Raw genomic sequence first — 72089 nt, 5'->3', positions numbered from 1 at the left:
ATTCTTTGCCCAGATTTAAATTAGGTTATTTCTGTTTTTGAGGTGAAAGAGCTCTTTACATGCTTTGGAAACAAGTTCCTTATCAGATGTATGATTTGCAGATTTTGATCTCATTGTGTGGGTTATCTTTTTCACTTTCTTGATGTGTCCTTTGAAGCATAAAAGTTCTTAGTTTGATGATACCCAGTTTATGTATTTTTTCTTTCGTTACTTGTGCCTTTGGTGTCATATTTTAAGAAAACATGGTCTAGTCAAGGCTGTGAAGATTCATACTGCGTTTTCTTTTTTTTTTTAATAAATTTATTTTTTATTGGTGTTCAATTTGCCAACACATAGAATAACACCCAGTGCTCATCACCCAGTCACCCCCACCCCACGCCCACCTCCCCTTCCACCACTCCTAGTTCGTTTCCCAGAATTAGGAGTCTCTCATGTTCTGTCTCCCTTTCTGATATTTCCCACACGTTTCTTCTCCTTTCCCTTTTATTCCCTTTCACTATTTTTTATATTCCCCAAATGAATGAGACCATATAATGTTTGTCCGTCTCCGATTGACTTATTTCACTCAGCATAATACCCTCCAGTTCCATCCATGTCAAAGCAAATGGTGGGTATTTGTCGTTTCTAATGGCTGAGTAATATTCCATTGTATACATGAACTGCATTTTCTTTTAAGAGTTATATTTTTTGCTTTTGCCTGTAGATCTTAGATCCCATTTTGAGTTATTTCTGCATGTTGTATAGGGTCCAGCCTTGTTCTTTTCCATGTAGAGATCCATTGTCCCCATTTATTGGAAAGACTTTTTTTCCTCCCTGAATTATCTTAGAACCTTCATTGAAAATCAGTTGGCCATAAACATGTGGGTTTGTTTCTGGACTCTTAGTTTTATCCTATTGGTCTATCAGTCTTTCTTCTGCCAGCTTCATACTGTTTTGGGTGCTTCATAGGACTTTGTACTAAGTTGTAAAATTGGATATGTGAAGGGCACCTGAGTGGCTCAGTCAGTGGAGTGTCCCACTCTTGACTTCGGTTCCAGATCTCAGGGTTGAGAGATTAAGCCCTGCATTGGGTTCTATGCTCAGTGTGGATTCTGCTTGAGTTTCTTTCCCTTTGTCCCTCCCCCTGCTTGTGCTGTCTCTCTCTCAAATAAATAAAGCTTAGGAAATATAATTGGATATGTGAGTGTTTCAACTTTGTTCAATTTCATGATTGTTTTGGCTACTCAGAGTCACATAGAATTCCATATGAATTTTAAGATCACTTAATCAGTTTTTGCAAAGAAGTCATCTGAGGTTTTGACAGCAATGCTGTTTAAAATGTAGATCAACTTCCATCTTATAATTATTAGGTCTTCTGGTCTGTGAACATGAGATGCCTTTCTATTGATTGAGATTTTTGCTTTCTTTCTTTTTTTTCTGACAAAGTTAATAAATTTTTACTTAAGATATTTGACATGTGATTCCTTCTGCCACCAATCACCATAGTTCCACCAAAGCCAGAGTGATGATCTTCAAAATAGCACTTTTAAAACAAACTTTTGTTCAATCCACAGCTGTCACTGTCCAGAGGTCTTCTTGGATCTCCACTTGAATATGGACATACTTCAAAAACTCCCCACCAGTAATGTTTGAGGTCCAATTTCTTTAGAGCCCCATTTAGGGTCTAACTAGATAAATGATCTTCCTGGTTCTCAAACATCCTCTAAACATGAACGAGTTCAAATTGTATTCACCCCTAAACTATCACACCCTAGAACTGTACAGATTGTTGGGATACACCAATACCTTTAAGTCCAGACACTGTTTTCAAGTGAAAAGGCTTAATATTCATATTCCTGTCTCTTCCTTTTCAGGCCATTCTATCCTCTGTCCCATGCTTTTGGATTTTGATGCTCTCTTTTTAGATGAAGCAGCTTCTTCAGTATATTCCTCTTGTCCTAAATACAGATTCATTTTATTTGGTATTTCAGAACTTACTATGAAATCATTATTGTCCACCAATTTGATAGCACATCCATCATCATGTTCAAGAGTTGTTGCAGCCTCTTCCACTGTTTCTGACTCTTCGATAGGAGAGATCCATCATCATCCAAGTATTTGTATCTATGACTGTCAAAATCTTACCTTTCTAAATCTTCACCAACATTCATTTGTTTCAAGGATTCCTTGAGATAGTATTCATACTTCAATTTTTCAAGGTAGTTGAAAAATCCTCTTGCCACTGCTTGCTCAAAGGTTAAAATCTTTCTCCATGGTAATGGCTTTTTTTACATTCTCAGATTCTAAAAGTGGGAACCCAGATCCTTTGTCTTTAACTTGTTTCTTATTTATTTGGGAGCATCTAGTGGTTTTTCTTCCTTTTGGTCTTCCCCTTGGTCTTCCTTTTGGCTTATATTTCCTCTTCTTACGTTTCTTTTTTTTTGAATCTTTCAAAAATAGCTTTTAAAGTCAGTGGTCTTGGTTCAAAAGAGGAGTCACTAGATGAATCCCTTGCTTCAACACTGCCATATGAACGAACAAACTTTCTAATAGGGTTTCTTTGCCCCTGTTTTGGTGAGTAAGGGACACACTGAGTCTTAAATAAGCTGCTACCAGAAGAATTATCACTTTCATTGTCAATTTCTACAGCTGAATTAGATGCCATTATAGGTTGAGAAAATTCATTGCATATTCTCCTCCAAGTCCTCTCCAAATTGTATTCACCACTTGTTTGCTTCAGAGTTCTCAACAACCACGCAGAAGGAAGATTTTTGCTTTCTTTCAACTATGTCATATAGTTCTCAGAGTATAAGTCTTACCCTTTTGTTAAATTTAGTCCTGTTTTTTATTCTGTTAGATCCTATTGTAAGTGAAATTTTTAAAATTTTATTTTCCTTTGTTTGTTATAGGTGTATAGAAATACAATGGGCTTTTGTAGATTTGTCTTGTATCCTGCAACTTTACTGAACTCCTTTATTCTAACTTTTTTAAAATTGATTTCTTAGGATTTTCTTTATATATATATTACCCACTTACAGAGATAGTTTTGCTCCTTCCTTTCCAATGTGTATATCTGTTATTTCTTTTTCTTGTTTAATTGTCCTGGCTAGAACCTCCAGTGTAATGTTGAATAGAAGTGGTGAGAACAGACATACTTGTCTTGTTCTTGATTTTAGGGGGAAAGCACTGTCTTTTAAGTATGAATTAACTGTGTGTTTTTTATAACTGCCCTTTATTAAGTTGAGGGAACTCACTGCTTTGTCTAGTTTGTTGAGTGTTTTTAACATGAGCATGTTGAATCTTGTAAAATGTCAATTGAGATGATCGTATCGTGGTTTTTTTTTTTTTTTTGGTCCTTTTTTCTAGTGATATGGTATGTTACATCAGTTAATTTTGAATGTTAAACCAAGCTTGCATTCCTAGAGTAAATCTAGAATGTTTTCTCTTTTATTTTCTTTTTTTCCACTTAACGTTTATGTTGTATTAATTATAAACTATTTGTTATCATTGCTGTATAGTATTCCCCTGTGTGGTTTTTATCACAATTTATTCATTCTCTTGTTGGTGGATGTTTAGTTTACAGGTTTTGCCTCTTATGGGCATTGCTTCTTTCAACATTGTTTTGCTTGTCCAGTGGTGAAACATATGTTTGTATTTCTTTGGGTACATACCTGGAATGGATCAGTTTCTAGGTTTGCTTTTGTTCAGGTTGAATAGAAATTTCTGGTTTTCCAAAGTAGTTTTACCAGTGTACACTTCTGTCAGCAGTGTTTGGTAATTACTGCTGCTCCATATATTTGCCAACACAGTAGCTTCTGGGCTTTTTATTTCAGGCATCCTGGGGAGTCGGTAGTGGTATTTTATTGTAGTTTTAATTTGCGTTTGCATTCTTTGATGAGTAATGAAGCTTATCACCTCTATATATGTTTTTTGGCTGTTTGACTCATTTTCAAGATACTTATTCAAATGTTCTACTAATTTTTCTAATGAGTTGTCTTCCTTAGATTTTTTAGAAAAGTTACATAGTAATAGTTTATATATTTTATAAGAACACCTTTGATTCCAATATTTTTTCCACTGTGATTTTCACTTTCTAATATGTTTTGTTATTTTCAATTTTAATATAATTATCTTTTTTTGTGTGCTAGCATTATCTTTTATGTTATTTAACAAGTGTTTTCTTACTTCAAGGTCCTAAGATGACCTTCTAGGTTTTCTTCTTTTTTACTTTTTTTTTATCTATATTTGCTCATTCTGGAGTCGGTTTGATAAATGATGTGTCAATTTACTCTGAGAAGTCATGGTTTCAAATTAGAATCATTATTTTAACTACCACAGGAACTCCTTGGTAATTGTGCCTACATATTTTCTGTTACGACACTGTGGTAGACACACTTTATCTATGATATGCAACTTTTTTTCAGTTTTATAGAACAGGAAATTAACCATAAAGATTAAGCAGATTGCCTTGAATCTCATCGTTGGATCTGGCAGTTGCTTTTACTTTCTTACAAACTAATAAAGTAGTCTGTTAGTGTGTCACAGATGCTAGCAGAAGACACGTTGCCACTGTATCAGTGGACAGTGACTCCATTACTTACATATGAAGTAACAAGTGATTGCTGCATATGCAGTGGGTTTGAATTTCACCTGAGGAACACTTGGGGAATTCCCATTTTTATCCCAGGCAGGAAGGAATCTGTTCTTACTCCTGGACCAAGTGTTACCTTACCACTCAAGCTGGCTCTGCTACAGTCCCACTGCCCAGGAATGGCCCAGGGAGAGAGGGTGGTGAGTGCTCTGCATCCTGGGGTCACACAGTACCTGTGGTGGATTACCTCCCTCCATACAGGTTTCCCTGATGCTGTAATTTTTGTTTCTGCTACACCAGGCGGGGTAATGAATATTTTTCACATATTTAACCTACACTTCTGTTAATGTATTAAGAACGTGTTTGTGAACATACTGGTGACATAGTTAACAGTCCAGGTTATATCTTGGCAAGTCTGGCTGTTCGGAGAGAGAAACAAACTGGCCAGATTAGTTGGAGTATAGTCTCAAATGGTGACAAAACTCAACCCTTTTCCTTTTTTTGCTAATTATATGTTTTGCTGCATTCTTTTAGTATGCTGGAAAGAAATTTGTAGCCAACATAACTTTGCTATACATAGGATTAAATGCCAATGTAATGCCTACTTTTAATATAAACATGAAATAAAAGGAAAATATTTTATAATAATATAATACATATTTTAGTAAGTATATGCTTAGGTAGACCGCAGTCCATGACTTAAGTCAATGAAAGAAGCAGATACTTGTGTATGCTTACAATTAAAGTGTTTCTTTTATATTCAAGTAAATGTTAATGACACATTTTATTCATGGCTAACATTTAAAGGGAGAGGCTACAGAGATGTACCTCTGTATGTTTAGAGAATCACTGTAAATGCAGGTTGTTTTGGCAGCACTAATACTATGTTAATGTTTTGTCCTCCGTGATATAATTATCCAAAATAGGAAAAACAAAACTCTTTGTAAAGCTTCAAACAAAACACAGTCCTTCTAATATGTATATGAGCCTGCATCAGAACATATTAAGCATTTTTTCCCTTCCTTAGGACAGAGCCAAGTTCTAGCTCAGCGAATCATCCACTGGATTAGCTTTCCTGAATGTCAGGCAGAACAATTCTAAGTTAGATGTGAGGCAGGACCTTTCTGTGTTCTGTGGGACTGTCCTGGGCATTTCTGGAAACCTGACGTCTCTGATCCTGCTCTTTAAGCGCCTGTAGTAAACAGATTTGCCAACTCCCTATGGTCCATTTCCCACCGAGGACCCTGGTCCTGGGGCGCTGACTTTGCCACATGTTAAATGCCAGCCTCCCAGGGGGACAGTCCCCAGAGGGGGCAGAAAGCAGCCCTTAGCCATTGGTGTCCTTCAGAATCACGTGCACACTGGCTTTCCATTCCTGCTTGTTCCCAGCTTGAGTTCACTTTGTGGGCTCAGCCTTCTTTCAGAGTGGCTGCTCAGGAAGTTAGTTAGAATTCTGCTTTGAAAAGGTGCAGATCTCACAGCATCACCCATTCTGATGTTAATAATGTTTCCTGCTAGTGATAGATAATAAAAGGACCTGGAATGGTAGGAACCTGTTCTGCCCTCTAATTGGTCTTAGGCTCTCTTTGGGCCTGACACAAGGACATTTGGCTCTTAGACATTTTTGCAGTCACTATAGGATTCTGTTTCATTTAAAATTATTTTTTTTTAATTGGTGCAAATATAAAAACATTCCTAAAGGATGTGTAACATATGGAAAATAACAATATGATAAAAACCCAGTGTAACACAAAATTGGGACTTCATGGTTTCATTTGAAGTTCCCACTGGAGTGTGGTCCTTTGTATCCTATGTATGCCTTTATATATATTAAAAAAACTTAATAGTTTCCCTAAAAATATTCTTATTCCCCAAGTAAAGTATTGCTTAGTTTGAGTATTTGAACTTTATATTCACAGAACTGTGCTGTGTATTTTCCTTGCTCCCTTTCTCAAGTAGCCCACTGAGCCATTGGTGAAGAATTTCAGGTGTATGAGGAGAGCCCAGGGGATCTCTCTGTCCTTCCCCCCTGCATGTTCGCACTGTTGCCAGTATTGTTATCCCACAGCGGTTGTGCACGTGCTGTCCACGTGCCTGAGTGAGGACTTCCGGGAGCCCCCACGTGCAGAGGACCTGCTCTCAGGATCACTAGGTGATGCTCATTTGTTCTCAGGACACCTTTGCGTGGTCCCACTGGCCCCTGTGAAAGGGGCCGGGTTTCTCCCCACCCTTGGTAACACTTGATGGCGTCAGATTTAAATATTTTTGCCAACCTTTTGACTCTGAGGCATTATGTCTTTTAATTTTTATTTTTTGATTTCTAATGAGATTAGATACCTTCTATGCTTATTGGTTTGTTGGCTGTCCATATTTCCTACTGAGGTAAGTGCTGGTCCAAAACATTTGTCTGTGTCACTACTTGATTATCTTTGTATTGCTGATTTTTAGGGATGCTTAATATCTTGAATGCAAACCTTCTATCATTTACGTGGGATACAAGTTTATTTTCCCAATTTGTGCTCGCTGGTCTGCGTTCCTCATAGTTTGTTTTAATAAGCAGGTGCTTGATCTGGGTTGGCTGAGCAGGTCTTCTGGTGGGAGAGAGGAAGGCGCTAGGCAGGTGGATCCCTCAGAGTTCAGTTCTGGGACCGGTGGCACAGCTGGGGCTGCGTGTGCTTCACACACACACTGTCCTATTACCCTCTGAAGCTTTACGGTTTTGCTTTTAACCTTTAGATTTTTAACTTCCTGGAATCTAATTCTTAACCTTTTTGTTCATTTTTCTTATTTTTCTTATTTTAGTGGAAAGAAGTTATGCTGATTAGGCACATTTGTAGGTCTCTCATCACCATAAAATATTGTCTTGAAAATTCCTTTCTGGCCCTGATTGGCTAAGTAGTTTAAAAAATCATGATTGGATGTTAAAGTTTTACAAATGCTTTTTATTCATCTGTTGGGATTACAGTTGGGCGCTGAGGCGCTGGCTCTCCACACAGTCAGAAATCCTCACAGAACTTCTGACCACCCCCCCCCCCCCCCCCGTGGGTGGGTGGGCGTGGATTCCGTGGAAGCGGAGGGTGAAGAAGGGGAAGAATACTGACCGGAGCGGAGCTGGCAACCATCTCTTTGTATCGCCCCCACTATAACAGTACGAGATAGGTTTACCTATTAAAGTTTCTGTTTGAAAAAAAAAAAAAAAAGCATCTGCCATGCTCCTGGGCCAGCCTTGTTGTGTTGTGTTTCTCCTTACATCTGTTACTCTGGTGGACATTGATGCCTTTTCTAATCTCAGATTTGTATTTTTTGGATATGGCTCAATTTGTACCAGTTTTCTTGACATCTTCATATTTGACTTGCTTTTATTTAGTTCAGGATTCTTTCATCCACGTTCATGGAAGCATCAGCTTGTAGGTTTTGCTTTTCCGATTTTCCTTATTAGGATTTACTGTTATGTTTATGCCAGACTCATAAAATGACTTGGTGATTTTTTTTTTTTTTTTTTGGACTCGGTGGTTTTTATGTACTGGGTAGTAGTTTCTGTGCATTTGGAATTCTTTTACCTTAGGTATTTGGTAAGACTTGATTGAAACCACGTGGGCCTGGAGCTTCCTCTGTGGGTGGGTTTGAATTTGCTGACAGTAACTATGACTGCTTCAGGAATATTCAGGTTTTTTGATTCTTCTTGAGACACTTTATGGAAATTGTCTTTATCTGAACTTCTCCGTATTGCTTTTGTTTTCAAATTTATTGACAGAATTTCGGTGTCTTTTATGATGTTTGATTTTGAGTCATGCTCTCCTTTTCATTGATAGGGGCTTTCAGTGGCTTTTATTTTTTATATTTATACTTAAGAACAATTCCAATAACAGCCAGATAGAGATATAATTTATAGACTATTTTATTCTGTAATCCTGGCCAGAATCTCTCATGAAATAGTCTTTTTGCTGTTTTTGGGTCAGTACTTTTTTCCTGCTTAATTTCTGTTACTTCTGCCTTTGACTTCGTAGCTTTTGAGGTTGGATGCTCAGCTTGTTTATTTATGCTCCTTTTACTACTTTATAGGAGTATTTAAAGGGTAAAAGCTCTCTTGCAGGTATTAATTTGGTTGTGTGCCAGTACGGTTCAGTTCTGGGTGTATTGCCCCCGGCGTCACCCACCCACCTGCTGCTCTATGTGTTTGCTGTGTCCGGGATGCTGTGTACACAGACTACATCGATGCTCCTTCCTCTTGGCAGAGAGCTCAGGAGTTCCCCTGCGTGAATGTACTCCCGTCTCTGTAGGTCTGTCCTGGAAGGATGTCTGAGTGGCTTCCTGCTCCGGTGATCACTCATCGAACTACTTTCACGTGGAGGTGGGTCTTCGTTTCACACGGGTGCTTCATCCAGTACGAGGGTGGGATGGCCGATCCGATGACAAGCGTGTGTGACTTCATGGGAACAGGGCTTCCCGCGAGCGGCTGCCTCACTCCCAGCAGGGTGAGCAGGTGCATGTGCTCGGGGCACCACGCGCTCCGCGCTGCCAGCTCTCTGTGCACCGTGTGTGACCTCGTGTGCATCTCTCCTGAACTTTCTTGTGTTCTCTCTCCAGTTTCTTCCCAAACTTCTCCAAAAACTACGGACATTGAGCCTCTTTTCACATGTTTACTCTCCATTTCTATTCTTTGATGAAATGTCTTCAAAACTTTAGACAGATGGACTGTTTGCACGTGAATGTTTCCGTGTGTATTCTGGGTACGAGTCTTTTCTCAGTTCCCTGACTGGCAAGTCTCTTTTCCGACGGGTGAAGGGTCTGCTTTGTTCTGAATAGTGTCTTTTGAACAACAGCATATTTTAATTTTAAGGATGTGCAGTCTATCATTTTTCTCTTTTGTGGATTGTGCTTTTAGGATTTCTTAGAACAATCCAAGTTTGGATTTTCTTAGAAAATCCAAAGTTCTTAGAACTCTGCTTGCCCCAAGGCCACAACGATTGCATCCTGTAATTTCCTCAGCAAACTGTATAATTTAAAAATTTTCAGTTAAATCTCAACTATTTTTGACTATTTTTGATTTTTTTGTGTGTGAATGGTGAGATTTGTTGAAGCTTTTTAAATGTATTGCATATCAATCACTTGCTTTTTTATCTTGTAGGAGTATTTTCAGCTTATTAGTATATTTCAAAATACTTTTACACTTATTTTATCCTAAATGTATGTTTGCAGTGTGGATGTTATTACAGCATCTAGCCAGTCAGACTCTCACAAAGACGAATTCTTCATGGATTCTTTCACATTGCAGGGAGTTTTGAGAGAGGACTACTGACTCAGTTTTTTGTTTTGTTTAGTGCTCAGCTAATTTTGTGCATTTACTAACTAGTTAATTTTTCTTTTAGCATCGCATATGCCACCTTTCCTTCCATGTTTGGAGACTGCATGCATGGCTAATTAACTGCATCACAGATTTTAGTAGGAACTTTGTGAACATTGAAATACCAATTTAAGAAGTGCCCGGGCACTTACATTTACATCCATTCTTCTCCTAAACTTAACCTACTGATGAACACAGGCAAAATACCACAGTGATCATAAAACTGGTAAAAACCTTTATATTTTAAGATACTGTAAAGCATCCTTTCAATTAAACACTAAGAAAACTCTTCCTCTAAGTGTTCTAGGTTTATAACTTGTCATAATCTTGGGATGTACGCCCCTACTACCTTTACAACGTTCACCAGCTTCCCAGACCCTGCAGGAAAGCATCTTGTCTCCTGCGAGCCACCATGGCGGGTGTTGGGATGCTGGTGTTGGGTACCTGAGGGCTACTTCCACTGATCAGACCAATTCAGGAACAACTCTTGCTATAGCTGGGTGAGTCCTTTTTATAAAAATAAGTGATTCTCTTCTGTATCATTGGACCCCAGTGCCCAGTGTTTTTTAGGTGGCTTTAGATTTTTTGGAGACTTGGTTTTATTTCCAAGAATATATATATATTTTAAAGGTTTGGAATCCTGTATTTCTTATCACATACTGGTCCAGTCTGTTGTTATTATTAAAAATGTATGTTTCTTTAAAAACTTCCATTACAGGGCACCTGGGTGGCTTAGTTGGTTAAGCATCTGACTGTTGGTTTTGCCTCAGGTGGTCTCGGGGTCGTGAGGTTGAGCCCCATGTCAGGCTGTGCGCTCAGTGGGTAATCTGCTTGAGATTCTCTCCTTCCCTCTCCCTCTGCCCCTATGCACACTTGCTTTTTGCCTTTTCTCTCTGAAATAAATAAAATCAATCTTAAAAAAAAAAAAAAACCTTTCATTACAAGTAGGATGGTTTGCAGGTTTCTTCTCCTAGGAGACGGGGACTGGGTCTGTGCCCTTAGCTCTTAGAAGCTTTGGCTAATTTGTCATTTTGGAATAAAGCTTTTGGAACAACTGGTTCCCATTAAATCCTCAGACCCTTTCTGGTGAATTGTATGTGATCCCTACTGGCTGATGCTTTCTGTTATTATACCGGCCTGGCTTTTGCAAGATCTGCTTGTCTTAAACTTTTATCCATCTTCTGCTTTCAAAAGTAGAAGGAAGAACACGAACAGGTAGTAACTGTACCTTAGGAACAAACTGATGCTGACCAGAAGAAACACAGCATCATCACACACCGATTTGTTTCTTGTGTTAAAACCAACAAGTGGATGTTTAGGTACATTTATTTGCCTTGGTATTTCAGTTGTGTTCTTCTTAAAACACTGTATTAATTTGTCCTCCTGTATTTCATGATCAAGGTAAGCTTTTATGTAGACTTATCTTGTTCTACTTACATCATCATCCTCATCCTCATCATGAATCTTTGACCTCCTTGGGGCTGCAGCCTGCCCACTGAAACCCCTTCCCTGCTCATGTTGGCTCTTTGTCATTTTATTTCTGGCATCTTTGAGGTTGCTCCATTCTGGGAACAGCAGGATGTTTCCTGTGTATTCTGGTGTTTTCCTATCTGAGGACCTGGGATCTCCGTCCTCCAGGGAGTTCCAGTAGAGAATAGAGTCTGGGTGCCAGAGGGCAGGATGCTCCAGGTGGGAGTGAGCGGAATGGGAAATGGGATACTCCTTCTCACTAACTTCCCATGGCCTGTGGCTGGCTTCTCCTGCGGATTTCTAGCACTGTAAATCCTCCCTCTGTGGTTAGCAGAGCAGTGGTCCTGCCTGTGACCTCTGACCACAGCCCGTGAAAACTCCCCGTGAGCAGGTGGGATTTCACAGCAGGAATGTGGGGCAGTCCCTTGTGTCTGTCACTCTCTGGGGGGTTTGCTATCACCTGTCACTGTGATGTTGCTTGGTGTCAAACTGTCTTCTCCAATTGGGTTGGTTTCATGGAAGGAGGTGATAGACAATTTGAGTCAGAAGTTTCTTTAAACTCTTCATTTTTAAAAACTTTTCACGTGTTGCTAAGTAGAAGTGTTCTTTCTGCCATCCTGAAAGAATCATTTCATGTTTAAATAGTTTATATAATTTCAAGTTACATAGTTTTTTAGAAAAAAAATCACACCAAACTTTTTTTTAAAACCATTTTAACTGTTTCACAGAAGACTTAAGTATTTAAGAATGTTTTAAGATAGGGCAGCTAATATTTGAACATTTTCACATCAGCGTCCATACATATGTGATTGGGTGTGTGTGTGCATATGAAGTATGTTTGTTGTTTTATAACCCAGGTCAGTGTTGGCTTGTTTATTAACCATAAGTAATGACAACATTAGATGCCAACAGTACTATGAGCTTTAGGTATTGTAGAAATGTGTGGCCACTGTTACGATAACACTGAAATACTCCCACAGTGTTGGAAGAAGGTATGATTTAGTGAACAAAACCTGTCTTGGTGATACTAACCTAATAGTTAAAAATCATTTTTCTTCACTTTAAATTTGGAGGTAAGTCAACAAAATTTAACAGTTTTTTTTTTTCTCATGAGTCTTTTACTCTCTTTTCATTCTTAAGATACCCATGATTTATACCATTAAAACAATTTTTCTGAAGAGGACATTGACAGAGTCATGTTACTAAATTTTGGGAGGTAAGAGCAGATGATGAAAGATACATTTCCTAGATTCTGGAAGGAGTTTCTCTATCAAAACAACACTTTTTTTAAAATATTGAATTCTTTGTATCTCTGGCAGCAATGTTTGCATTTGAAGGAAGCCTAATGAAAAGCTTTTAAAATTGTATTTGAGCCCAAAGGGTTTTTGTTTTTCTTCAGGTATAGTTTATAACTTTATCCCCTACTTGGTTCTCAGGACACATCTCTGGGACTTTTATTGTGTTTTACTAACCTTTCTCTTTGCCTTAATAATAATAATAAAAAATCAATAGGATGGAAATTGTCGCATGGCACTGACTTTCCACTGCAGGCAGGTGTAAATGCATATATTAAAACTAATCTTGGTGACCAGCCAAGGTTTTAATTTCAGAGCCGGGGGGAGTCAATCATGGACAGTATTCCAGTGACCTTTCTTCCACTCCTTTAAGTGATTAGTTGAATTGATGCATTTATTTATTGTATTTTGCAGCAGCCCAGGACAATTGGTGCTGCCTTGGTGATGAAGAGTCCTCCTGATTTGGGTGGGCTCATGATTACTCTTAGGAAATGGAGTTAGCAGCCCTCCTTTGGTAAAGGTCATATGTCTGAGTGTATAACTATTGTCCTGTGTAATCTTTGCATGTTTGCTTTCCTCAGTGCCTTTACCCAATTTGCAAATACTTTAAAAAGTCCTTTTCAGAGCTCGTAAGCTTTGTTTGTAACACTCCGGCTACTGTCTTGTTTTTGTTTACAGAGGAGGAGCAGCTGGCTTTGCTCTCTTGCTAAGTGTGATCCATCATTAGAAACCATCAGGACACTTGGTAGGATAGGCAGTAAGAAAGGGGTATATGTTCCTAATTTTAAAGTAAATTTCGAGGGATTGGCTATGTATGGATATTTTTTAAAGATTTTATTTATTTATTCAGAGAGAGAGAGGCAAGAGACACGGAGGGAGAAGCAGGCCCCATGCAGGGAGCCTGACATGGGACTTGATCCCAGGTCCCCAGGATCACACCCCCCACTGCAGGCAGCGCTAAACCGCTTCGCCACCGGGGCTGCCCGTGTATGCATTTTTAAAACATTTTTAAAGGATTTATTTACTAAAGAGACCAGCACGAATGGGATGGTGGAGGGAGGGGAAGAAGCAGACTCCCCACTGAGCAGGGAGCCTGACGCGGGGCTAGATCCCAGGACCCTGAGACCATGACCTGAGTGGAAGGCGGACACTTCACTGACTGAGCCACCCAGACACGCCTGTGTATAGATTTTTATGAAATGCTATTTCATTGAGTGAGAATGACTAGTTTATTGAGCGTTGTGATTGGTACTACCTTTAGTATAAAACAGCTTCTGGAAGTCTGCATCTCTAGCTTCCTCCTTTTGTGGCACAGCCTATCATCAGGGTTTTTTGCAAGGCAGGCATGTTATTGGAACCGTGTCTTGACATCCTGTGTATTTGATGGATCTGCATCACCCAGATAGTCCAGCCTATCTGCTAAACTGTGGGGTGAGGCCTGACAGGTCACTGGGTCTATTGTCATATTGTCAGAGATATCTTCTGGGGAACACTGCATGGTGCCCGCTGTGTAAGCTCCATCTCATTTAATCTCTCCTTTTGCAGATAAGGAATCTGAGTGAATAGCTGTCTGCTGCTCAGGTCCCAGGCTGGTGCCAGTCATGGCCCCGGCACAACCCTGTCTCAGCCTCTTTCTTCCTCCTGCCCACTCCTTTCACGCCCAACCCAGGACAGTCCCCCTGACCAGTAGTGGCAAGGAGGTAGGTCTGTTGGGTTGGTGCTGCTGCCATAGCCATGAAGGAGTAAGTTTAGCCATCCTTTGAAATTACTGTCAACATCATACCTGCTGCGGATCAGTTGATGTGCTAACAAACCTCCTGTATTATTACATCACAATTAGACATATTTGGTTATTTCAGCGTAACTGTTTTGTGTGTGTTTTGTCACCTGCATTTTTTTAAGATTTATTTATTCATAAGAGACACAGAGAGGCAGAGACACAGGCAGAGGGAGAAGCAGGCTCCCTGCGGGGAGCCCAATGCGGGACTTGATCCCAGGACCCTGGGGTCATGCCCTAAGCCAAAGGCAGGTGCTTAACCACTAGCCATCCAGGGGTCCCTGTCACCTGCATTTGTAAACATTCTTCTGAAGGGGTCCGTGGGCTTTGCAGGGCCGATCAGCCCAGCACCCTATTGTAGGAGCACGTCACGTTTATTCACCTATCTGCCTAAATACTTGCACGCACTACCAGAAGGTTTGCAAGTGCTTGTGTATGATCTGTGGCAGTGAGTCCCCCATCCATTGAGCAAAGCTTACTTAGCACATGCTGCTCATCACACAGCACCAGACACTGGGCTCTGCCCGGAGCTGCCCAGGCGTGCTGTTTGCTGGTGACACTGTGGGCACACCCTGCGGTGTCTTTTCTGCACCTCTCTGCTGTTACCAAGGATGCAGAGCCTTTGGAATGTCCCATGACGTTTTTCAGGCTGCTCCATTCACGTGCGGGGAAGCTGTGACTTGGGGCAGGTGATTCCCGAGCACGGGCGCCGTGACCCCTTCAAACCACAGCGTCCTGCATGGGGGCACGGGACTCGCCTCTGGCTGTGTGTGTGGGGAGCCGGTCTGTGGATAGCCAGGCTCAGCACCTGGTGGTTGCAGGATTTGACTTGATGGGATGATGACATCGCCTCTCTCTCCTGCCTGGCTCTGTGCCCTTGAACCCGCTCCTCTGTGTTCTGTGCGCCTGGTCTCAGGCTTTGAGCAGAATGCACAGTTGATGGACCCGAGCTTTGTCCTCTGTTTCCTTCATCCCCATCTTTTTTGTAATGAAGTCACCATGACCTCCTACCAAGCCTGGGATCGGCTTTTTTCCATTCACTCATTAGCTTTCTCACAAGAAGATAAGACTAATCAATGGCAAATGCAGTCAAACTGTCATGGTACTTTCCCTGTCTTCTGCTTATTGGCTGCAAACTCTAACGAATTATCAGCTTCATTCTACTTAAGGTTCTGGGGGTCGTTTTCATCTTTCTCCTGTCAGCGTAACTGATCATCTGCTTACAGTGAATAAGCAAATCAAACTCCTTCAGCTTCTCAAGCTTTAATAGAAATTGCAGACAGAATTATGTTCTCAGCAAACAGGATTTGTGCTGATTATGTTACCTACTGTCATGTTAGCATCTTTGCCACTTCAACAGTTTTGTAAAGGATAAACTACTCCCAGAACCCCTGTGGCTTTGTGTGCTTGCTGCTGAGCCTTTCTTAGGAAACCCAAACACTGTGAGTTTACCTCAAGGGACACCAGTTCCTTCACATAGACCTCCTGTTGCTTTCACAGAAGGCTTCATTTCCCTGCATGCTGTTTGCATTTGTGAACCCCCTGATCTATTCAAGTATTTTCACCACAGACACCACAGGTGAAACTTGTCACGTGTTTGCTGTGTGTGGATATGGTCCTGGACCCCAGGTCGCCAGATGTGGATGAAGTGTGATTTAAAAATATGGGGGGAGGGATCCCTGGGTGGCTCAGTGGTTTCACGCCTGCCTTTGGCCTGGGGCGCAATCCTGGGGTCCCGGGGTCGAGTCCCGCGTCGGGCTCCCGGCATGGAGCCTGCTTCTCCCTCTACCTGTGTCTCTGCCTCTCTCTCTCTCTCTCTCTCTCTCTCTATGTCTATCATAAATAAATAAAAATAAATCTTTAAAAAAAACTGGAGGGAGATGGCGTAGTAATGATGTGTTAACTATTATAGGTAAGTGGTTTAAAGAAATTCAGTGCTTAGAGCTTTCATGACAGCTGAGTGACCCTGGTGAAAACTGTGGACTTCAGTCAAGAATAACATATCACTGTTGGCTTAGCAGCTGTAACACATGTTCCGCAGGGATACAAGATGCCTGGCTCAGCAGATAAGCATCTGTCTTTGGCTCAGGGTGTGATCCTGGGGTCCTGAGATCAAGTCCCACATCGGGCTCCCTAGAGGGAGCCTGCTTCTCCCTCTGCCTGTGTCTTTGCCTCTCTTGCTGTCTCTCATGAATAGATGAATAACATCTTTAAAAAAAAAAAAAAAGGAACCCGAAGGGGGTGGTGAGGTAGGGCTGTGTGTGAACTGTACTTTTCTCCTCAATTTTTTATAACCCTAAAATTACTCTATAAGTGGTCTCTCTCTCAAAAAAAAAATGGCTTACACACATATTGTCATTATATAAAAGACGAGCTGGTTAATGACAGATTTGAGCTTTGAAAAAAGGGTGTCTGACCTCAGGTCTCAGCATGTTTTCTGCAACATGGAAGGTCCTTGAGATGGTGGCTGCACATGTGAGCCTTCTCACCTGACCCCAAGGTACTGTCTCAGGTGTGAGAATCTGGTGATAGGGTCTTGGCATCAGGGCACATGACTGCCCCTGGTGACAACAGTGTTTACAAGACTGAAGTGTTAGGATCCCAGAGTTACTGTGTTTGCTCCCAACTGTGACTTTATTCAAGGTCCAGGGTTTTCAACAGCAAAGGTGACTGGGTTCATTCTCTGCCCCGACCATAGACGGACAGAAATGGTGGGCACAGAGTTGAGATTCCGGGCTTGGTTATGTCACACACACGAACCTGAGGAAGGCAGGCCTTCAGATATGTTTCTGAGTATTTTATTTCAGTTTTTAGAGATTTATTTATTTGAGAGAGACAGAGCAGGGGAGGGGCAGAGAGGGAGAGAGAGAATCTCCAGTAGACTCCGTGCTGAATGCAGAGACCGATGTGGGGCTCAGTCTCATGACCCTGAGACGGAGACTTGAGCTGAAATCAAGAGTTGGACACCTGACTGAACCGCCCAGGTGCCCCTCACAGTATTTCTAATATTGCAGTTTTGCCTTCTTTTTTTTCAGTTTTTAACATAAATGTGAATAGAATAAAGTTATTGTAGCCAAGATGATTTTTTCCCTACTACATTTGATTTTTGTTTTAGATTATTATTTCCCAATTAAAGAAAGAAACCAGGAAGGATAAATATTTCTTGATTTTTTTTTTTCCCCGTTAGATGTGGATACTCTAATGGCTTGCAGAAGTTTTCCATTGTTCCTGAAGTGGCCCTAACCACAACATTTCAAGTGTGACCTTTGTTGGGTAAATTTTCAAATCCTCCAGAAATTAGAACAGGGTTCTGGGACGACTTCCCAGGTTTTGCAGGAAAATCACTTTAATTACCAACAACTCGTTGGTGCTGTGAACTCCACTGATACCATCAAACGGCAAGTCTTCTTGACTGATTTGCAGTGGTTTAAAAATAAAGACCGTCCTGAACTTCAAAGACTCCTCCAAGATTCCCCATCTATTTATCACCTTGGCTTTTCCATCCTAATGGAGTAAATATTCTTTGTCACGGACTAAATAGCTTTGTAAGGCTTGTAGTGAACCTGTTGGGATCCGTATTTCTCCCTGAAGCCTTTTGCAGAGTATTTGCTCAGTGGTTTAGCTAAGGTAAATGCATACTCTTCCTTCTTCATTCAATCCGTAAGTCATCACCCTGTGTTAAAGTCATTTTTTTCTTCTATTTCTTTGCAAAAATGGAAAGACGATGAATGTCCATTCACTCATTTATTCCACAAATATTTCTTCATGTCATATGTGTCCCAGGCATACTTCCTGGTGATGGAGACCCTGTAGGTAAATCCCTGTTTAAAGTCTAATTGTTGAGACCAAGAACAAGTAAACAAATGATGAGATAATATACAAAACAGAAATTATTCTGTAAAGAAAGGTTAACATAGGAGAAGGGGTAAAGAGAGCGATGAGAATATTATTGTAGATAGAAAGGCCTCTTTCACTGAACTGAGGTGATATTGAGTAGAGACCTGGGTGAGGGCCTACAGATCTTTCATGGTGGATGAATATTCCAGACAGAAGAAGCCACAGGTGCAAAGGCCCTGAGGTGGCCTTGTGTGATATGGCCAGAGAACCGTTGGAGCAAAGGGAGTGATGGGCGAGGTGGCCTAGGCCAGATTGCACAGCACTTTCCAGGACACAGGAAAGACGCTCAGTCTTGTCTTCATTCTGATGGACAGCTCTTGGCTCGCTTCGGGTAGGGAGCATGGTCTGATTCACATTTGGCAGTGTTCCTCAGCCATTTTCTGCAGAGTAGAGACTGTAGCAGATGAGCCCAGGGACCAAATGGCTGCTCTGCCAATCAGGAGGGGAGGTGGTGGTTTGTTTATATATAGCAGGTGTGTGTGGAGGAGGTGGGAAATGGGGGCCCCCTTCTGGCAGCGTCTTGATAGGAGAGCTAGCCGACTTGCATGATGGGTTCACTGGGTGTGAGTATGATAGAGAGTGGGAGACCATGGGCAACTTTGTGGGTTCTGGCCTGAAAGCTGGGCCGGTTGGGTGCCCTGCTGGTCATCTCTGCTTGTCAGGTTGCTGTGTCCTCCACGGTTTCCTATCCCGGCCGCCCGCAGATCAGAACCTGGGTTCTAACTCACCCTCTCTGACCACCTCCCAAGGTATTTCTCCTCTGCCAGCAGTGGTTTTACCCCCTGTGACCTGGCCAATCTCCCCTCTTTTGTGAGGTACAGCTAAAAGCTCATCTTTACAAGTCTGCTGTGGTTCTGACCCATCTCCTGCCAGGACATCCGGTACACCTGGCTCTGGGCACACCTGAGTGCCTGCGGGGCCATGTGCCCATGGAGCCCGGCAGATGACAGACGTTGAGCTCCTGACCAAGTGATGGAGCCACCAGTTGGGAAACTTGTCATTCGCTGCAAAGTCCAAGGGCTGGTGTTCTGACATAGGTTTTATCCAAATACAGTGCTTTTTATAAAGCATTCATCTACTTATGAGCAGTTAATTCTCAAAGGGTTAATATTGATGTGCTATTTTCTTCTATTATAAACTGTTTCAAGGGCACCCCTATGGATAGAAAATAATACAATGGTTGCCACTGTGCTACTCCCTACATTTATTAAATATTTTTTAAAAGATTTTATGTATTAATTCATGAGAGATAGAGAGAGGTAGAGACACAGGCAGAGGGAAAAGCAGGCTCCCTGCAGGGACCCCGATGGGGGACTCGATCCCGGGACCCCAGGGTCATGACCTGAGCCCAAGGCAGACTGAGCCACCCAGGCATCCCACTACATTTATTAAATCTTAATGTCATGCCAAGTGTGTTTCATACTTTACTTCTTCTAAGAGAGTCCTAAGCATGTGGTTCTTTGGGGATCCATTTTACTTTGTTTAATCCCATTACTGTGTTCCCACCCCAGAGCTAATCTCTGTCACTGCATCTGGTTTGTACATTCCCGGGCATGTTTTTTTGTAGGTGCCATGTTTGTGCATCCACAGATAATCTGCAGGTGTCTGCAGGTGGAGGCATATTTGGGTGGTGGTGTTTAGCCTTGAATGTTAGACTGCTGCGTAGCTATTGCATTCTTGAGAGTGACTCTGTTTATCCTTCCTCAGCTTGATTTAGGGCCTGTGGGTTGTATCCAGAGTTCTCGGTATTGCAGAGCTGAGCGGCAGTGAATAGCTCCCGTGTCACCTGAACAGTGTCCCTCTTCAGTTGCAGTTCTCAGAGTGGGGTCCCAGGTCCAGCACCACCAGCATCACCTGAGAACTTATTAGAAATGCAGATTCTTGAGCCTTGCCCCAGACCTCCTGAATCAGAAACTTTGCTTTTGAGGTCCTGAAATCTGGGTCTTAACAAGCACCCCAAGTGATTCTGATCCAAGCTACAGTCTGAGAAGCTGCTCTAGGATATATCTTGAAGTAAGATCTCTCAGTTTTAGGGTAAGAGACTCTTCAACTTGCTTTTCGTTTCAGTTTGATATAGAATGTGGTATTCCCTCATTGTTATTGTAGGAAATTTCCTTCTGTTTCACATTCTTATCTAAAAACCGCTCTTTTAAGACTTTAATATTTTGGAATTCCAAAGCTGTGGGACAGAGTCTCATTGTATTTTTCTGTTTGTTTCTAAATTCTTGATTACTATTGAGATTGCACATATTTTTCTGAGGTTTGTTGACTTTTCTTATTTCCTTTTATTTTCATTACCTGTTCATATCCTTGGCTCATTTTTCTATTGGTTTATCAGTGTTTTCTGATTAATTTATAAATGTTCTTTACATATTTGAGATACTAATCCTTGTCAACTAGGACTTCTTTTGTAACCTATTTTATAGTGCCTATTTTCATCCATCTGTTTAAAAATGTTAATTTTAGTTAAAATTTAAAACCTACTTCATTCTGTTTTACAGTTTTTTTTAGTTTTTGCTTTAGAACAACTTCCATATCTTCATATGATAAAAGGTGCTGATTATTTTCTTCTAGAGGTTTTAAAGTTTGCATTTCATTGTTACATACTTAATTATCTGGATTTATGTTCTGGGGTGTGGGATAAGATAGAGATCTACTTTTATTTTTCAATATGGGTGATCTGTTTTCCTGGGTAAATCAATTTCTCATCAATCTGAAATATATCACCATACGTGTCTGTTTTTCACGGATATGGATCTATTCCAGGGTTTTCTATTTTATTTCTTTCGCCTATTTATTAAAACTTTTGGTTATGATTCACAATCTTAATTATTGCATCTTCAAAACAGAATACTTGGTAGAGTATATCTCTCCATTGTTCTATCAGAAATTATTTTAGTCATTCTAAGCCATTTACTTGTCCACATGAAAACTGTTTATTAAGTTTTCCAAAACACAATTTGAGATTTTGATTCAAATCATTTGAAATTTTAGATTAATTAGTGGAAAACTTGTAGCTTTGTCATATTTACAAATATAGTATGTGTCCATATATTCATATTCATATTTATATATATAATCCATATATTCAGGATTTATTTTATGTTCTAAATAATTTTATTGTTTTCTCCACTTGAATTTTGGGCATCTTTGATTAGATTTTTACTTAGGAAAACATCTTACAGTTTTATCACCTAAAGAGGACTTAAAAAACATTTTTTGCCTATTCTAGCTGATTACTCCCCTGTATTATATACACTACTGAGTTTTTATTGTTGATTTAGTGCCCAGCAATATTGGCAACTGTGTTAGTTTGTTAGTAGATTCTCTTGGATCTTCTATATGGGTCATTATTTTATCTGTGAAATAAATTTTATTTCTTTGTTTTTATATTTTTATATTAATCTTGAAGTCTGTTAATTTTTTGTTGTACAGAAGGTGTTCTTTTTCATTTTCAGTTAGTACATAGACAACTGGGAGGGAGAAATTGGCCATCTGCTCTTTTGTGCCTATGTGAACAGGATTTCCCTGGTACTAGAGTTACCTCACTCTTCTGGAGGCAACATTTATGTCCAAAATGATCTTAATGCCCAGAGATGATTTGTAAAGGAACTGAAAATGAAAGAAAAATTGGATATGGATCCTTACTTTTTTTTATTTTACTCATATTCTAATACTTACAGCTTGGACTTAAGTGCTTCTCTTTTCACACTTGCAGTGGAGTTTCTGGATACTCCTGTAAGAAGTTTGAAGCTTTAACCCCAAATCTGCTTTGGATATTTCTTTTAAGGAGCAGATATTTCTTGTATCTCTAGTTCCTAGCATTGTTTTGCTATGTAGTAGGTATTTTTGAATGGAAGAATGATATGTAAATTCTATGGCAGCTCATACCTTTTATTGTAAATAAGAATTTTGCAAACCTCTGACATCATTTAATATGAAGTTGAATATAACATTCCAAACAACCTGGAGAATTATTCAGAAAATTACGAGAAATGTATTTCACAGGCTTAACTATAGCAACCATTTATTAAAAGTACTGATGTAGCAAGCCTATTAAGTGTTCCATGGATGTTGGCTCCTGATAGAATGGCATCTGCTCCGTATCTGTGTAATTGGAACAGTAGGGTGTATCTAACCTCCAGTGGATATGTGTTTCCTGGTAGATGCTTTGCTGTTTTGCTGAGAGATTATCCTCTGCTGATAATTCACATGCCATTTTATTCCTCAGGTAATACAGTTTGGCTTAGTGTAAATAAATGCAAATTGTCTTCTTTGAAATCATTAGGAAATTATTTCAAAAGGCAGTTATGTATAAATTTCCATGCCACCAACTGTTTAAATTAAGAGACTTTTGAAAGAAATTTCAGCCTCCTGCATCAATGTTTTCAACACAGTTTTCTATAATTCTTCTGAAATATATATATATACATATATATATATATATATATATATATATATATATAGAGAGAGAGAGAGAGAGAGAGAGAGAGAGAGAGGGAGAGAGAAACAATAATTTCACAGCTTCATGAACCTATCATGATTGTGGTTCTTCTAGTAGATCCAAATATAATTGAATTTGAAATAAATGAAAACCTATTCTTTGAGTACTGCTTGAACTGTGGAAACGTATGATACACAGGCGCCGAGGGGGAGACATGTTGAGAAATTAACTAGCCCACCTCCTTCTGCCACCAGAACACACAGCTGAGGACAAAGCACTGTGTTGTGGGCAGAAGACTCTGCATCCAACCTGGAGTATGAATGGAGAATGAAAGATGCCCAAGATGGGGCCATCACCACTTCTGGCATTCTGACCAGGGCAGGAAGCGCTGTGTCCTGTGGCTGATGGCTCTTTGCTTAGGCATCCTGGAGGGAGCATGGGGCATCAGGAGTGTTGGACTCCAGTCTTACTCCTGGAAGTCGCTGTCTTGCCCTAGGAAATTCGCTTAATTCTATGTCACCCTCAGATCCTTAAACTGTAAAGTGGCTTAGAATAGGGCCATATCCAGGGTCATTTCTGAATCCACATTTAATTCGAAGCCTCAGCTTCTGACATGTTCATTTTTTGCAAGTGTCTCGAAGTCTGGTGTTGGCACTCGCTGGTCTAAGTCTGTGAGTGGTCACGGTCTTGGCATTATTTTATATTTTACTTGTTAGCATATATGTTTGTTAAATCAAGGAAACCATCAAAGTACTTTTCCATTGTCACAGAGAATATTGGTCATCTGAGTATCCGAACCAGATGTGAGAAAGGCAGCAACTGATTTCAGGAGTACGCTCCTTGTAATTTATGTTTATGTGTGTGCTGTGATACTTGAATGTGTGATGCCTATGAGGTTTATTGGTGTGGATTATTCCTCTTGCTCCCGGAACAGTTAAGTCACCGGTGTAAGTCACTGGTCAGGGTGGTGCTGGGATTGGAGTGAAGGTCAGGGGTGAGGTGTCACCCCCTTCCTTCGATGGAGACTGGGGTGACCCAGGGATGAATTAATGCCAATGACATAGTTTTCTCTCCAGCTTGAGTGGCTCCATCCTGTACCAGTCCCTGAGTCACTGGCTGCTTGATTGACATACACAGCAAATAATGAGTGAGTCCCCAATAGGTAAGATTTGATGACTTTAGGTGTATGATGAAGAGTATCTTTTGTGGATGACGCAGCACTCAGGCAGTGTCCATATCTCTGGGAAATAAAGTCTCAGGGTTCCGGAATATCTTTTGGCTAGAAGAATAGATAAGTGTTGATCTAGTGGTTGCAAGAGAAACTATGATCATTTGTGAAGATGCTTTGATGCACATTTCTCACTTCTGATTAAATTAATTTATTCCTTCCCACCAGGAGTTAGGGACAATAAAACGTAGCATTCAGGGATGGCAGTTAAACAATAGTCCTTTCAGTAAATATTTTACAATCATAAAATGATGAGTGTTATCTGTGCTTTGGGAGTTCATGGCACTTAATGACAAATGGTCAAGTCCTGCACTAATATCGATAGTTTGTCTGAATAAAGGCATCCTTTTAAAATAAAGTACCTCGGATATGTTGCGGTTTGGTTCCAGACTACCATGATGAAGCAACTATTGCAATAAAGCGAGTCAAATGAATTTTTGGTTTCCCCGTGTATATAAAAGCTATGTTTGCACAATACTGTGACCTATTGAGCGTGCATTAGCATTATGTCTCAAAAATGTACTTGTCTTCATTAAAAAATACTTTATTGCTCAAAAATGCTAACCATCATCTGAGCTTCCAGTGAGTCGTAGTCCCTTTGCTGGTGGAGGGTCTTCCCTTCGTGCTGATGGGGCAGGATGTAGGTGCCTAAGTGGGGGTGGCTGTACCAGTTTCTTAAAATAAGACAACGAAGATGTGTGCCACATCTATCGAGTCTTCCTTTCCTGAGCGGCTTCACTGCAGCATGCAGTGCAGTTTGATAATGCTTTACCCACAGTAGAACTTTCAAAGTAGTCAATCCTCCCAAACCCTGCTGCTGTTTTATCAACTAATTTTATGTAATGTTCTAAATCCTTTGTCATCATTTCAACAATTATCACAGCATCCTCCCCAGGAGTAGATCCCATCTCATGAAGACACTTTTTCTGCTCATCCCTAAGGAGCAACTCCTTGTTGGTTGGAGTTTGGTCATGAGAACACCATGCAATCTCATCTTCAGGCTCCACTTTTGGTTCTTGTTCTCTGGCTCTTTCCACCCCATTGGCAGTACTTCCCCATCAAGCCTCGAATCCTCAGAGTCCTCCATGAGGGCTGGAATCTACTTCTTCCAGACTTCTATTGGTGTTGATATTTTGACTCTTTTATGAATCATATATGATGCCATATTCCTAGTGGCATCTAGAGTGGTGAATCCTTTCTGGAAGGTTTTCAATTTACTTTGCCCTGATCCATCAGGGGAATCATAACCTTGGTAGCTAGAGGCTTATTAAGTGTATTTCTTAAATAGTAAGCTTGAAAGTTGAAATTATTCTTTTCTCAATGAATTGCAGAGTGGATGCCATGTTAGCAGGGATGAAAACAACATTCATCTCATTATCCATCTCCATCAGAGCTCTTGGGTGACCAGGCACATTGTCAATGAGTAGTAATATTTTGAAAGGAATCTTTTTTTTTTAAACAAAAGTTCTCAACACTGTGCCTAAAATATTCAGTAAACCATGCCATAAGCAGATGTACTGTCATCCAGGGTGTATTGTTCCATTTGTAGTGTGCAGACAGAGTAGATTTAACATCTTCCTGAAGGCTCCTCGGATGCTCAGAATGGTAGGTGGGCATTGGCTTCCACTTAAGACTCACCAGCTGCATTAGCCTCTAACAGGAGAGTCAGCCTATCCTTTGAGGCTTTGGAGCTGGGTACTGACGTCTCTTTGGCTGTGAAACTCCTAGATGGCATCTTCTTTGGTCTACACTAAAAATCTGTTGTTGAGTGTAGCCACCTTCATGAATTCTCTGAGCTAAATCTTTTGGAGGACCTGCTGCAGTGTCTCCATCAGCACCTGCTGCTTCACTTTGTGCTTTCATGTGATGGAGGTGGCTTCTTACCTCAGTCCTCACCAACCACCCTCTGCTGGGTTCAGACTTTCTTTCTGCAGCCTCCTCCCCTCTGTCAGCCTTCACAGAACAGAAGACAGTGAGAGCCTTGCTCTGGGTGAGGTTTTGCCTTAAGAAATATTGTATTCCATCCAGACTATTCAGACTTTCTCCATATCGGTAATAAATCTGTTTCCCTTTCTTATCATCCACGTGTTTGCCAGACTAGCACTTTTAATTTCCTTGAAGAACTCTTCTTTTGCATTCACAGCCTGGCCAGCTGTTTGGCACAAGAGCTTCACTTTCAGCCTGTCTCTGCTTTCAACATACCTTCCCCACTAAGTTAATTGTTTCCAGCTCTTGGTTTAAAATAAGAGACGTGAGATTCTTCTTTCCCCTGAACACTTAGAGGCCGGTGTAGGGTTATTAATTGGCTTGATTTCTACATTTTTGTGTCTACAGGGGATAGGGAGCCTGAGGGTGGAGAAGTCTGAACACAGACATGTATTGATTAAATTGGCTGCCATATGGACACTGTTGTGCCCCAAACCAATTAACAACAGAACAGCAAAGATCACTGATCATGGATCACCACAGCAAATATATCATAATGATAAAGTTTGAAATATTGCACCTGTTACTAAAAATGGGACTCAGGGGCATGAAGTGAGCAAATGCTGTTGGGAATATGGTACCGAGAAACTCAGCATTCAGTGTTGCCACAAATCTTCAACTCGCTAAAAAAGCAACATCTAGAAAGCGTGATATAGCAAACAATCAAGTAAGGGCTTGTAGTAAGGCGTTTTAAAATAAAATGTAGTATTTCCATTAGCCAGTAGTCTTGTCACTTACGATGAGACAGATGATACACCATGTCTTAACACTTCTTCTTTCCTTTTTTAAAATCTTAAATTGTATTCCGGGATATAGGAAAATCAGAAAGTGGATTTGGGAACCTCAAATATAAACTTGCTGAAAATCTGCATCTTTTGCAGATAGAGTTGCCTGGCATCCATTCTCACATCCAGAATTTGGCAGCTTTCAATCCTCCCCTGGGGGGGTGAGGCCCAGCTCCCTCAGAGGTCCCCATAACCAGAGGAGCCACTTCAAAGCACCATGTTAGCTTTTGCCCTCAATTGGCGTGCTGCTGTAATCTCTGCCTGTACTCCCTTGGCATATGGAAATTTCCCTCCGCGCATCTTCCTACCATCCCTGTTGGAAGCCTGGTAATGCAGAAGGGCGCCCGGGAGTTATTACTGCTCCTAAATGCTGAGCTCATGCTCCTAGCCTAATGCTTTTATATTATTCTGGCTGTTCAGATTGATTTTAAGATTGTGCTTTGAAGTTAGACTTTGGGAGACTTGTCTTGATTTTCACTGTCTGTTCTCCGTCCAGACTCCTTTTAAGCTTCACACTTCTCTGCATTGATCTGACGCTGCGATATGCCTCAGGCCAGGTCCAGGTCCAGGTTGGGTGCACTGCGTGAGTGCTGCAGTTCACAACCCTGCACCTGAGTCTGCGGCCCTGGCTGGCCATACTGCCTCGGCCCCTCCAGCAAACACTCTTGTGTGTTTATTCGTGGGGAACGATGCAGCCCGTGGTTAAGTGGGGCTTTGTGATCATGGTAACAGTATGCCCGCCTTGACCTCGTCCTTTGTCTGCAAAGTCTGCTGCCCGTGTGCTTCCTGTGTCTTTGGTCTGCGCCCCGGGGAGCGACCTTCACTGCATCTTCCACCAACTCCATGCGTGTGTGCGTGTCCTCTCGGGGAGAGGTGCGTCTCTGTGCACACGGTGTGAGTGGCTGTCTGACCCCTTAAAATAAGAATGGGCTAAACATTCCTGGTCATACCTGTTCCACCTGCAATCACAGTGGGTGAAGGGAAGTTTACAGGGGCGGAACCCTCCGGGCCACTTATCCTCATGGGTATCTTTTTAATTTTTATATAGGATCAAAGCATAGGACCTTAGGACACTATTTGGGCATATGTAATATTTATTTGATTCCTTTGTTTTGGGCCCAGGGCACAATCCACTCCGTCGGCAGCACTGTTCGTCCTCTTGGTGGAAAGTGCTCGGTCTCTATTGTTTCCAGCTGGAAGCTCCAGTCTGATGAGGCTTCACATTCTGCGGGGTCCAGAGGTCCTTAAACGTCGCCTCAGAGCCTCGCCGACCTGCCCTAACCCGTGGTGCCGATGCTGAGCCTCGGCCTTGTCTTGCCCACCAGCTCTGATTCCCTGTCCTGCCATCTGTTCACCAGAGGTGGCCCCAGGTGCTCCAGGCTGTGTCACAGCTGTGAGGATGGACGCCTTAGGGAGGGTGTCTGCCTTGGGGAGGGGTTCTTCCTCCTCGAGGAGCGGAGCGGTCCTTGGCCTCAGGGAGATGGGGATGTCCTCAGGGAGGGTCCGCCACAAGCTGGAGGCATTTAACTTCTCAGTTCTTGTCTCCTGGTTCAGTACTTTAGTTTTCAGTCCTCGGCCATGTAAGGTGGTCGCCTGCCCACTCATCTTCTGATAAGCCTCATCTCTGAAAGCAGCTTTATCCGGGGGTTCCAGTGGGGCTTGTCTGCACAAGATCGCAGCACCCACGGTGGCTCCTCTTATTTATGTATGAGGAAATGAAGTTTTACTAGTACTGCCCAGGTGCGGGAAAGCTGGCTGTGACGTTCTTGGGTAGCCCCTTGTAGGTTCTGATCAGGACCATGGACTCAAAGTACTTTTGCCAGCCATTGTTAATTAACTGTGAACATCAAATTTATAAATCCTGCTCATTTCCAGCACGTGCTGCTTCCTTCTGTGAATTCACCTCTCATTTGCTAGTCTTCATTCTCCTGGATCCTAACCTTGTCCTACGTGGCTTTGGGAGGAACCTGTGCAGGATGAATTTCCCCTGTTGCTTCGTTGTGCTGAGGTGCAGGTCCCCAGTCTGGAAGTGTGTCTCTGCTGTTGTGATTGCTTCTCCACACGTTGTCTCGTCTCCCTCTGCCACGTTCCTGGATCAGACTGGGCAAAGCAGGAGAGAAGCGTTTTTGCCATTGTGTCCTTCTTTCATCTGTGGATTGTTAACTCTGTGACTCCAATTTCTATGCTGTTTACCTGCTGTCAACATTGATAAAGTGACAGTTGAGTTCTGGGTTCAAAGGCAGAATTGCAAATTAGATTTTATCTTATCTACCAGGGCTGGGTTTGTTTCCTGGGAGAGAAACACCGTATTTTCTCTGTATGTATCCCACGTGCAAAACCTTGTTTTGTTTTGTTGTTTCTGGAGTATTATGTTGGACTATGTGGAATTCCAGTATATGTAATTATACAACATCATGCCTCTAATAGTTTTCGTTAGCAAACATGAGCTCCTAAGCTCCGATTTTCCTCATTTGGTGGGAAGGAGGAGGAACAGCTGCAAGAGAAAAGTCTGAGGTCAGCCTCTAACAGGTGTAAACAGATGCTGAGTCTCATAACGTTACTTCATTTTGATATCCAAACTGTGTGACAGCAAAAGGATGGTATTTTTAGTTATGTCACGTGGATTTTTCTGTTGTAAATTCAGACTGAACCTGGTGACAGTGATCTTTAGTGCTATACACAAATCTGCAGAGCTTTAGATGTGGGCTGTGATGATGATGAAGAAATCATGCTGATACGGGCTGTATTTTAGTATTATTTATGTGAGCTGCTATCTTACCATATCATCTATGCTTTATGTTGGGGTGGCTGTCTCAGACTTTTCAGCCTGGAATCTCTGTCCATGCTGGTTTCTCCTGGGAGAAAATGAAGCTTTGATTATTTCCGGTTTTGAATGAATTTCTAAGATGTGAGCCCAGCATTATTTAAGTAAATGGTACATTTTGCTGTTTACATATTTATTTAGAACATATTTACTCCCTTGTGATATATTAATTTCATACTCATGTCAAAAAGGCAGTTATCATCTGGCAAGATAGTTTTGATACTTTATTTTTAAAATCTCTTATGAATTGTACCCATCATGCATCAGTTGCTTCAAATGTGAAGTTATTAATTATTTAAAGGCGTTAGTTTTCAAGATGGTTATGTGCTTTATTTCCAGCTAATTTAAAAAGATTTTCATATTTTTCCCTTTTATTATTTATTTTTAGGGAGTACAACTAACCGTAAGGATATCATGAGAAACAGGCATTTAGGAGAAAGAAAATGGTTTTTGCTGTCCTGGAAGCCATTATTTTGTGTGTCTTAAGGCCTCACACATGATTGCATGTTCCTGGGACTTACCCCTTAGATTCAGGTGACACTGCCCACTGAGGGCTGCCCGCGGGTGTGCCTGCGGGACCCTTGCTCTTGGAAGGCCGCATATTTCTGTTCTGATGTTCGATTCAGAAAGTCTAGTAACCGTGACTCTGTAAGACGTTTACCTACAGAAAGATGAACCATCTTACTCATTTTATGATCTCCATGAAGCACTGTGGCTTGGAGCAGGTGTCCTTCTTCATGGCCCTATGACCCACGGTGCTCTGAGTTAGCTTCAGAGCACATCAGCCAGAGACAGTCAAGATTGGGCACCATGGTGGGTAATCTGAAAAATGTGCCATAGTTCCTAAGGATGATTTTAAAGAAAGGCTCCCAGAATAGGGCAACTGTTAGCCTTCTTGGGATATCCACTGCTCCCAGAGGGTGCTGTGTTTCCGCACATCAGGTACACGGTCAGCCTACCATCTTGTAATCATCTGCCTGTGAGTGGCTGTCCCTGTTCTGGGTGGAACCCACGCTTATCTGATGCCATCCGAGTCGGGAAGCTCTAGAGAGCAGATCCTTGCAGACTAGATGTGTCGGGCAGCCTGGAAAAAATGCACAGATGGGGGTTTCACGTAGCTTTCTGCCATTATGCCTCCTGGTGCTTCAGGTCCTCTGTGGTCAAAGTGACGTAGGAGAACTTGAAGAAATGGAATTTCCCCCTTGGGGAGGTTTTGATTACCATTTGGTCTGACTTTGATCAACAGGAAAGGATGCCTGGTCCCTGCAGACATCCTTGTCAACCAACTGAGCACACACTCAAAGCCAGTGACGGCCCCACCCGCATCTGCCGTCCCAGGTCCCACTGGTAGCTGGCATCCCCTTCTCTACTGCAAGGGCCCATTGATACCTCCTCTTCTTGCTGTATGCATGTGTGCAGCTTTGCACAGTCCTTGGCCCTTTTATTTTTCCCTTTTGTTTGCAGTAAGCCATCCCAACTATTGCCTTTGAGGTTGGGGGTCCGTGAACCTATCTGTTATTGTTGACTGCTGTTTCCCTGAAGCCGTCAGGGTGGCCGCAGCACCAGGCAGGACTGCCGTGCCCCTCCCAGCCACGCACCTGCTTTCCATCAGGGAACACACCCTCCCAACCCTGTGCCCCGCCCCAGCACGTTTGTTCCTCGGGTCTTTCTTGCTCATGGAGGCAGTGCTACAGATTTGCTTCTTTAGCAAAAGAACATGCCCTCTCTATCTGCACTCTGAGAGCTCGAAAGTACAGTAATTAAAATAGAAGCTGCTCAGTTTTGCTCTATGGAAAGGCATAGCTAGTCACCGTGCGTCACAACAAAGAAAACTACATCTCCAGCACGGGGTTTTTAATTATGCCAAGACCTCCCTTCCCAGGCTGGTGGCAGGATAAAGCTGAACTTAATAAACTGTAATGAGAAAACTAAAAGCCTCCTTTGTCTTCATAACGAATATGCATGCGCACGTTGTTTTGAATCGAAGCTGGAACGTGAAGGGCCGACAGCTGGCCAGGAGGCTGTGGTGTGCGCAAGGTCGGTCAGGAATCTGGGTCAGCCTGTCTGGATGCTGGCGCCGGGGGTGGGGGTGGGTGGGTGGCTATGTCCCCGACACCAGGCTGCTCCAGGGCAGGGGGCTGATGACATAGTACGGAGTGGGCTTCTGGCAGTTTCCTCTGTGGAGCCAGCCCAGGAGATGTCATCTCTGATTTACAGAAGGGCGACCTGGCATGGAAGGCGCAGTTCTGGTCCCACTTTGATTCTTCTCTGTGTGCATGACCAGCTTGTGTCCTCACAACTGTTGCTTCTCTAGGACACTCTCTCTGGCTTCCTTTGCCCGACATCACCCTGGTTTTCTTCTTGTGTGGCTGTATCTTTGTTGGTTTTCCCCAAAGCACATCTTCTTTTCAGGGTTTCCCGGCCTCTGGCTCCCTCAGGCAGGCTCCCAGAGCCTGCTGTGCCCCTTACCACTTGGGTTGTTACTGCCATGGGTGGAGCCCCGGAGCCGTGGACCCCTCTCACTGTCCTCCGACCCAGGCCCCAACCCCGCTGTGCATTGTCCCTCTGCCCCGAAGATGCAGCTGCCCCCTGCCCCGCCAGGCCGTGCCCTGCAAGGGAGACCAGCATGTCCTCCCCATTCCCCCTCCTACACCCCCCGCCCGCACTCCCGCCGGGTGTCATCTTCACGACACGTCATTCCTTATCTCTGCTGTTGTTCCACCCCGTGCGGTGGATTGTTCACGTCCTTACCTGTGGAAGCAGGGTCCTCAGGTCTCCCTGGGCTCAGGCCACAGAGCAGCTCTGGAGCCGCCGCGTCCCCCACCTGGACTAACCCGTCTGCCTCCTGCGCACCTTCTCATCTCGGCGTACACACCCGGGCTTCTTCCTGGGTTTCTCTCCCTCGCTATGGCAACATCCTGCTGTTTCAGGGCTGTTCTGTGATATCTGACAGGGTGATCCCCTCTTCCTGATGTGCTGCTTCATCTGGATAAGTATTTTATTTTATTTTATTTTATTTTATTTTATTTTATTTTATTTTATTATTTTTATTTTTATTTATTTTTTCAGATAAGCTTTAAAATCATGTTTCCAGTTTCCGCAGCGTCACGTTTAGAATTGTGATGGGACTGCGTGGGGTTTGCCGATCCCCGGTGTTGGGTCTGTCCCCTCGTGGGCGACATGTCTGCTTTCACTTGAACATGCGTCAGACAGGTCATCTCCCTTAGTATCGTGTTCACCGTCCTCACGGCCCGGCTTGCGCTGCCTCTGCGGAGCCACTCCAGGTGGGAAGTGCATGTGGCTTCCACGCGGTTTCTTCCTGCTCTGGCCGGTTCAGTACGCACGGCTTCATGACACACGGTCACCTTTACTGTTTCCACATCACAGAATCTCCTTCCTGCTTTCTGCAGTTTCGCCCCCAATGTCACATATTCTGTGTTCCTATCTCGACTCTGTGTCTGTTTATTTTGGAGGCCCTCGCATTGGTTTTTATTTTTTAATGCAATCTGAGTCATCCCCTTTCTTGGTGATTTTCTCCTTTTTAATGTAGCCTGTGTTTTGTGCTATTCTTGTTTAAACTTATAAAAACTTTTTATTGCTTAAAAGCTCAAAAAATTTTTTGCATACCTTGTGAGTTTTATGTGCTTTCTTCTCGTTCTTCCCCAGAAATGTAAAGAATTCATTCTGCTGCTTAAAATTATGTTTTAAATAATATGTTGATATCCTTCTTGATCATTCAATTTCAGAGCAACCATTAGGAATTATTATCTTCACACTTGTAACTATGACTCAACTATCCTTCTATCCCGGGACTGTTTCTCTCTTTAAAATAAAAACAGGGCTTTACTGAGATATAATTCACACAATTCACCCACTGATGTTTTTAACCTAGTGACTTTTACTATATGCAATAATCACCATGGCAAATTTTAGAACATCCTGTCCTCTGAAGGGAGACCCTGCGCGAGCTGTCACCCTTGTGCTCCCGCCCCTGCCCCCCCCCCCAAACCCTGGGCGTTTCCCACAGGTGCCATCCTAGGACACGTGGGCTTTGGTGACTGGACTTTGTCACTTAGCAAAATCTTCCTAAGGTTGAGTTTATCATGTTGCAACAGGTGTCAGAACTCTGTTCCTTTCAAAATTTTGTATTTCTCTTAATTTTGGAAAACTTAGAACCTATTCTTATTGTGGCAGAATGTGTATGATGTGCCCTCTACCATCTTTACCATTATACCCATCTCTAAGTGTGCATTAAGTACGTTCACATTACTCTACAGTCATCCCCATCAGCCATCTCTAAATCTTTTCTGTCATCCGTTCACGCCAAACCCAGAGTCAGGAAGTTTACCGCCACGTGTCCTCCTAGGGGGTGTGTGGGCTGAGCCCTCATCCATCCTAAGCCTGGTGTGAGATCAGGGCCGCCCTTTGTTCTCTGGCATGTGGATGGTCTTGGTGCTCTTGTTGGAAATGAGCTGCCCATTTTATGGGCACATGTGGGGTGACTTCTGGATTCCCAGTGGTGTCACGCTGCTGCCTCTGTGCCCCTGTCCCAGGCTGGTTCTTACCGCTTGGCAGCGCATCTACAAATCCACACATGAGTCCTTCCACCTTTGGGATTGTTTTGACTTCTCTGGGTCCCTTGCAATCCCACGTAAATCTTAGAACCACCTTTGCTCATTTCCACAAAAAAGTTAGGTTCCTAAGAGGTGTTGGATTTGTAGCTTGGTTTGGGTTCTCCTGCCTCCCTAGCAGTGTGACATCTTCTGCCTCATGAGCGTGGAATGTCTTCTCATTTTTAGGTTTTTAATTTTCACAATATTTTATAGTTTTCAGAGTATACATTTTTTTCACTTTTTATGTTAAATTTATTCCAAAGTATCTTATTCTATTTGATATAGTTGTGAAAGGAATTGTTTAGTTTTATTTACATTATGTTAATTTCAAGTGTATAGAATTGTAATTTTTTTAGATTGATCTTGTGTCCTTTGACTTTGCTGAACTCATTTATTCTCATTGTTTTCAGTGGGTTTCTTATACTATTTTATATATAGACCGTGTGCTAGAGGGCAGAGGGGGGACAGTAAAGTCTCCCCTAAACTGGAAGCACTTTGAGACTGGGACAATGAAGCCAGCCACTCCGTTCAGTCCTCACAGAGTTTTTTCAGGGTAACGGGCAACGGGGGATGGGGTGGAGGATGGATGACCTGTGGCAGCTGCGTAGATACTCTCCATACAATCTAGAGCTTAGTCCACATATTTTGTAGTGAAAGGACACACAGAAGGGCATTGTCGTGAGATCAGAGGGTTTCAGAAGCACCTTCAAGGGCTTGCATGCACCTGAGTGACAGCCAACCTTCCGTTGGATCTTGTGGCCCACCTGTGCTTCGGCAGGGGGAGTACTGTGTTACCTCTAACAGATTTGTGGGAGGCCAGCCATGCCTCCCCCATCCCGGCCTGGGCAGACGCTTCTAAGGCGTGTGGAACTGGAACACGTAGCCCCAGGAGAGGCCGTATAGCAAGTGGGAACAAGATGGCGGGCCAAGGATGGAGTCGGTATTGGCAGCATTCCCGCAGTCATGTCATCGGCACGTAGGGCTGGTTTTACCTCTTCTTCCTTTCCAGTCTGGGTGCCTTTATTTTCATTGCCTAAGTGTCCCGGGTAGGACCCCCAGTACAATGTTGAATGGAGGGCGTGAGAGCCCACAGCTTTGTCTTGTTCTGATCTCAGGGAGGAGGCCGTATTTCACAGTAAGTATGAAGTTAGCTGAGAGTTTGGGGTTTTATTGTTTGTTTGTTTTTTTCAGATACCTTTATCACTTTGAGAAAGGCTGCTTCAGTTCCTGGTTTCTTGAGTATTTTTTATCAAGTTATTAATAAAATACTGAGTTCATTTTTCCACTATTATATCAAGGGTATTTACATGTATATTTGTCAGAGCTGTTACTTCTTTGCCTTGTTTTCTTGTGACGTGTTTTGTTTCAGTACCAGGGTTAGAGTGGCCTCGTAAAATGAGTTGGGCAGTGTTCCCTTCTGTGTGTGTGTGTGTATGTGTAACCTCAGAGTAATGATGTGTGAAGAATTGGTATTAATTCTTAACGTTCTGGCAAAATTCAGAGAAGCCATCTGGCTTTTCTTTGTGGATACCTTTGATTACTAATTCACTGTCTCCACTTCTTTCTTTTGGAGTCAGATTTGGTAGTTTATATCTTTCTAGTAATTTGTCCAATTTTTTTCTAAGTTAGTAATTTGTTGGCCTACACATGTTCGTTGTATTCCTTCATTATAATTCTATTTCCATAGGTCTGTGGGGTCTGTAGCACTCCCCCAAGCTTCATTTCTGATTCTGGTCATTTGACCCTTCTCTTTTTCTTTTGATCATCAGGACTAAGGATTTGTTGATTTTGTTGATCTTGTCCAAGAACTAGCTTTTGGTTTTATTTTCCACTTTTGTTTGTATATTCTCTGTTTCATAAATTTTTGCTTCAGTCTCTATTATTTTCCTCTCTTCTACTTGTTTTAGGTGTGATTAGCTCTTCTTTTTTCAGTGTTCTATGTTGGAAGGTTACCTTACTTATTTGAGTTCTTTCTTTTTTCTGAGTCTAGGCATTAACTGCTATACATTTCCCTCTAAACACTGTTGTAGCTGCACCCTGTGAATTTTAGTATATATGTCTTCATTTTCATTAATCTTAGAGTATTTTATGATTTCCTTTTGGATTTGTTCTTTGTTCCATTGGCTCTTTGGGAGCACATTGTTTAATTGCCACATGTTCGTGAGTTTCCCAGTTTTTTACTGACTTTTTATTTCATTCCATTGCAATTGAATAACATAATTTACATGATTTCTCTCCTTTTACATTCGTTGAACTTTGTTTTATGACAGCCTATGGTCTCTCCTGGGGAGTGTTGCATGTGCGTTTGAGCAGGTGGTATGTTCTGTTGACGTCCTTGGGTGGAAAGTTGTGCAGATGTCGGCTGGGTTAGCTGCTTTGGAGTGTCCATTGTTGATCGTCTGTCCATTTGTTCTGCCCATTGCTGAGAGTGAGGTGTTGAAGGCTCCAACTGTTGTCATGAAATGTCTCCCTTCATTTTCCTTCATTCTTGTGTCTTGGATTTTGATGTTCTGTTGTTAAAGTACATATATATTTATAGCTGTTACATGTTTCTGATGGATTGATCCTTCTGTGGTTATCAGATGTCCCCCTTTATCTCTGATAATACTGGCTTCTCAGTCTGTTTTCTTTAATATCAGCATAAGCATGCTTAACTTTCTTGCAGTTGCCATTTGCTTAGTATTGTTTCCATCCTTTCACTTCCAGTCTGTTGTGTCTTTGAGTCTCCAGAGTGTCTCCTCTACTAGCGTTAAGTAGGATCATGGTTTGTTGTTTTTAATCCTCTCTGACAAACTCTGCCTTTGTTTGGGTGGTGTGGTCCGTTCACATTTAATATTATTGACATAGTTGCTATTTCATCTGCCATTCCACTTTTTGTTTCCATTTGTCTCAAGTCTTTTATGTTCCTTTCCTTCTCATTGCTTTTTCTTCAAATTATGTGAATATTTTCTAACGTTGTGTTTTAATTTGTTAAGTATTTTTTCCACTATGTATTTTTTAGTTTTTTTTTTTTTGGTTGTTCTAGGATCTACCATGTACACACTACTCTGTTAGAATCAGCTTTAGATCTATGCAATAATTTAGTTTGGTTTCTGTTTTTCCAGCAGAGTCATTATTTGCCTTCACTGTTGAGGACTAATGGCTGCATATTGGATTCTTGATTTTTTTTTTCTTGAGTACTTTCAATATGTTGTCCCACTGCCTTCTGGCCTCGGTCATTTCTGCTGAGAAGCCAGATGTTAATCTTACCGGGTTTCTCTTGTAAGTAAGAAGGCGTTTCTCTTTTTTGGCTTTCATGATTTTCTCCTTGTCTTTGACCTTCTGTATCTTAACACTCATGTGTCTGTTTGTGGATCTCTTTGAATTTACCCTGCTGAGTTTGTTGAGTTCTTCCCCAGAAACGTAGGTTGTTGTTTCTCAAGAAGTTTGGGAAGTTTTCAGTGATTATTTCTTTGAATATCTTTTCTCTTCCTCTCATTTCTTTCTGGTTGTCCTGTTGTGCATATGTTTGTAGGCTTGGTGGTATCTCAGTTTTCTGAGGCTGTCACTCTGTGTTCTTCAGCACTATCGCTCTTTGAGTCTTTATTTTTTCCTCCATCAGTTCAGAGCTACTGTTGTGCTCTTAAAGTTAGTCTTTATTTTCATTATTTTACTTTTTAGCACTAGAATTTCTCTCTCTCTCTCTCTCTCTCTCTCTCTCTTTCTCTCTCTCTGTCCCCTTTAGGACAATCTTTTTTTTTTTTAAATTGGAGTTCAATTTGCCAACATGTAACTTAACACCCAGCACTAGAATTTCTATTTAGAAGATAATTTATCTTTATTCCTGTTCTGTATTTGTCCCATTGTCATCATATCTTCCTTTACTTCTTTAATCATGGTTTTCCATTAGTTCCATGAACATGTTTATAGTGTGTATGTTGCTGAGAGATCTTAAACATTCATGCACATAGGCGAGTTAATAAGGCACAGAGTATTTAATGTGTTTATTAACTGGATTGTGGTAATCACCTCACAAGTATATATGTATAGCAAATCATCATGTTGAACACCTTAAATATATACAGTTTTAGTTGTCATTTATTGCTCAGTAAAGCTTAAAAAAAAGAGTAAGATGTTTCTGGTGTCCTTACTGACCAAATCTAGCAAAGTTATGTGTTAAAAAAACAAAAACTAGGGATCCCTGGGTGGCGCAGCGGTTTAGCGCCTGCCTTTGGCCCGGGGCGCGATCCTGGAGACCCCGGATCGAATCCCACGTCGGGCTCCCGGTGCATGGAGCCTGTTTCTCCCTCTGCCTATGTCTCTGCCTCTCTCTCTCTCTCTCTGTGTGACTATCATAAATAAATAAAAATTTAAAAAAAAAACTAAAACTAAAACTCGAGTGTTTGATAATTTAACTTAAAATATTTTACCTTACATAGATGACATCTGAATACATTGTATGTGGGATCCCAGAGGAAATCTAAGTGTGTTTCTGTTTGGGCTTGGCCAGTGGATTCACTGAGGGACAGGAACACATCCAGAGAACATAAATCGTGTCCCCCTTGGCTGCTGGGTGGAGAACTGTCTGCTCTCCCAAGAGTCATTTGCAAAGTCTGCTTACAGGATGGTCAGCCCCTGAGGTGGTGGCTGTTCTGTTGTTTGAATGGAGTGCTCAGGGATGGAGATCCAGGCACCTGGTGCTGCCCATCAGTACACTTCCTTCCTCTTCCCTGTCAGCACTCACCTGTGCTGTCAGGGGCTTTATCCCCAGTTTGGGTTTGTCCTGTGAGGACCTCTTCCTGCCCCTAAGAACAGCTGTGCTATTTGTTGACACAGAACCTGGTCCTTGGGCCCCTGTGGTTACTTACTCTTTTCATCTCTCCCATCTTGTTTTTGAGGTCATTCTTCAGGGGTCAGACCCTTGCCAATCGGTTTAGTTACATTAGACACGACCTCCTCCCCAACTGTCCCCTTCCTAATCTTTCATTTTCCTCCTTGACAAAATTCCAAACGTGGGCTGATTCCATAATGAATCTTCTCCTTACCTGAAAGATGATTTCTGCCAATGAGAACCTTATGTCCTTGCAGAGAACTTTGAGGAAAGCCCAGCCTCCCACCCAGGGGTCTCCACTTGGCACCCACGTTGTTCCCAGCACCCTGTTCTCTCCCTGTGGTGGGATTCTGCATTTTGGCTTCTTCCCCAGCTTCCCCTGCCTGCTTCCTTATGTATTTACTCTCTGCAAGCAGCACGCTCTCACATATGTGTTCTGCACGTAGGTTGGCGGGCGTCAGAGGAAAGCCATCTGTGTCTTTGTCCTCTCTGCGTTTCCCTCCTTGGCTCTCTGGGATGCTGAGGGAAGCATCCTTCCTGCTAGGGTTCTTCTGATCACTGTGTTCTTGACTTCTTCCCCTTCTATTCCCTTTGACCTCATTCCATCAGCTTTGTTCTCTGTCTTCACTCCTCTCAATGGGAATATGACCATGTCCACTTAGCCAGGTTCCATACTTCTGTTCTTCCCTCCCAAGCTTCTGGTGCTCCACATTTGCTGCCAGATCCATGCCCCTCAGGTGTGTATCTGCCTGGGTTCTGTGTGCAACCCCGTCACCGGTGCTCTGGATCATGTCCAGACTTAGGAAGGAATCTGTCCCTGGTGACTGTCATGTGTGTAATCATTCCACAGACTTGGTGACGTGGTCAGTCTTGCTGGTGACTTCATGTAGGGGACCCTGCTGACAAACCTTTCCTTCCCTCATGTGGAACAGCTCCTCCCACATTGCTCAGCACAGGTGTAATTTCCTCTGAGAAATTCCTCCTTCCTAAACTAGGGTAGGTGCCTCTTTAGGCATAGCTATGATGCTCTGAATGCTACTCTGGAACAGCATGCATGCTGTTAATTTGTAGGATTTGTAGCTGGTCACACCATGTCCTCTCTAATTGGACAGCCAGCTCTTATCTGCAGGACCTTCACCGTGGCACGGGCTCAGTGGGTGCTCAGTAAGCAGTTTAATAAATGAGTAAGAGCCGTCCACCTCCATTTTGCAGAGCTAAAGCGATAAAGCTAAAGAACTTGCAAAAATTACATGCAGTGTGACTTACGGTCATAAATATAATCTTACATATTTTAAAGTGGAATATTCCTTTTTAAAACAATTCAGCAAAGTTGTACAATCGAGAATGAGGATTTTTGCTTTTCAGAAAATAGACGATCTTTATTTCAGCTGTAAAACTCTCTCCAGTGATAATAGGTCTACATGGGCTTTACGTGACCATGAATCTCATTTGTCCTTAGTTTTATATAAGACACTTGTCCCCTATAATTTGGCTGATAGAATACTTCACCAGAGTATCAAATTTCTCTTCTTTTCCCTGTTTCTCAGATTATTATATTTTGAAAGCACAACTGCATCCTCCCACTTCCCTTCCCTGAGTTTATTCAGCAGAAACGTTTGAGTTCTTCCCATACGCAAGCTCACCATGGTGTGTGTAATACATAGTGTTTAAGATCATTACCTGTTTTTTGCCCATTCTGGGCAGTAAGATCTTGATGTCATAGTCAAGTAACATCCTCCAGTCCAGACATTTTCCTGTAACAGTTAAGATGGTTCCTTCCTGGAGAAATCAGTGAAGGCGGTCAGAGACATTTAGCATGAGAAACACCTACCTGCGTATGTGTGTGTATGCACACAGACATATATGTGCTTATGTGTACAGCTCTGACCTGACCCTGCCTGTGGCAGACGGGGTATGAGACTGGGGAGATTTAGTTAATTCACTTAGCTTTTTACCAAAAGCAGTGGACACCCCTATTGAGTGATTCCTGTCCCTGGCTTTGTTCTCTCCACCCCTTGCAGGTGATACTTCTGGGATGTTGTTTTGCCCTGTCAACATCTCTGCCTCAGTCTGTTTAAAAATAATTGCTCAGAAGTGATGCTATGAGTTGAGTTTTGTAGATGGCAGTGCTGAGGTTTGCTCCTTCCATATTCTTAGCAATGGCATAGCTGTGTTACATGTCCTCTTCAGGCTCCATCTCTGTCTGTTGCTGTGTTACGAGCTGTGAGTGGTGTAGACCGTGCTGATAGGGTGGATCCATTCTGCTCCTTTCTGTAGGAAGAAGAGCTTTCCAGCCGCGGTCTGGGCAGAATCCTGTTTCTACCATCAGGCAAGCCCTAGTGGCGTTGCCCTCGCCTGCTCTGAGGGCTCTCGCCTTGTAGCAGCTGGGGGCTGCTCCCTCATCTCCCACAGACTTGCTGTTGGGTGTCGTGTCGGGTGTGTAAAGAGCCAGAGCCAGGCAGAGCTGGCCTAGGACACTTCAGAGATCACCACGTTTCCATCACTTGGCTGCACAGAAGTTTAGAGTAACGATCCAGAGATGTTTAGTTTCTGATAGAAACATTTAAGGAAAGTTACCCTGACTTTAAGCAGTAATAGAATTCATCCCATATCAGAGTAGAAGTCTTTTGTGCAGGACTTTAAAAAGTCCTCAATATGCTAATTATCACAAGTCACCAAGGTGAGCATGTGATTGGTATTTAGTATTCCCTTGTCTTCTTTGATCCTGAAACTCTCTCTTCCCTCAAGGAAATAGAATTTGGAAAACACAGTTCTAGACTAATGGAAGATCACAGATAGGAGTCCCCTCAAATTCTTTCTTCTTACTGCAGTGTAGACGACGTACAGTATAGTGTTAGTATCCGGTGTAGGATAAAGTGATTCATCATGTCTGTACATCTCCCGGTGCTCGTCACAACAGGTGTGTTCCTTCATCCCCATCACCTGTTTCCCATTCCCCTCTACCTCCCCTCTAGAGTTAAAAGTCTCTTTATCTCTCTATTTTTTAAATTTTTTACATGAGAGAGAGAGAAGGCATGCATGCATGTGTGCATGTGAGCAATGGGTAAGAGTGAAGGGAGAGGGAGAAGCAGACTCCCCCTCCCTGAGCAGGGAGCCCAACATAGGACTTGATCCCAGGACCCTGAGATCATGACCTGAGCTGAAGGCACTTAAATGACTGAGCCACCCAGGTGCCCCTGTTTATCACCTTTTAAAATTTTATTTCTTAAATTCTACATAGGAGTGAAATCATATGGTATTTGTCTTTCTCTGACTTATTTTACTTAATGTAATACCCTCTAGGTCCATCCATGTCATTGCAAATGGCAAAATGTCATTCTTTGTGATGACTGAGTCATGTTCCATTTTGTATAGACCACATGTTTATCCATTCATCAGTTCATGGGCATTTGGGATGCTTCTGTGCCTTGGCTCTTGTGAATAACACTGCAGTAAACCTTGAGATGCAAGTATCTTTTAAGTTAGTGTTTTGTTTTCTTTGGGTAAATCCCTTTCCTGCCTTATTTCTCTACTCAGCCCCATTTTTTTTAACTCAGCCCCATTTAAGGCCTAATGAAATGTCATTTCGACTCTTGGTTTCAGCTCAGATCATGATCTCAAGGTCACAAGCCCACATGTGGCACCAGTGCTCAGCACAGTCTGCCTGAGATTCTCTCCCTCTCTCTCTTTTTCTCTCTCTCTCTCTCCCCTTGCCCTTCCCCCTACTCTGTCTCTCAAATAAATACATCTTAAAAAAAAATTGAGGCTTGAGAGAAAGTCCCAGAAAATCCTGCATCTATCAAATATGAGTTCCAGAGAAAGAGGACTGAAAAAAAAGTAATAAAAGTAATGACAGGAAAACATCAAAAGTGAGTCTCCAGATTTAAGGGGATTATTAAAAATTAAGCAGGATGAAAAGCAACCATAGATATTAAAGAGGTTCAAAACAAGTCTCCCCCAAATGTGTCATTTGGGCACATGGACTATTTTAAACTGAAAACAATCAAGACCCAGAAAACTCAGGAAAAATTCTTACTGCTCCCTTAACTACCTGAAAGAATTTAGACAGAGACCTAGCCCAGAAAGACAACTATTATCAGGAATAATTTTTTTTTATTATTATTGGAGTTCAATTTGCCAACATATAGCATAATACCCAGTGCTCATCCCATCAAGTGCCCCCCTCGGTGCCTGTCACCCAGTCACCCCACCCCCCACCCACCTCCCTTTCCACCACCCCTTGTTCGTTTCCCAGAGTTAGGAGTCTCTCATGTTCTGTCTCCCTTTCTGATATTTCCTACTCATTTTTTATCCTTTAGGAATAATTTTTTTATCTGAGTGACAGTTCTGTATGGCAGGGCAAACATCTAACTTCCAAACATCTTTTTTCCTTATTGTCCTGTGAATCATCCTCCTGTCTTTGAAGCCCCAGGTCCCTGTCCCATTCCTTAGCTGAAGATGGCATATAAATAGGAACTGCCCAGCTTGACCTTATGTCTCATATTCTTTTTTTTTCTGACAGCAATAAATTTATTAAGTATTCCCCCCCAAAAAATATAAACACCAGTAAAAACAAAAAACAAAACAAACCATAAAACAGGCCTGGAGCTGACAATAAAGCAGACACGATGGAGCTGACCTATGGTGGGAAAACAGGACTCACATGGGGTGGGGATGCCCTAAATACTGGAGGACAAACAGTCGGGAGCCCTAGGGCGCTGTGGACCAGAGCTGGTGGGAGCAAGGCTTGGGGCGGTGTCAATGGCGACATGGCTCTGGGGGACAGGCCTCTGGACCACAGCAACAGCCTGGCTCTGCCCCTCCAGCTGCTTCACTTGGGGCCCTGAGCCTCGGACTCCTCCTCATCTTCATACATCTCGCCCTCCTCCTGGGCCGTGGCATTCTGCTACCGCTGGTACTCGGGCACCAGGCCGTTCGTGTTGCTCTCGGCCTCAGTGAACTCCGTCTCGTCCATGCCCTCGCCCGTGTACCAGTGCAGGAAGGCCTTGCCCCGGAACATGGCTGTGAATTGCTCCGAGATGCGCTTGAACAGCTCCTGGATGGCCGTGCTGGTGCCGATGAAGAGGGAGGACATCTTGAGCCCCCTGAGGGGGATGTCACACACGGCTACCTTCACGTTGTTGGGGATCCACTCGATGAAGTAGCTGCTGTTCTTGCTCTGGATGGCCAGCATCTGCTGGTCCACCTCCTTCATGGACATGCGCCCGCGGAAGACGGCGGCCACGGTCAGGTAGCGGCCATGGCGGGGGTCACAGGCAGCCATCATTTCTTGGCATCGAACATCTGCTGCGTGAGCTCGGGCACTGTGAGCGCGTGGTAATGCTGGCTGCCCCTCGCGGTGAGTGGGGCAAAGCTGGGCATGAAGAAGTGCAGGCGGGGGAGGGGCACCATATTCACGGCCAGCTTGAGCAGGTCAGCACTGAGTTGTCCGGGGAAGCCGAGAGAAGTAGTGAGCTGATTTATATGCCATCAGCCGACACCAGATGGTTGAGGTCACCGTAGGTGGGCGTGGCCACTTGAGAATGCAGAAGCAGATGTCATACAAAGCTGGTGGGGGGACAGCATGGCGTTGTAGGGCTCCACCACTGTGTCCGACACCTTGGGCAAGGGCGTCACACTGAAGGTGTTCATGATGTGGTCGGGGTACTCCTCGGACACCTTGCTCATGAGCAGTGTGCCCATCCTGGACTCTGTGCCCCCGCCGAGTGAGTGGGTCAGCTGGAAGCCCTGCAGGCAGTCGCAATTCTCACACTCCTTCTGCACCATGTCCAGGACTGAGTCCTGGACCCTCCATGTAGTGACCTTTGCCCCAATTGTTGCCATCCCCACTCTGACCAAAGATGAAGTTGTCAGGCCTGAAAAGATGCCCAAAGGCCCCAGACCGGACGCTGTCCAAGGTTCCAGGCTCAAGGTCCACCCGAATGGCCCGAGGCACATACTTATGAGAAGAGGCCTCCTTGTAGTAGACACTGATGCGTTCCAGCTGCAGGTCTGAGTCACCCACATAGTTGCCACTGGGGTCTATACCGTGCTCATCGCTGATGACCTCCCAGAACTTGGCTCCAATCTGATTGCCGCACTGGCTGGCCTGGATGTGCACAATCTCCCTCATGCTCAGTGCGTGTGGCGGGCGGCTGTGGGACACGCGAGAACGGGTCGGGGCTGGCTATGGATATGTCTCATATTCTTACAGCCCCTCTCATACATATGTAATCAAATTTGTTTTCTCCTATTAATCTATCATATGTTAATTCAATTATGAAACCAGTCAAATAACCCTGAAGAGTAGAAGGAATTTTTTTCTCCCCAATATGTTCTTATGAGATGAAAAAAAAAAGAATAATATCATAAAAGCTTTCAAAGAAGAAATATAATTATCTACGAAGAACGGATCCAATTGGTATTAAATTTTACTATAGCAATGCTGGATACAAGAAGTGGATAAATTAAATTTTCAAAGTAGCAAATGAAAATATAAATTTGAATCTAAACAACAAAATATTCACCAGTAACAGGATGATTAGATGAGATACAGTACATTCATATTATGAGCTATGATTCAGCCATTAATCATAACACCGTCTCTAAGACATATTGTTAGTGAAAAAGTAAGTTGAAGAATCATATATGTCAATCATGGCTCAACCAGAGAAACAGAATTAGTAAGAAATATGAAATAAGAGATGGATCACAAAAACTTATGCAATTATCAAGGCTGACTAGGCAAGCTGGAAAATCACAGGACATCAGGAAGGGAGTAATCTACATCTGTCAGTTGCAAGCTGAAACTCATGCCTCCAGACAGAATTTTTTCTTAAGAAAAGACTCAGTTCTGTTAAGACCTTTCAAATTAGGTTATCTGGGATAATATCCCTTCCTAAATCAACTGATTATGTAATCACATCTTCAAAGTACCTTCAAAGCAACACCTAGACAGGTGTTTGATGGAATTATTAGGAACCATATAACCTCGCCAAGTTGACACATAAAACCAACCATCATGCATGTGATTTTACATACACATTTGTATTATGATACAGATGCACTGCTGCACGGTGTGTGCATGTGTGTATGTGTGTATGTAGACAGAGTTCAGGAAGGATGCACACCAACTTGATAACAATAGGACAGAGTAAAAATTGGCAAGTTGAAAAGTAGAGTGGTGTAGGGCAAAGAGGAGATTCACTTTTTACTCTTTATAGTTCTGGTGGGGGATGCTGATAATGAGGCAGACATGGATGTGCAGGGGCAGGAGGTAAATAAGAAAGTGCCGAACCTTTGGTTTAATTTTTCTGTGACTCTAAAATTACTCTAAGAATTAATTTCTATTCTTTTTCTAAGATTTTATTTTTTTATTTTTATTTTATTTTTTTAAAGATATTATTTATTTATTTGAGACAGAGAGAGAAGAGCATGTGTGCACAAACAGGGTGAGAAGCAGAAGGAGAAACAGACTCCCCATGGTGCAGGGAGCCCAATGTGGGGCTCAATCCTGGGGCTCTGGTATCATGACCTGAGGCAAAAGCAGACGCTTAACTGACTGAGCCATTCGGGTGTTCCTTTTTAATTTTTATTTATTTATTTTTTAGAAAGAGTGTGCATAAGTGGGGGTGGGGAAAGGCAGAGGGAGCAGGAGAAAGAGAATCTTAAGCAGGCTCCATGCCTCAATCTCATGACCCTGAGATCATTACCTAAGCCAAAATTAGGAGTCATATGCTTAACTGACTGATCTACCTAGGCACTCAGAAAATTTTATTCTTAAGCAATCTCTACTTTACACCCAACAGGGGACCTGAACTCACAACCTTGAAATCAAGCGTTGCATTTCCCACTGACTAAGCCAACCAGGTGACACTCTGTTCTTTTTTAAATGACAGATTACCAGAAAAAAAGTAGCAATCAAGTTGGTAGCAGAGCTCTCATCAGCAAGAATAAATGCTAAAAGGTAGTAGGAAAATATCTTTTATATACCTAAGGTAAAGAACTCATAACATAGAATTCAATATATAATAAATTATCATTCAAAAGGAAGATAAGTCAATATATATTCAAGTATGAAAGGGGCACCTGGGTGGCTCAGTAGGTTACATGTCTGCCTTCAGCTCAGGTCATGATCTTAGGATCCTGGGATCCTGAGAAGGGAGCCCTTCTCACCCAGATCATGTGCGATCTCTTTCTTTCTTTCTCTCTCTCTCTCTCTCTGTCTCTCACTTTCTCTCTCAAATAAATAATATCTTTTTAAAAAAGTTTGAAAAACCAAGAGTTTACTCCTCACTGGCATTTGTGAAGAAACTACTAAAGAATATGCATCAGCTGTAAAACTGATTCAGAGAAGGAAAGAGGAAATACAACAAGTGAGCAAATTCATTTGAAAACCATAGCTAAACTAAATGAAGTATTGAGTGTGAAAAAAATAATCACAGTATGAGGTGTCTGGGTGGCCCAGTTGGTTAAGTGTCTGACTCTTTCTTTTGGCTCAGGTCATTATCTCAGGGTCCTGGGATCAGGCTCCACACTCAGTGAGTAGTCTGCTTGAGGATTTTTCTCTCCTTCTCCCTCTGCCCCTTCCTCCATTCTCTCTCTCTCTCTTAAATAAAAATAAATACATCTTAAAAGAAAAAAAATAACAATACTAATTTTCACAGATGTTTAAAAATTGGAAAATTCTAGATAACAATACTCAGAAAGCTGATGGCAGGGTAGTTCAAATTGAAATAAAAAATTAAAAATATTTTTGTTGCTTTTGGAAAAGAATAGTTAATACTTACCTTAGAACTTGTTGGAAAGGGGTACCTGAGTGGCTCTATTGGTTAAGAGCCTAACTCTTGATTTTGACTCAGGTCATCATCTCAGGGTTGTGAAACTGAGCTCCGAGTCAGGTTCCCCACTCATCAGGGAGTCTGCCTCTCTCCGTCTTCCTCTCCTTCTACCCCTCCCCCTGTATGTGCACTCACTCTCGCTCTCTCTAAAATAAATAAATAAATCTTAAAAAAAGAAAAGAATTTGTTGGAGAAATGTAAAACTAAGATACATGTTGAAAATTTAAGAGTAATTTTTAAAACAAGCCATGAGAATTAAGAAAAAATGTAGTACTCCAACAATAAGAGCAGGAATAAAAGTAGAAAAAGCAAGTGGGAATAAAAGCTTGGCAAAAAGATGACATAAAATAGGGTACATTCTAAGGAAATTAATAAATTCTTGAAAAGTTCTCTGTAGAACACTATCCATCAAAACCTACAGTCATTAATCCAGTACATAAGTGAAAATTCATAGTTTTAAATGCACTTATTATAAAATAGGAAGCAGTCAACTTAAGTTAGAAAAAATTTAAAAAGTTGGAAGAAGGAAATAAAGGCAAAGGTAGAAATTTAAAAAAACAATGATCAAAGAATTTTAAGATAGAGTTAAACTGCAGAATCAAAACCTGCTTCTCTTAAAATAGTAATTAAAAAAAAAAAACTGCTTTAAAAGCCTTCCTAAGGAAAAAAGAGAGTAAACACAAATTAATAATAGGAATGGAAAAGGGTCATAAGTACAGATAAAAAATAGTTTTTTTTTAATTTTAAAAAATACATGAAAATGTTCTGGCAATTTAAAAATTAGTGACATAAACACATTTTTAGAAAAATTATCAAGTTGGCTTGAGAAGAAATTCAACAGCTAATTCACCTTATACTACCAAAGAAATTTAATTGGTTGGTAAAAATTTCCATCTCTTAAAGGAACTAGACCCAGATTAAGTCACAGGAGAGATTCAGCAATCTTTCAAGAAACAGGTTATTTCTGGTCGGCTGGAAAGATGGCAGAGTTGGAGGATCCTAAACTCTCCTCCTCCTCCCATGGATACAAGAAGGTAACACTCACAGCAGTGGAAATAACCCAGAAAATGACCCAAGACTGGCAGAACAAAGAGAAGAAGTCACACTGAAGAAGGTAGGAAGGGCAAAGCAAAATGGACCATGAACATCCTTGGTGGAGAGAGACCTAGTGATGCAGAGAAGGGTAAAAAACAGACTTTCACACTGGGGATCCCACTAATGGAGAGGACAAATCCCCATAATGTTCGCCTTTGAAAGAGAAAGGGGCCAAATTTCATGAGTTCATACATCCAGCGGACTTGACGCCTTGAATCTTAAAAATTGGCAGGCTCAGTTCTGGGAGAGCCTGGAGGGTGTTAGAAAGCCGAGTCTCCAGTCTTAAAGAAATAGCACGACAAACAGCCCATGCAGACACAGTGCTAGAACCAACAATTTGAAAAACAGAGTGGGCAGGAAAGAGGGAGAGTGATTTCCTCATATCAGACTGTGGCTGGGAAAGACAAGGATCATGGGAGACCCCTCCGGAGACAAAGGAACTGGCAGGTGCCATTCCCCTTGCCCCTGCCTCCCAGCATAAGCAACAGCCATCTCTGGGAACCAGCACTGTGCTGAAACTCACTACCTACTTTGTTTGCACCAAGCCCCTAACCCTTGCTTGGAGAGATCCAGCCTTTCCAGGGCTGCAGGGTTCCCTCCCCCAGAAGACGGGCCCAAACCCTGTCCACCACATCTCCAGACCCACATGTTTTGCCAGACCTTAGTTCCTGCAGCAGCAGAGGCAGATCTCATTTTGTAAAGAGACCTCCTCACACCTTGTTAAAATGTACCACATCACTGCTTGGGACCTAACATTGCCCACAATAGGCAAAAAGAGCCTCTGGATACAACTGGATGGAAGGAAAAAGAGGTCGACTCAATAGCAGACCACATGCAACACATATAGGAGACACTCCCTGAAGCCACAGGAAACGGGACATTACACTGCAAGGCACTACAGGACCTCTTCTTCATAAGGCTATTATTATTAAGAGCAAGAGATGCAGATAATTATCCTAACACACAGAAATCAACAAGAATTAGACAAAATGAGGAGACAAAGAAATAGCTCCCAAATGAAAGGATAGCACAAAACCACACAATAAGAGACTTAAGTGAAATGGACATAAGTAATATGTGATAGTTTAATGATCATAAAGATCTTTACTGGACTTCAGAAAGAGTAGAGGACATCAGTGAGACCCCTTAACACAGAGATAAAAAAAGAACAATCAGAGATCAAGAACACAACAAATGAAATTCAAAATATTCTTAATAGAAAAAATAGCAGGCTAGATGAAGCAGAGGAATGAATTAATGACCTGGAAGACAGAGGAGTGGAAAGTAGGGAGAAAAGAAGAAAGGAGAGAAAAGAAAATTATGCAAATTGAGAATAGTCTTAAGGAAGTCAGTGACTATATCAAGCATAATAACATTTGCATTGTAGGGATCTCAGAAGAAGAGAAAAGGGGGCAGAAATTTTATTTGAAGAAATAAAAGGTAAAAACGTCCCTAATCTGGGGAAGCCTCCTACTCTTGATCTCAGGTCTTGATCTTAGGGTTGTGAATTCAAGCCCCACATTGGACTCCATGCTGGGCATGGAGCCTGTGAAGAAAAGAAAAGAAGAGAAGAGAAGAGGAAGAAAAGAAAAGTTTCCCAAACGAAAACTAAAGGAGGTCATGACCACTAAACCAGCCCTGCAGGAAATATAAAAGGGGACTCTTTAAGTGGAAAAAAAAAAGACCATAAGGGAGAATATGAAAAGTAAAAAACACAAAATCAGTAAAAATAAGTATTTCTGTAAAAAAAATTAGTCAAGGGAGTGATAAAATAAAAGGATGTAAAATATGACACCACACACCTAAAATGGGGGGAGACAGAAAAGAATTGGTTTTAACGTAAGCTACCATCAACTTAATATAGATTGCTATATACAGAAGATGTTATATACAAACCTAATCAAAAACCTATACAAACACACCAAAAACCATGAATAGATATGCAAAGAATAAAGAGAAAAGATCCAAGAATATCACTAAAGAGAGCCAACAAACCATGAAAGATAGCAAGAGAGGAAAACATCAAAGAAAATCTATAGAAACAATCACAAAACAAGTAACAAAATGCAATCAATACATATCTATCAATACTTTGAATGTAAATGAACTAGATTTTTAAAATTTATTTATTTATTTATTTATTTATTTATTTATTTATTTATTTATTATTTGTTTATTCATGATAGAGGCAGGAGAATTTTAAGATAGAGTTAAACTGCAGAATCAAAACCTTCTCTTAAAATAGTAAATTTTTTTAAAAAGTGCTTTAAAAGCCTTCCTAAGGAAAAAAGAGAGTAAACACAAATTAACAATAGGAATGGAAAAGGGTCATAAGTACAGATAAAAAATAGTCTTTTTTTTAATTTTAAAAAATACATGAAAATGTTCTGGCAATTTAAAAATTAGTGACATAAACACATTTTTAGAAAAATTATCAAGTTGGCTTAAGAAGAAATTTAACAGCTGATTCACCTTATACTACCAAATACATTTAATTGGTTGGTAAAAATTTCCATCTCTTAAAGGAACTAGACCCAGATAAGTCACAGGAGAGAACTCCCAAAAAACAAAAGCCCAGGACCAGACAGCTTCACCGGCAAATTCTACCAAACATTTAAGGAAGACTTAATGCCTATTCTTCTCAAACTATTCCCAAAAATGGAAAGGGAAGGAAAACACCCAAATTCATTACTATGATCTAGTAATTACACTACTGAATATTCACCCAAATAATACAAAAGCACTAATTCAAACGGATACATGCACCCCTATGCTTATTGCAGTATTATTTACAATAGCAAAAATACAGAAGCAGACCAAGTGTCCATATATACATGAAATGAAATATATATAATGGAATATTATTTATAATGGAATATGATTCGGTTGTAAAAAGAATGAAATCTTGCCGTTTGCAATGACATGGATGGATCTAGAGAGTACAATGCTAGGCAAAGCAAAATAAGTCAGCCAGAGAAAGACAAATACCATATGACTTCACTTATATGTAGAATTTTATGTAGAATTTTAGAAAGAAAACAGACCAGCAAAGGAATAAAAGAGAGAGAGAGAGAGAGAAATCAAGAAACAGACTTTTAACTATAAGAACAAACTGATGATTACCAGGTTGGTACCTGGTGTCTCAGAACACAGGCATCTGAGCAGACCCTACAAGATGCATGGAATATATTTCAGCCATTATGTCTGCCATATTTGAGTGATATAATTCCTAGAGCTGTGGAAAGACAAGCAGGACCACCTAAATTATGACTAACATTAGAGTGTCCTCTGAGTATCAAATGCAGGGATGAATAAGATGCAGTCCTTGTCTCTAAGAAGCACATAGTCAAGTGTTGGAAACAGACTATCATGTAACTAACAGCTAAAAGAGAAACATCTTGTAAATAAAAATGGGCAAAAAAAATTAATAAAACATTTAAAATAATGGGCAATTGCCCTTAATTTATGCCAAACTGACTTTGGCTAACCTGAGAGAATGGGACTTAGAAAAGAAGAAACGGGGGCAAGAGAAAAAAATGGGTCATGGGGGCTGCCACAGAAGAGCTGGGGAATAGAAGGAAATGGAATCTATATAGTGATGAGAGATGAAGAAAAGTTAATGTTTTGTCTGATTCATTTTATCTAGACTGAAGGTGGATAAGAAGCAGACTAGATAAAATTTTAAGTTTTACACTATATTCTTGAATTCCCAATACCCACCACCCCCTTCTCATCCAGAAGGCATTTTCTAGAGTATGGAGAATCCTATCCTGACAAAGTAGACACCATTCTCAGATTAAAGGCCAGAGGGTTGTCTGCATTGAAAGGACTTAAGAGACATATCACTTAGGACAGACAAGTCACTTCTCGGCCATGTTACAGCTGCACGGAGTAGTCTGGAGTTCTGAAACAAATATGAAAGGGTTTCACAACTCAAAAATAGCAGATGAGCTCATTTTAAAAATGCCAAATTCCTTTTATGGAAACTGGTGGAAAATACTTAATAGTGGTATTTTTGATTGACATTCTAAACCCATACAAACATTAGTAATCTAGATAACTAGAATAGTAAAATAAAATAATCTAGAATCAATCATCTAGAATGAAGAAACTAGATAAAATCAAATCCCGAGGCACATATTTTTCTATAGAGTTTAGTACTTCACAGTGGCTGATTTATGAGCAATTGTAGAAATTTAGTGGTTGTATTTTGAGATTAAAAAAAATGCTGATGTTGTGCTAAAGAAATACCATAAAGATGGGCACTAAGAGGTCCTGTGTTTGGTTTTGAACATTACAGAGTATCTGTGATCACCCTCCCTCTAACATTTCATCCTAAAATCTTAGGAGGCCAGCTGAGCCCTTCTCTTTATAAGGTAGATACAGTTTGGCAAATGGAATTCCCAAATCAGTTCCTCCATTTAAATGTGCTACAGATGCCACTAGATTTCTAGCACCCCAACAATAAACGCAGCATGTAACTAGAACTTGCAACATGCAGATAAAGGAGAAAAGGAATCCTCAGGCCCACTGACCAAAACTTTTAAAATAGAAAACGGGTGCCACCTTGTGGTTATTAAGGCCACTCTTAAACAATGACTTTCTGGAAAGCCAACTTAACGAAATCACCTATTTGTTTCTCCTCTAAAATGCTGTTGAAGATACCTCCCTTATACTCTTGGACTTGGTACTCTTGCAGTCTGGAGATTTCATTAACATTCTCTATCTACCCACATAAAAACACAATCACTATTCATGTTAAGTAACTGCCAACCATGGCAAACATGGCAAACAATTTTCATAACTCTAGGAACCTCTCTCCACCTGCCTTTCAGTTACCTGCATGTTAAAAGGTAGGCGAGGATTTCCATTAAAATGGTGACATGAACCCAGCGGTCCCTCCATCCTGGGAGCTGTGGAACAGACCAAAGATAAACTTATCCTCACTTTTCATTCTACACTCTTACTTCTGACTTTCTACAAAGAGAATGTATCTGTTACGTTTGTAGTTAATAAAATAAAGTGTACCAGGTTCACTTTACCCAAGAAGTGTGATACTGGATGGTCTCCGGAAAGATTAGCATGTGTGTGTCAGGGGCGGGGGGTGGGGTGGCAAGTCGAATTCCCCCAATAAAAATATGTAAGTCTTGTAGAAAGGGCACACATCTCACGCAGCATTAAAAAGTGTTTCTGGGGATCCCTGGGTGGCTCAGCGGTTCAGCGCCCGCCTTTGTCCCAGGGCGTGATCCTGGAGTCCGGGGATCGAGTCCCACGTCGGGCTCCCGGTGCATGGAGCCTGCTTCTCCCTCTGCCTGTGTCTCTGCCTCTCTCTCTCTCTCTCTCTCTCTCTCTCTCTCTATCATGAATAAATACATAAAATCTTAAAAAAAAAAAAAAAAAAGAAGAAGAAGAAGAAGAAGTGTTTCTGTTTGAAACTAAGCTTGGGAGAGGAGAGGCACGCCACAGACAAGTTGGGCTGCTCGGGCTGTGGGTCAAACGCATGCCCCCAAGCCCCCCTGGCCTCGCGCCAGCAGCCGCAGTCTTGGGCTTCTCCAGCCAACGGGCGGAGGGAGGAGTTGGGCGCTCTGGCCAGTGGCTGCTTCCCGACCTGCTGCCCAGTTTGAACACCTTGCCTTTCCCTCCCGGAAATGAGCCTCAGTCTCTCCAAGGTTGCGCCCGACGCCTGGCGGGAGATGGAGGCGAAGGGGGAGCCCGAGGCCAGGGCAGAGAAGCCGGAGCCGCAGCCGGAGCCGCAGCCTGAGGCCAGGCGGGAAGCCGAGGCCCATCCCGGGCCGACACCGGGACGCCGTGGGACGTGGGCGCGGGGTCCGGGGAGAGCCGCTCCCCGCCTCCAAGCCAAGTCAGGGACAGGAACCCAAGCTTGACTGGGCTTCGGGAGAGCGCACAGGGCTCCTCGAGGCATCCCCTCCGCAGTCGGGGACAGTGCGGAGCGTCCAAGTCCGCCGGCCTCCCCGTCGGAAAGGCAGCTGTCAGCGAGCCCCCGCTGCCACACCGACTGCCTGGAGGTGCCCCTCAGCCGCGCCTTCGGAAGGCTGGGGAGGAGGTGGGCTCGCAGCCCTGGATCTTCCTGCTGGTGCCCATGCTGCTGGCGGCCGCTCTGGGCACAGGCTTGCCTTACTTGCCCAGCGATACTGAAGAAAACCTCGAGGAGCAGTACACCCCCATGGGAGCCTGGCCAAGGCTGAGCGGCGCTTTGTGCAGGGGCATTTCACCACCAATTGACTCTTACAGATTCTCCAACTCCAGGAAGAGCACCAGGGTCAATTTTGTCTCCATCCTAGTGGTTTCCGGCACTGCCTCGCTGCTGCAACAAGAAATCTTAGAAGAAATTAGTACATTGGACACTGTGGTGCAGGATCTGTATGTGGCCAAGGAAAATGGGACCCAGATTGGCTATGATCGGGTGTGCGCTAAATACCAGGGCACCTGCATGCCCTCCAACCCCCTCCTGTCTGCCTGGCGCATGAACAAGGACCTCGACCCGACAAACATCACTTTCCCGGTCTTCAACCTATCGGGTCAGCCCATTTACCTGGCCGGCACCATTGGAGGAACCTTTTTAGGCAAGAGGACGGGAAGGAACCAATTACTCGTGAAAGCCAAAGCCATGCGGCTACTGTACTACCTGAAAACTGAGAATGTGAAGGACGATGAGCTGAGCAAGGTGTGGTTGATGCATTTCCTGAACCAATCTACCAACATTGAAAAGAGTTTGGCCTCGAAGAATATCCAGGTACCTGGTGGCTGGGTTTTATAGGGAGGCCAGGGAAACGTGGGAGGGATAATAACACTTTTTCTGAGGACCATAGCAGTGGCACTCCCTGATAATTCGGTGGAGCCCTTGACCTGAAGCACAGAGTGCTCTATTCCATTCGGTACTTAATCCAATTTCCTTAATCTCACACATCAAAGGATGCCACAAATCTTAACTCCTTAGTAATAATCTGGTGGAAAACACAAATCCCACATCCTCAAGGCCGGTGTGTTCGGTACAGGCATCGACTATCAGGTTTTCTAGTCAAATTATGTTGAAATTCCTACTCTTTGTTAAAGTCTTTGCTGTTTGGGGGAGCCCCTTAAAACTAGTTTGAAGTTCACTAAGATGCAAAAACATAGACACCTGAGTGGCTCAGTGATTGAGCATCTGCCTTTGGCTCAGATCGTGATCCCAGGGTCCCTGGATGGAGTCCATACCAGGCTCCCCGCAGGGAGCCTGCTTCTCCCTCTGCCTGTGTCTCTGCCTCTCTCTCTGTGTCTCTCATGAATAAATAAATAAAATATTTTTTTTAAAAAATATGCAGAAACTAACCTTTAAGCAGTAGTTCCATGGTGTCTTTGAAAAGATAACTAGCTCAGCATTTTCCAAGTAAGTTATAGCATAGTGCCAGGTACACTCTAGCTACTCTGTAATTGTTGGGCCAGCAAGCCTACTAATACTTGTGAGTAAGCCTGATCAAAATGAGACAACTACTAGAAAAAAAAGCCCTTGAACCCCCTATCTTTATGAAATATCAATGCAATTAATAGACAACAGCCTAATAAAAACTTAGAAAAAGTGACAATTTCTGTAGTTATTAATGATTAATAGTCTTATATAGAACTCAGATTTTGAGTTTGGAGGAACTGAGAACTCAGGAGTTTTCAACTTTGGGTTTTTGCAAGAAACTGGAAAGCAGGCCAAATTTGTGGGAAAGAAGCAAATCCATATTGTCTTTATTCTAAAGTCATAATTGACTTTCTTTGATCTTTTACTAAATTTTAACATTTCAATAAGCGATAGCATTTCAATAGTGTTTGTAACTCACACACACATATTGGAATTAAAAGTTATTTATTGGAGTATAATTTTTGGCAGATGGTCTACTTTACATCACTTTCTAGACAACTGGAGTTTGAAGCAACCACTATGACAGTGAGCCCCTTGTTTCATGCGGCATACCTTCTAATCATATTATTTGCAATCACATCATGCTACAGGTAAACAGTTTTATTATTGGTTTTTAACTCTTTTTAAAAAATCTTTGTGTGGGGGAAAATACATAAAAAAGATATAGAATATGCCATTTCAATCATTTTTAAGTGTACAATTCGGTGGTATCAATTACATTCACGCTGTTGTGCAGCCATCACAACTATCTAAGTATTTTCCATCACCCCAAACAGAATTTGTATAAGCATTAGGCAGTAACCCTCCATGGCATCTGCCTCCCAGTCCCAGTTAACCTTTCTCTACCTTTTATCCCTATGAATTTGCCTAATCTAGAGATTTCTATAAATGGAATCATACAATGTTTGTTCTTTAGTGACTGGCTTATTTCACTTAGCCTAATGTTTTCAAGGTTCAACTATGATGTAGCATGTATAAAAACATTCCTTTTAATGACTAATATTTCATCATATATATATACATATATACATACAGCACTGTTTATCCACTTATCTGTTGATGGGCACTTGGAATGTTTCCTCCTTTTGGCTATTGTGAATAATGTAATGAATACTGGTGTACAAATATTTGTTTGAGCTCCTATTTTCAAATATTTTTAATATATACATAGGAGTTGAATTGGTGAGTTATATGATAATTCTGTTTTTATTTTTTTTTAATATTTTATTTATTAATGAGAGACACAGAGAGATGCAGAGAGAGAAAGGCAGAGACACAGGCAGAGGGAGAAGCAGGCTCCATGCAGGAAGCCTGACGTGGGACTCGATCCCGGGTCTCCAGGATCAGGCCCTGGGCTGAAGTCGGCGCTAAACCACTGAGCCACCTGGGCTGCCCGATAATTCTGTTTTTAGTTCTTTGAAGAACCACCACACTGCTTTCCATGAAGGCTACCTCATTTTATATCTTACCAAGCAATGTAAAAGTGTTCCAGTTTCCCCACATCCTCACCAACACTTGTTACTTTTTGTTTTATTGATTAAAGCCATCTTAGCAATGGCAAAGTAGTGGCAAAGTACTCAACTAATAATGTTGAGGGTCTTCCTGTGCTTCTTGGCCATTTGCTCATCTTCTTTGGAGAGAAGTCTATGTAAGTCCTTTGCCCATTTTTAATTGGGTTGTCTTTTTGTTGTTGAGTCCTGTTATTGATGAGTAGTTTGTGTGTTTTGGATATTAAACCCTTATCAAATATATGATTTGTAGGGGTGCCTGGGTGGATCAGTTGGTTGAGTGTCCAGCACTTAGTTTCAGCTCAGGTCACGGTCATTCTCAGGGTCGTAGATCAAGCACCAAATTGGGCTCAGTGCTAGGCATGGCACTTGCTTAAGATTCTCTCTCTCCCTCTCTCTCTCTCCCTGCCACCCCATGCTCTCTTCTCTCTTTCTCTCTCTCTCTCTCTCTCTCTCTCTCTCTCTCTCTCAAATAGAGAAATAAACCTTTTAAAAAAAAAAGTCTTTCACCTCTTTGGTTTATTAAATTTATTTCTAAGTACTTTATTCTTTTAGATACTATTTAAGTGGAATTGCTTTCTTTCATTTTTTAATTGTTTATTGCACATAGATAGAAACACAACTGATTTTTCTGTGTTGATCTTGAGCAGCTTTGCTCAATTTGTTTATTAACTCTATTAGTTTTATTGTGGATTCTTTGGAACATTCATGGATAGAATCATGTAATCTGTAAAAAGGAATTGAATTCCTTTTATTTCTATTTCTTATCTAATTTATCTGGCTAGCACTTCTACTTCAGTGTTGAATGCCATTGGTGAAGGTGGGCATCTTTATCTTGTTCCCAATTTTAGAGGGAAATCTTTGTTTTTCCCTATTGAGTATAACATTAGCCCTGCAGTTTTCATAAATGCCCCTATCATTTTGAGGAAGTTACCTTCTATTCCTTGTTTTTTTAGTGTTTTTATCATATGGGTATTGGATCTTGTCAAATGCCTTTTCTGCATCTATGGAGATGATCGTGTGGTTTTAAAACTTTTGTTCTATTAGGGTGCTATATTACATTGATTTTCCCATGTTGACTCACTCTCGCATTCCTGGAATAAATCCCACTTGCTCATGATCCCTTCGATGTGCTATTGAATTGGCTTTGCTAGAATTTTATTAAGGATATTTGCATCCATATTCAAAAGAGATATTGATTTGTAGTTTTCTTTTAGTGTTTGTCTGGAATTGGTATTACTGTAATGCTGGCCTCATAGCATAAGTTAGGAAGTATTCCTTCCTTTTCAATTTTTTGGAAGGATTGGTGATAATTCTCCTTTTGTGTTTAGTAAAATTTACCAGTGAAGCCATCTGGTCTTGGACTTTTCTTTGTTGGGAGGTTTCTGATTACTGATTCAATCTTTTCACTTGTTACATGTCAAGATTTTCTGTTTTATCTTGAGTCAGTTTAGGTCATTTGTATGTTTCTAGAAATTTGTGCATTTCATCTAGGTTATCTAATTTGTTGGTGTAAGTTGTCTATAGTATTTTTTATAATCCTTTCAAGTTCTCTAAGGTCAGTAGTAATGTCTTCACTTTTATATCTGATTTAGTTATTTGTATCTTCTTTTTTCTTTGTCACTCTAGATGAAGGTTTGTCAATTTGCTGATTTTTTAAAATAACCAACTTTTAGGTTTACTGGTTCTCCATTGTTTTTTATTCTCAATTTTATTTTTCTCTATTATTATCTTTTCATTTCTTTCCTTCTGTTAGCTTTGGGTTTTGTTTTGTTTTGTTTCTGTTTCTACAAGATGTCTAGTAGCATAAGGTGATTTAAGAACTTTTTTCTTTTTTAATGTATGAATTTATCTGTGAGCACTGGTGTTGCTACATCCCATAAGTTAGGGTATGCTGTGTATTTGTTTTCATCTGTAGCTAAGTATTTTCTAATTCCCTATGTGATTTATTCTTTGGCCCACTTGTTATTTAATAGTGAGTTGTTTAATTTCCATATATTTTGAATCATCCAGTTTTCCCTCTATTATTAATTTGAAGCTTCATTCAATTGTTGGTTGAAAAGATACTTGTAATTTCAATATTTTTACATTTTCAGACTTGTTTTGTAACCTAACACATGATCTATTCAACAGAATGTTTCATGTGCACTTGAGAATAATGTATATTCTGCTATTGTTGGGTTGAGTGTTCTATATAACTCTGCAAGGTCTAACCGATTTATAGTGTTGTCCATTTCTTTTCTTTCTTTATAGATTGTCTGCCTAAATATTTTATCCATTATTGAAAGTGGTATATTGAATTCTCCAGCCAATATTGTAGAGCTATCTATTTCTCTCTACAAGTGTGTCAATATTTGCTTCATGTATTTTGGGTCTCTATTGGCAGTGCATGTGTGTTTGTGGTTTTTATATATTCTTGATGAATTAGACTTCTTATCAATATGTAATATCCTTACTTGTCTCTTTTTTTAAAAAGGTTTTATTTATTTATTTGAGAGAACAGCACAAGCCCAGGGGAAGGGGAGAGGCAGAGGAAGACAGCGGGGAGTCTGACATAGGGTTCAATCCCAGGACCCCAGGATCCTGACCTGAGTCAAAGGCAGGTGCTTAACTGACTGAGCCACCCAGGGACCCCCTTCTTTGTCTCTTTTACACATTTTAAGAATAAAGTCTATTTTGTCCTATATCAATATATCCACCCCTGCTGTCTTTTGGTTACTATTCATGTGGAACATCTTTCTCCATCCTTTAACTTTTCAATCTGTTTAGATCTAAAGTGAGTCTCTTGGAGACACCATATAGTTGAATCATGTTATTTTAACCATTCTGTCAATCTCTATATTTTTATTGGAGAGTTCAATCCATTTATATCTAAAAAAAAAAAAAACTGCCAAGGAAGGACTTCTGCTATTTTGCTATTTGTATTCTGTATATCTTATAGCTTTTTGTCCCTCGTTTCATCCATTATGCCTCTTGAATGTTTAATTTCTATTTTCCTAGTGAGCTGTTTGATTCTCTTCTCATTTCCTTTTGTCATGATTCTGTGAGATTTTCTTTGTGGTTACCATGGAGATTCATATAATTCTAAATTTTTAAGTCTATTAAATGGATACCAACTTAACTTTAAAAACACACAAATGGTGGGGGGCACCTGGGTGGCTCAGTTGGTTAAGTGTCTGACTCAGGTCATGATCTCATGGGTGTTGAGACTGAGCTCCATATTGGACTCTGTGCTCAGTGTGGAGTCTTCTTGAAGATTCTTTCCCTCTCCTCTCCCCCTCTCACCCATTCAGATAAAATAAATCTTAAAAACACACATGCATGCACACACACACAAACACTGCTTCTATGCATCTCTGTCCCTCTCTTATGTTGTCATAAATTACATTTTTATATACTATATGCCCATAATATAAGTTTATAATTTTTTATGTTCTGAATTCCATAAACTATAAAATACAGGGCTATAAACAAAAAATGTAATAATACTTTGCTGTTATATTTGACTAAGACCTATATTTCCTCATATAACTTAGAATTACTTTTTATTGTTCTTTCACTTCAATCTGATGGACTCCCTCTACCATTTCATATAGGGCAGATTGAATGGTAACAAGCCCCCTCACCTCTTGTTTATCTGGGAGTGTCTTAATTTCTCCTTCATTTTTTGAAGGACAGTTTTTATGGGGATAGAATTTTCAGTTGATAGGCTTTTTTTTCTTTTAACACTTTAAATCTTCCCCTGTCCCTTTGCCTCCATGGTTTCTATTGTCAGTGCATGTGTGTTTGTGGTTTTTATATATTCCAGCAATCAGCTCTTACTTTTACTAAAGATCCCTTATTGTGCTGAGTTGCTCCTCTCTTACTGCTTCCAAGAACTCTCTTTGCCTTTGGCTCTCAACAGTTTGATTATAATGTGTCTCAGTCTGGGTCTTTTTGAGTTTCTCCTACTTGGGGTTCATTAAGCTTCTTGTATTTATAGCTTCATGTCCTCTATCAAATTTGAGAAGTTTTTCATCGTTATTTCTTCAAATATTCTTCCTGCCCCCTTTCCTCTCTCTTCTTCTGGAACTCTCATAATGTGTATGTTTATCTACTGGCTGGTATCCCACAGGTTCTCTAAGGCTCTTTACACTTTTTTTTTTTTAACTTTTTATTTTATTTTTTTATTATTTTTTTTTCTTTTCACTTTCCTTCAACTTTTTTTCTTTCTGCCTCTTAGGCTCCCTAATTTTTCTTGTACTATCTTCAAGTTCACTGCTTCTTCTGCCTATTAGATATGCTGTTGATCACCTCTAGGGTTTTGTTTTTGTTTTTTGTAATTTTAGTTATTGTACTTTTCAGTTCCAGAGTTTCTGTTCAGTTCCTTTAAAAATTTCCCTTCTCTTTATTTATATTATCATTCTCCTCAAACGTTATTTTTCTTATTACCTTATTTAGAACAGTGTTTATAGTCTTTATCTAGTAGGTCCTATCTCTGTCTTTCCTCAAGGATGATTTCTATTGATTTATTTTGTTTCATACATATTTTGACTCATACTTTTCTTTCTTCATATACCTTGTGATTTTTGTTGTTGAAAACTGAACATTTAGCTATCATAATGTAGTAACTAGAAATTAGATCCCCCTTTCCTTAGAGTTTTCTATTGTTTTTCAGTGTGTTTATTTAAGGCTATAATAATTTTCTTTTTTAAAATATTTATTCATGAGAGACACAGAGATGCAGAGAGAGAGAGGCAGAGACACAGGCAGATGGAGAAGCAGGCTCCACACAGGGAGCCCGACGTGGGACTCAATCCCGGGTCTCTAGGATCAGGCCCTGGGCCAAAGGCGGCACTAAACCGCTGAGCCACGGACTGCCCTATAATAATCCATTTTCTTAGTGATTTTCCCAAACTATTATCACAAAGACTGTAATTCTTGTTTTTGAAGTCACTGGTATTTCTGTACCTTACCTCATATTTAGCTAGTGTCTTGACACAGATTTCCCTGGATGCCAGGAGCTCTCCCAGTTTCTGCAAAGTGTTTCTGTGCCTTGACCCTCCTTCAACACTTAGCAAGGCTTACAGTATGCCTCAGAATTAGTCCTAGGTGGAAGCCTGGGATCTTCCCAGATTTTTTCTGAGCATACACCTTTCCCTGGATAACTTTCTGAATTCCCCAGTATTCTTGAGTGCTTTTGGATATCTAAATCCCCAGAGAAATGCTACTCATCTTTAGTCATAGGCAGTCTTTTGTATTTTTGAGCTGTAATTTCTTTATGACTTGAGGTTTGTTCATTCAACTTGTGGTATTTCCAGGTTTCTAAACCTGAGCATTCAACAAAACAGAGGAGTGTTTTTGCATCAGTCCTTCATGTAGCCTCCAGATATGTTAGAACAGACATATAAAATATTTTAGGAATACGATTTTTTCTGCTTCCTCCAGAAACAGGGCATTGGTTTCATACTGGTAACATGAGCTGTTACCACTTTAAGACTGCTGCTGCCTCAATGCTATTGCCATCTTGAGACTGTAGCCACTTTAACACATTTGCCACGTTATGGTCGCTACGACTTTACGACTTCTACCACAATGGAGAGGGAGAGAGATGGCCATGTAAAATCACTATAAAACCTTCTTACTATGTTGAAGTGCTCCCCCACTACCTTTTCTTTTATTTGACACTCGCTTAGCTGTTGTAGGCTTTTCACTATTTTCCAGAGTTCACAGAATTCTGAAAAATATAGGCTTGCTTTTCTATATTTCTGGGGGTGGGGCAGGGTGATAAGACTTGGGAAATTTCTACTATAGGTTTTGTTGATGTCCAGCACTACACTCTTATTTTTTTTTTTTACTTTTTTCCCCATTAGCAATAGTGTGCAGATAGAATAGCAAAAAGAAATAGAGAAATTGTGGCCAGTTTTGTTTGATTTGGCATATGTTTTTTACCTTACATGTGCCAATTATGACTAGTTATCCCATTTGGAGGCAGATTTTGAGATAGAACTAAGCAAGAAGTCCTTATTTCTATTATAAGTTTGAACTGGTACTTTTAACTACATAAAAAAATTAATCTCTAATTTATTTAAGTATCTCCATTGTTCTGGAGTGGGGTTTACCTTGCAAGCACTTAAAAATTGTTATCTAAGCATTAGGGTTAGTTCAGGTTCTTGTGATCAGAAAGCTAGAATATGAAAAATATCAGCAAAGTCCCATAGATTGTATCACTCCAGTGATTCTCACAGGAAAGTCACTTTAAACCCACATATTCCAAGGCCCTGACCTATTGAATCAAGTCTCTGGGGGTTTAATTTGAAAATTAACATTTCAAAAACTTCTCTAGTTCATTATAATGTGTAAGTTGGTTTAGGAACAAATGATATCATTCAACTCTAGATTTTAAGGGAAAAATGAGGCTTCTGTAGGTGAAGGGAATTAAACACAATGGGTACCTCTTAAGAGTCAATAAACTACCTCACAACTTTGTTTTTCGGGAACAAAAGCCCACATCCTGTAGAAAACAAACAAACTAAAAAACTAGAAGGGTAGGAGGGAAGGAGGAAAGAACTGTGGGGAAGGGAAAAGACAAAACTCAATCTTGTTAAAGGCAGTAGAGCAAAAAATAAAGTTAACCTAGCATGGAATCTATAAGGCACCAACAACTGGTTTGTCAAACATTTTTCTACTAGCTAGTTGGTTCTGAAGATACAAATTTCTATCAATTCCTGCTTATCTTTACACATGATTATGGACAGTAATACAGAAAATCTTGTACCAAAGGCAATTATAAAATGATTTATATTTCTTTCTCTTTGAAGGCTTTATGTTTATCTAACCAACATACTGAACACTAGAACTCATGAGGTATAAGCATAAAGCAACTTTATTTTTGTCTCCCTTTGTTCCCATTGAGTCTTGTAGGTAAAGCAAGCTCTTCCTCTGCCCCATAAAAACTCAGGTAGGCCCTGTGACTTTTGTGATCATTCTTAGGTAAGACTAAATCCTCCAGTCAAAATTAAAATGTCCATATCCATGTCCATGTAATAAACAAAAGTGATAACTTGATTTGAAGCTAAGGATTCCCCCCCACCCCACTCCCACCCCAGCACTCTTAGCTGGAGCATGCTGCTTAGGATAGTCCTTTATGGAGAAAAAAAGGGACTCACTAGCCCTCTTCTATCATTTCTCTTCCTACTTCCCGTCTTGCTAAGCTGACTTCTGGGTTGGAGCATGCCCAAGGAGAAGAGGAAAGGGAGCAGGAAATTTCTTAAAGCACAGATGCTGCCATGATGCTTCAATATGTGCCTTCTCTGGGCTCAAAAATAAAACTGATTCTTCTGTGAGTGTGTTAAGTTTCTTGGACATCTTGCACTCCTACCTACCTCTCTGTTATCACTGAAAATCTCTTGTCTATGTTCTGGACAGGACCTCCTAGACAGTACCAAAGACACTGGCCATTCTACTTGTCTCATATACCTGTATATGAAGGTTATTCCTTGCATACACTCATTTGCCTCCCATAGAGCCTTTATGTGAACACATTTTAGGGTTTATTTTTTTTTTAAGATTTTATTTATTCATGACAGACACACACACACACACACACACGCACGTACACACAGAGGGAGAGACACAGGCAGAGGGAGAAGCAGGCCCCATGCAGGGAGCCTGATGTGGGTCTCGATCCTGGGTCTCCAGGATCAGGCCCTGGGCCGAAGGCAGCACTGAGCCACCGGGGCTGCCCAATTTTTTTTTAATAAATTTATTTTTTATTGGTGTTCAATTTACCAACATACAGAATAACACCCAGTGCTCATCCCATCAAGTGCCCCTTCAGTGCCCGTCACCCATTCACCCCCACCCCCTGCCCTCCTCCCCTTCCACCACCCCTAGTTCGTTTCCCAGAGTTAGGAGTCTTTATGTTCTGTCTCCCTTTCTGATATTTCCCACACATTTCTTCTCCCTTCCCTTATATTCCCTTTCACTATTATTTATATTCCCCAAATGAATGAGAACATACACTGTTTGTCCTTCTCCGATTGCGGGGCTGCCCATTTTTAGGGTTTATACTTATTGTCTTCATAATGAAGTTATATGAACAATAGTAAGACTTTATCAAATTTATGCTCTAATGTGAACCTCATTCTATAGTAAGTAGTGGTCTATTGAGCTTCTAGACTGTTTCAAAATTGTGTAGCATTTTGGAAATTACAAAACTTATACCAAATATTTCTGAAACAATCTGGAAAATCTTTCCCTGCTCAAATAAACTGTAAACTATTGTTTACTCATGGGAGACATCATTACCTTTCAAGGAAGATGTGGATCTCTCACCAAACATACAGGTTGTTTTCTAAGAGCAATAATTTCTAATTTACCCCTTCCCTGCTAAGTGAGTAAGAATTTCAGAAGATCGGCCATTTTTCTGCCAGTAGTCCCCAAATTGGCCTGAGCACTGGAATCTTATGAGGAAAGTTTTAGACATATAGCTTCTGTAGCTTCACTATAAACCTACTGAATCAGGATTTGCATGGCTGGATTCCAGGAATTCTAAAGTTCTAAAACTCTTCCAAGTCATTTTGATAAACTGCTTAAAACAAAATCCTTCTTGGGGACTGGAATACAGTGTTCCACTTCCAAATCTTTTCTTCCATTGTCTATTGAACATTAAAATAAAGGTCACTGAGAGAAAGTCAACTCAGCAACTAATCAAAGTCATACTTCCCTATCCTCTGAAAAATTTACACCAAAAAAGCCAGAAACTTGAAAGAGGGAATGGAAATAAATGTGTTATATGTAACATTTATCCTCATTAATCTTTCTGATTTCGAAGTTCATCTTTGTTATTTCATATTTTAAACTGCTATAAACCAGTATTTTTTAAAAAAGTATTCATTATCAAATTTTATTCTAACAAAGCAATTTACTTTTGAAGATTTTATTTATTTGACAGAGAGCAAAGCAGGGAGTAGGGTCAAAGGGAGAAGGAATTTCCCCACAAAGCAGGGAGCCCAATGTGGGGCTCAATCCCAGGACCCCAGGATCATGACCTGAACTGAAGGTAGACACCGAACTGACTGAGCCACCCACGCACCCCAAAAGCAATTTACTTTTGCTGGAATTTTGTATGTATGGTTGATTTGGGGCCCTGAATTTAACTCCTAGCACTAGTGTGTTGAAAAAAGGTGAACCATGATTATGGTGTAGAAAATCTTTTCATAATAAGAAAGTTTCATTATTTTACTTTTAATATAGTAAAAGGTCTTTGGTCATGTTCTTGCTGTATTAGAATCAGTGCTTCCATTTCCATAGTTGACTCTCCTAGTTTTCAATCCAAACTTAGTTTCTCTCTCTTCCTAACAATGTCTAGAGACAAGGATCAGTGATTTGTTTTAAAGCAGTTAAGAAACAAGTGAAATATAAAAGCAGAGATTGTTGTCAATATTTTAACATGTAATGTTGTGGTTTTGGGGTACCCTCTCTGCTTTGGCTTGTCCTCTCTGCTGTTGTGTTCCATTTACACCATTTGAAGAGCAGTGAGGAATTAACCATCTGAAGTGATTTCATATATCTTTGTGGTTCTGCACTGCCAGTCAGTGGAGTAGTGCTTGCTCAGTTGCAGAAGAATCACCCAGGAAGTTTGGTAAAAGTATAGACAAGTTTTCTGTTCCCTCTCTGCTTTTTCCCACATGGTCTGGGATAGTGCCCAGGAATTAAAGGTCTCCATTAGACAATTATGAGAATTATTGCCCAAGGGCTTTATGAGGAGGTGTCCAAGTCGAGAATGTTATAAACTGATGGAATTTCAGTATGGAAGCTACCACCACAAATCCCATGATTTTTCCCTCCAAATTTACAGGTGTAACTGTGTACGTAACAAAATGTGGGCTGCAGCCTTTGGGGTGATTTCTGCTGCCTTGGCAGTGGTGAGCGGCTTTGGCCTGATGTTGTATATTGGGGTGCCATTTGTAACCATAGTTGCAAATTCACCATTTCTTATTCTAGGTGAGTAAAACAAAACGTGACGCTACACATTGTGTATGTGAGGGTGTGGGGTAGATAAGGGAAGGAGTTAATGTTAGATTAAGCAAAATAATTACATTTAGGTGGATCTATGGATCCAAAATGAGGTGACAGGAAAGAAGAAAATCAAATTGAATTATGTATCTTTAGAGGTGGCAAAATCTAGTACCCCAAATGGGAATATACAGACAAGGGACATGAGCAGGCAGTTCACACACACACACACACACACACACACACACACACACACCAAAAATACAAAATATGATTTTGGGGGATTTTTGGTCACTCACTATTCCCCACAGCCATTAAAAACTATAGGTAAATTGTATGTAATTGATTTAATGTAAACCAATATCCTATAGTCTGTGTATTCATAGGAGTGTGAATGACTCTGTGTGTGTGTGTGTGTGTGTGTGTGTGTGTGATTTAAGCAACTCAAGGAATGTGCAAGGACAATTTCTGAATAAGGTTCTATAAAACTAATTTTTAAATACCTAATAAATACCATGAGTTCATTCTTGGTCTGATTTTTCCCTTTGGTCCAGCTAAGTACAAATGAAATCCTCAAAGCCAGTAGCTGTGGAATATCAGGATGCAGTTTATGACAGACTATATAGACTTGTGTTAATTTAGATCCTTCTATTTTCTTGATCATACCTATAGAACATCTGATCAAAGGCAAAGTTGCAATTCCTAGTACCCTCCCATGGAGAGAAGATCCCTCCAAACTGAAATTAAGATCAGGATTTTATTCCACTTTATATATTAACTTGTCTATTTTATTGAGTTTGTATCAATATACATGAGTGAAAGTAGTGTCAACTCCAGTAGAAAGCTTGAGGAGGTGAAATTTATCTGTGACATCTCATGCTGTCCTTGCTAATCCCCTTCCTTCTTTCTAGTTTTCCTTTCCTGGTTTTCAGTGCTGATTTCAAAGTCCTCAAATGTTCTGTCCTCTATTCCAAGCCAGTCATGAAACATCCTTGTGGAAAAGAATTACCTAGTAGGCATTAGTATGTAAAGGATTCTTAAGATGTATTTTTGGTGCATATGTCTGATCTCAAGAGTACTTGCATTTTAATAACAATGCCTTAACCTGGGAAAGTAAGTTTGAATGATAACATTCTGGGTATCAAAAACAGGCTAGTGGGAAAACGATGTGTGTGTGTGTGTGTGTGTGTGTGTGTGTGTGTGTGTGAACTACGTGGCGTTTCTCAAATCATTCCATATTGATAGTTAGATGCTAACGGTAGAACAGATGAGTCCAGCTTCTGTCTCAAGCAACAGAATGTTGACTTATGTGTTTGTGCATTTGTGTAAAACGGTTTATGAGAGAAAATGGTCCCTCAAGTAATCCAGGTGGAATCAAAATCCATTGCTAATCCCGCTTTGCTCTGTCTGCCACTCCCACTGCTTGTGCTCCCGCTGCTTGTGGCTGGCTCTCTCTCTCTCTCTCTCTGTCTCTCTCTCTCTCTCTGTCAAATCAGTAAAATAAAATCTTTTTAAAAAACTAAAATAAAACACCCTAAATGAAGACTCAGAGTAGAGTATCCGGGCTATGTATAGATCATGGGAGTGTGTTCAAAGCACAGAGTTATCACAGAGGAAGGGATGAATTCTGTTGTGGATTCAGAGGCAATCAGAGAAAGCAACGGAGAAAGTAGTACCAAAGCACAGACTGGGCAAGATAAATAAGACCTTAAGAGATGGACAGAGAGGAAGGTTTGAGCTGATGTGTCTAATTTTTAACAGATATTAATACATATAAAGATTGTTGTTTTTTTAAACAGGTGTTGGGGTTGATGATATGTTTATAATGATTTTTGCCTGGCAGAAGACCAGCACCAAGGACAGCGTGAGCCAGAGGCTGTCCACTGTCTATTCCAAGGTGGCAGTGTCTATAACAATTACCACCATTTCCAACATCCTGGCCTTCTATACTGGGATTATGACCTCTTTCAGGGCTGTACAGTACTTTTGCATCTATACAGGAACAACCTTGCTCTTTTGTTATTTTTATAACATCACCTGTTTTGGAGCATTTATGGCCCTGGATGGTAAAAGAGAAATAGTCTGTCTACGCTGGTTGAAAAAGCCAGAAACTCCCGACCAAAAATGTTTTTCATTAAAAAGATACTGCTGTCTCCCATGTGATTCTCTCCCACATGAACAAGAAACTGATACCCATCCAATGAATTTGTTCTTTCAAGACTATTTTGGCCCTTTTCTCACACGCACTGAGTCCAAATTTTTTGTAGTGCTTATATACATTTTGTACATCATATTTAGTATTTATGGTTGTTTCCAAGTACAGGAAGGTTTAGACCTTCGAAATTTGGCAAGTGATGATTCCTACATCACACCATATTTTAATGTAGAAGAAGACTATTTTTAGAGTTTGGTCCAAGGGTTATGGTTATTGTTACTGAAACTTTTGACTACTGGGATGAAGATGCTAGGCAAAAGCTGGAAAAATGTCTGGCAGATTTGGAAAGCAGTGACTATGTAGATAAAAATCTTACAGAATTTTGGTTACGAAAGTATGTGCAATATATGGAAAACAGACAAAATGTAAATGATAAGGTTACATTTATGAACAGTTTGCCTCCTTTTTTAACAAAATTTCCACTTTTTATGTATGATATTAATATTTCATCATCAAATGAAATCATTTCTTCCCGGGGCTTCATTCAGACTGTGGATGTTTCTTCTTCAACCAATAAAAAGAAGATGTTATTCCAATTACGAAGCAGAGCTGAAAAATGCAAAATTCCACTAATGGTGTATAACCAGGCATTCATATATTTTAATCAGTACACTGCAATATTAGAAAACACTGTTGGAAATATTATTGTTGCATCAGCTGCTATCTATGTTCATTGTTTCCTTATTGTTAATTCCTCATCCACTGTGTTCCTTGTGGGTAACTTTTGCTATTGCTTCTGTGATTGTGGGAGTAACAGGTTTCATGGCATTCTGGAATGTCAATCTTGATTCCATATCCATGATTAATCTTGTTATTTGTATAGGGTTTTCTTTCGATTTTTCTGCACACATTTCTTATGCATTTGTTTCCAGTTCTAAGCCCTCAGTAAACAAAAAAAAAAATTGAGGCATTGTATCTGCTAGGCTACCCAGTGTTACAAAGTGCACTTTCAACAGTAATAGGGGTGTGTGTTTTATTGGTAGCTAAAGCATACATCTTCAGGACATTTTTTAAGATTATGTTTCTTGTTATGCTATTTGGGGCTGCTCATGGCCTTATTTTTATCCCAGTATTCTTAACCTTTTTTTGAAGGTTTGTTTGAATATACACTAACAAATCAAACACCAATTATAAAATTCCTGATTGCCACAATACAATCTGATAAAAATGCACTATTAGAAATAGTCAATAAACTAAAAAAAAGCATGTTTCCTTGGCTTGTAAATCCCATTTTAAAATGTTATTTAAAATATCCTGAGAAAAGTTAGTCTTACATTAAAATATCTTTACTAAATTAGGAAGTGTTGTCATCTTTATTATACTCTGTACAATCAAGCATAAAGTATGACTTTCCAATTTTTTTCCTTTTGTTTCATTGGTAGATGTTTTTGCTTGGAGTTCAAGTATTTTATATATTATAATATAAATGGAATATTATTTTCATTGTACTTCCTATTTCATTACTATGTAAAAGTACAACTTATTTATTCTCCAAGACTGGAGGTTCATATGCATTTTTTAATGGTGTATTTTGATAAACTGAAGTTTTTAAAGGTTTTTTTTTTTTGGTGTATATTTTTTATTGTAGTTCGATTTGCCAACCTAGAGCAAAACACCCAGTGCTCATCCTGTCAAGTGCCCCCTCAGTGCCCGTCACACAGTCACCCCAACCCCCCACCCACTTCCCTTTCCAACAACACCCCTTGTTCGTTTCCAAGAGTTAGGAGTCTCTCATTTTCTGTCATCCTCACTGATATTTCCCACTCATTTTCTCTCTTTTCCCTTTTATTCCCTTTCACTAATTTTTATATTCCCCAAATGAATGAGACCATATAATGTTTGTCCTTCTCTGATTGACTTACTTCACTCAGCATAATACCCTCCAGTTCCATCCACGTGGAAGCAAATGGTGGGTATTTGTCATTTCTAAAGGCTGAGTAATATTCCATTGTATACATAGACCACATCCTCTTTATCCATT

The 72089-nt window shown here is 40.9% G+C and overlaps 1 protein-coding gene and 2 pseudogenes across 1 annotated transcript; 1 reads left to right on the top strand and 2 right to left on the bottom strand.

The window, feature by feature from the left end:
• Positions 1-1827: 1827 nt before the first annotated feature.
• On the bottom strand, positions 1828-2644 carry LOC112920414 (TATA box-binding protein-associated factor RNA polymerase I subunit D pseudogene; annotated as a pseudogene).
• A 41230-nt stretch (positions 2645-43874) lies between these two features.
• On the bottom strand, positions 43875-45176 carry LOC112920445 (tubulin beta-3 chain pseudogene; annotated as a pseudogene).
• A 9495-nt stretch (positions 45177-54671) lies between these two features.
• LOC112920413 (patched domain-containing protein 3-like) lies at positions 54672-71198 on the top strand. The gene is given in 11 exon segments (XM_072731934.1): positions 54672-54786; positions 54913-55035; positions 55038-55169; positions 55172-55218; positions 55220-55732; positions 56855-56976; positions 67736-67881; positions 69693-70292; positions 70295-70773; positions 70775-70999; positions 71001-71198. Coding segments are annotated over 11 exon segments (2700 nt in total).
• The last annotated feature ends 891 nt before the right edge of the window (positions 71199-72089 follow it).

Source organism: Vulpes vulpes, chromosome 12 (genome assembly GCF_048418805.1).
Source record: "Vulpes vulpes isolate BD-2025 chromosome 12, VulVul3, whole genome shotgun sequence".
Lineage (NCBI taxonomy): Eukaryota > Metazoa > Chordata > Mammalia > Carnivora > Canidae > Vulpes > Vulpes vulpes.
Note: the sequence above shows the minus strand (reverse complement) of the source record. Positions and strands in the feature narration are given on the sequence as shown.